At 44.3% G+C, this 72,089-nt stretch overlaps 1 protein-coding gene across 6 annotated transcripts; it reads right to left on the reverse strand.

Moving 5' to 3' along the window:
- Positions 1-613: 613 nt before the first annotated feature.
- Positions 614-50,566, reverse strand: TANK (TRAF family member associated NFKB activator). Of its 6 annotated transcripts, none has more exons than XM_077319920.1 (11): positions 50,372-50,562; positions 48,186-48,301; positions 44,717-44,827; positions 34,059-34,179; positions 29,555-29,663; positions 24,623-24,753; positions 15,493-15,672; positions 14,400-14,473; positions 13,569-13,687; positions 9,491-10,023; positions 614-2,923 (listed from the first exon to the last, which is right to left on the reverse strand). In XM_077319920.1, exons 4-11 carry the CDS (start codon positions 34,155-34,157, stop codon positions 2,747-2,749), a joined length of 1,422 nt encoding a protein of 473 aa, XP_077176035.1. In that variant the 5' UTR covers positions 34,158-34,179; positions 44,717-44,827; positions 48,186-48,301; positions 50,372-50,562; the 3' UTR covers positions 614-2,746. The 6 variants fall into 6 exon arrangements, with proteins under 6 accessions (XP_077176035.1, XP_077176034.1, XP_077176036.1 ...); XM_077319919.1 differs by lacking the exon at positions 48,186-48,301 and adding an exon at positions 49,680-49,882; XM_077319921.1 differs by lacking the exon at positions 48,186-48,301 and having other exon boundaries at positions 9,509-10,023; positions 50,372-50,566.
- Positions 50,567-72,089: the final 21,523 nt, after the last annotated feature.

Raw genomic sequence — 72,089 nt, forward strand, 5'->3', positions numbered from 1 at the left:
TCACCGAAGGGAAATAAAAGAACTTCTGCTTGGCAAAATTAAGATCAATTTTCAATCGCTTTTACGGTATTTCTCTCCCCCCCACAACTCCCCCCCCACCTCTACTGGATGGTCATTCAAAGGAGCTGGGATTGCCTGTGAAAATAAGCAAAACATGCCTTTGCCTAGAAAAAAAAACAGTACAAAATTCACAGGGAAAAGCACATTCCTTTTCTTCTGAAGGCAGTCTGGACTTACTACCGCACTACTTACAACATCAAAAAAAAAAAAGGTTATGTCCAAGCGCCACTATGCATCGCCACCAAAAAGGAAACTGCATCTAAGTAAGCCTTTAGAGGTTGACGTTTCAGCCTCTGTTATATCACATATGCATTTCTAAATGGTAGATTTGTTATAGTAGAACCAAAACATACATTCTAGGTCACACCAGAGACAAACCCCCTCACACTACAGTTTATTATAGTGCAAAGGCAGTTAACAACTTGTCAGAATCAGATGATAAGTTGAAATCAGAGTTGTAAAAAAATGCTTGGTGCTGCCAAATGAGTTACAATTATTCAAGATCTGCATCCTGGTCCCTTGAGTTTTAAGATAAAGCCAGTCAAAACAGCAATAGCAGATACAGATAATTTATTAAACCTTACTATACAATTAATACTCCTGGACTGAAAATAGCACAGTCCAAGTTGATCAGTCTACAAATATTATTGGGTCCTGGAAAATATTAGTTTTTAAAAGTTTTAAAGCTGTCTCAGCCAAATGCTCCTGGTTACAAATGCTCAGTATTTACATTGTTTACCTAGGTAGGAAACGGCTGTTAAAAAACCACATACAAACCCCAACAAATGTGTGTAATCCATTTTTGTAAACTTCATGTTTATATATTTTTAAATATCCCCCCCCCCAAATCCAGACATTGAGCTAGCGTTCTGATTTTAAAACATAATGGTAGGATAAGAATAATTGTATCTACCTATTAGCTTCTCTTTCCTTAAACACACACAGCAGTTTTTACTGGGTGATATTGGGTCCTTGAGGGAAAAAGGGGGGTCAGGAAAGGGATTCAAGAGCCTTTTCGTTGTAGGGTCCAGTCATATTAACATATATAAACAGAAATTCTCTCCCCAACTGAGAATAAGATTTACATACCCATACTTCTTACACCCATGGGGATACATCTTTCTTTCATATCACCAAATTCCCTGAATTGGCTAAAGGTCTCTCTTGATGCACATAAGGATTTGCATTCACTGCTACCTGTTGTCATGCAGGATTAACTGCCTGCATTTAGGGGTGGGATTGGGGCCTAGAATTTATTCACAATCTCCTTTCTCCTCTTACTGAGAAATTCAGTTTTTGCCCACATGAACAGGAACTGCGGAGCTGGAACTTGGTGGGCATGAGACAGTTTACAGCTTCGTTTGCCTGGGCCAAAGGCAGAAGGAGGGTGGGGGTACAGGCTGGGAACCAGCAAAGAACTACGTACTAGTGGGAGGAAGAGCAACAGGGCAGAGGGGACCTCCCACAAAAAGTCTGCAGGGATGACACCTTACGGCATATTTATATTAGTGGTGCTACTGTTCTTAACAGTTCTACCCTTTTTAAAAAATAGCATCCAACTACAGGAAAACAGGTACTCTAAGGACCTTTACATAGAAAGTGGAATCCCCATAAAGAAAAGGGTATGAATCCCATTACACTTGCTAAATCCACATGTACATTTTGCTGCACCTTCACATAACAAAAGTTAGTATGTCTTGTAATGCAGTGAAAAGGCACTTTTGTGAAGTAAGCTGCTCGAAAGTTATCTTATCACTAGGAAAAAAAATTCTGTAGTACACTGCTCAGCAGTAAAATTATTTCAAACCATTAAAAATCCTTTTAATGATGCAAGGATTAGGTTTTCTTTTGAATGGAAAGAGTTCGGTCATTATAGAAGAGATGCCATACCTTAATTCAACTTGAACATTTCACACCTATTTCAAACAATATCATCCAAGTATCATCCCCACCCCTATACACAAGATCAGTTTTTACTACAATGGTGAGATCACTTGCACAAAATAATGAATGATACTCAGTAATCTCAAGACAAAAACAAAAATCTAGTTCTGCCCTAGATAAATTGTTACATTCCTAAAGACTGAAAAAATATGTGCGTTGCTGGCTAGCATTCCAAAGGTATCCCATTATTTAAAATTATCTCATGTAAGGGCCAATGTGTATATTATATGAGCCAGAAATTGATAGTCACAATAGCTACTGGCCCATGGACACAACTAACAGAGCCAGAGCATTGAACAGCGTTGGGTATGAGTGAAATAATTCACTTTACTTGCAGCTCACGTCAAATCTTTCTTGGGCTCTGGTACTTAGCATTAATTGCTGAAATAGATAGGACTTGCTTCCAAATTAATATACAATGAGGGTTCAAAATGCATCGCGGTACAATTGACATTACACATTAAAAAAAAGATGTTTCCAATGCAAATAACAGTTCTTAAGAAATACAGTATGAGGTCATGTTATCCTCCTTGTTGTCACACACTGGTTGGCCCGTGTCCTTAGTCCTCTCTTCCCCTCCCCTTTTTGAGGTTAACAGGGGTATATTTATACATGCTTCTCCTATACACCACTAACAATGGCTTTAATAGCATTTAATGGTCCGTACAACTCAGGCTGAATTCATTTATAAAGAAACTGCAGCACTTGGGTTTAAACAAAATGTCTCTGCTTTCCAGTTACCCTAAACCTTCTTGTCGAAGTGTGAATTCAGATGTCTTAGAAAGTCCTCGTTCGATGTAAGAGATGGTGGGAAAACTTTCTGGCAGAATTCACATATCCCAGGCTGATCAAGCTCCGAGTTTGCTGAAGGAACCGCCAATAAGTCATTGTCCTGAGTCTGATACGGCTCCCAGAGAGGCTGCAAAGAAGTGTATGTTGGGGGGAGAGTTAGTATTCTGTATAAAAGAACTGCTTCCCTGTCTACTAGCTAGGGTTTTGCTTGTGTGTATATATCAAAGTATACAATGTCAGATCCAAACTGCTTTTCTGTGAGTGAAAAAGGAAATTTGTGTGTGTGTGTGTGTGTGTGTGGGGGGGGGGGTTCCCATCTGACCACCCCAAAAAGGCCACACTAGGAATCAGTCAGACCTGTGTGCCCAAAAGCCATGTGGGATGAACTGGGGGCAAGAGAATTGGGCAAGACCGAGGGGAAATCTGCTTGGATCTAATCCATAAAATATTTCACTTGATTAAACAAATGTACTTTGTTTTCCAATGAAGTCATTCTTGGTTTTGAGTCTAGAAGCGTTTGCTACGAATGACAGCATCCCTACTCAGACACCCTCCCGATTTTTCAAGAATTTTCAAGAATTTCACGGAAAAAATGCTTTTAACTACAGCATACAGAATAGCTTTTTTGATTTTATTATGAAATGACTGCAGGAGGAAAGAATTTGAAACCACAAAGGTTAATTTGGGAGTTAATTTTTTTTTGCTGTAATACTTCTTGTAACCATCTGATTCCTACATAAGTCATGAGTGATCATTTTACACTTTGTCTGTGTAAGAATGACGGTAGGCAAGTAGAGAGCCAAACCTGGTGCCTTGCTGTTTAAAAAAGATACACGCTTTGAATGGCGTCAGAACTGCAGCAAATGTTTTTGGAGAGGAGGGAAAAGGCACAAAGCTATTGTCGCATTACTAAATGCTTTTATTTTATCCCATATTTGCACTAGGAGGACAAGGACAATGCATGTTCGGAGCAACGTGGATTTGAAAGCTCTCTGGGCCATATATGGTTTATTCTAAGCTTGTCCTCCTTTTGTACAAGAATTCAGTGCCATCTCCTTCTCACCCCCCACCCTCCATCTGTGAGCGCACGCCCCACAACTTTTTCTAACTCAAAGGAAGAACAGGCAGGAAAAAGGACAAAGACAGTATCCTTAATACACTTCTGATCTGTATTAATCTCTCCCCTATTTATTTTTAAAAAACAACCTAGCTACTTATGCCCACCGGCCCAAAAGTACAAATATTCCCACTGCAGGTTTTCCACTGTTCCCGTAACAAAACATTAAAATTAACTCTGGACCCACATTTTGAAGTTCTAGAACCTTAAGAATTCTGAAGCACACCGGCTTATTCAAAACAAACAAACAAAACCCAGCCATTATTTCTTTTAGGAGTCAGTTCTTTAGCTAAATAATATTTAATGCTGTCACAAGGTCTTGGCAGATTTCTATCGTGGCTCTTTTACCATGGTCATCAATCCTTGCAGAACAGAAGCTAATTAGGTGTAATTACAGCAAGTTCTCCTTACAAACAGTCTACTTTTTGTTGGTGTAAATTGCTTCAGAAAGCTGTCTAGGCACTGATGCGTGTTTTAAATATCACCACGGAAGTGTGCTTTTAATTACTTATTTGCAACTCCACCTTGATTTAATCTGGCAGTTTAATAACTGTAATGGGAAGCATGATTACATGGCCCAAATATACCTGCTAGCCTTGTAATATTTGATCAATCACAGACACCGGTAAAAGGACCATACCTTAAGGTCGTTTGTTCACTGGGGTTAGAGTTTCTGCATAACACTTTGACTTACAAACTGTTCCTGTCTATCATAGCATTTCAGCGGGAGGAATTTTTTCACTGGACAGGTCATTAAGCTGCTTGACCGTTGTATTTTGGATTCCCTCTAATTATTGTATTTTGACTTAGGTGTGCGCATGTGCCGTGGAGAATTTCAAGCATATTATTAGAAATCTCAGTTAATCATCTGTCTTTTGTCTAATTTTTAAAAAATTCAACTACTACCCAAACCTAAAGTTAGGTGACCTTGAATTATTCAAGGGTCAAAGAAATTATCTTTATTAAACTGGAGCCTGTTACTTGGTATTTCAAGGAAAGGTCTTCTTACCATTTTCTTGTTTCCTATTTTAGAGGCATATCAGAATCAAAAGAGCCCCCCAATAAAAAGACATGTATCCTAAACTCATGGCCTCAATGATTACAATCATCCCCTCCTTGCACACAAATATCAGCTGATAATTCTACTGATTCTTGCTTGCAGCCCTAACTAATTTAATGACTTACCAAAAAAGAGAGGAAAAAGAAAAAGCAGCCTATTTTAGTCGTGAGATATCAAACAATGAGCCAAAATGGAGGATGTGAATCTAAAAATCAATCTATGCAGATATTTTTCCAAACAGATATTGTGTAAAAGATTTTAGATGTATGTCCCACACTTCAGTTCACCAGGCCCTACGCAGTTTAGCTCACGGTAAAAATAATCTGCAGTGTTTTAAGGCAGTATAAATAACGTTACAAGTATTCATTCCACACTCTTTATAATCCACCTGAGGGAGCAGGTAATATAATAAAAAAAAATGCGATTTAAAAATCCTCCATAAAATAACCCAGTACACTAAACAAACTTAAAAAGCAGGTATAAAACAAATCATTGGTATTTCAAAACAGCAACAAAGTAATCCAGTTGTATAAAAATCAGCATTACAGCAGACGTGAAAAGCAAACAGCATAAAAATAAGGGGAGAACTGAACAAAGAGATTAAATTTAGTTTAAAACCCTGTATAAGGAAACAATATTTTCATCCACTGCCTAAAACGATATTGCCATGTAGGTACCAGTTGAATTTCAATTCTACAGGTAGCTTCATGTATATATTAACACATTTTCTTTAACTGCTACCACAAACACATATTTAAAGTGATTTACAGAGTCTCTTGGCTGTTCTCTTCATGTGTACTTTGTTCTTTCCCCCCAAAACAAAATAAAGCCACAAAGAGCTCCACTTGATGGACCAGATCTTTAGGTGAGCCATAATGCAAGAGTGCATCAGAATTCCAGTCCATGACACTTTCCTGTTTAGTCCACACTCCGGCTTTCAGCATTACAGTTTTCAATCCAGGTGTTTAAGAAACTGCAATATACTACGGAAGCGGGATTGAAAGTGTCTTTTTTATATTTAGTGTCTGCAAGGAAGAGCTAAATTTATTACACCAACTGAGAGCCACAGCTCTAACGACTCACGGCTGCCAATTACACTGCATTTAAGTTTCCCCCTCCTCATCTTTATCTGTTAACACATGTACTAAATACATGACAGAGAGTCCTTATTGGGGGTGGGGGGTGGTTGGGCGAATAAAGTCGAGAAATACAAGATCAGGCATATAAGTCAGCTTTATTAGGGTGCCGGCAATGGCGAATCCTTTCTGCAAGGATCCGTGCATTTTCAACTACGTGCCTTCAAAACAGTCACTTTTAACAACTAGGCCACATGGAGAACAGCCCAAGATTTCTTAAAATGATGTTATGTATTGCATGTAACAGGAATTAAGCTTTGAGTTCCATCTGGAGAAGATCCTGGCTTGCTTCAGGCCTGTCAACCAACCATGCCCTTATCTGTGGTGCCAAACTGTGGCTCTCCAGATGTCAGTGGACTACAGTTACCATGAGCCTCTGCCACCATGGCCAATTGGCAAGAGTTTATAGTAATGTAGTCCACGGACATCTGGAGAGCCACAGTTTGGCCACCGCTAGATGAACAAACCGGGGAGATCTGTGTGTGGCCAGCCCTTTCTCCCTGCATTTCTATTTAGCCTGAAAATTAAAATACTTCCAAGGCCAACTACGGTTGGTCATCTGGTAGAAGCGTCAGTATGGTTTCCAAACCAGGATTTAATTCTGGCCTGGAAGAAAAACAACAAATCACAGCTTACAGCTTGGAAACATCTGGATATAGTGTGCAATGGATTTGGAGGGGTTTCATTGACCTTGTGGGAGAAATTGAGGAGGAAGATCCCACAAGGTTGTTTGTGGAAACTCAAACCATGGTATATACCACTGCTGAAACAGCCACGTCTCAAACCAGCCAAGGACCCAGTCCGTCTTTACGGTGTGCAAAAGGCATGGCCATCAGTCATGGATTCCATCTACACAGACCTTTCATTTCTCCCAGTAATGGGGCCCACTGCCTTTCCAATATGCCCCTAGAACAGGGAACATTATTTTTAGCAAATGGAATTTTCACACTTTCCTAATTGCTGTTTTGTTTCTGTTCACTGGTTCCCTGGATTCAAATTACTGATTTTTTTTTATTATTGACCAAAGATTACCTTCAACCCTCCTAAATGTATGCAAACACTTACAGGTAATAAGACGAATACCAAAATATTTAAAATAATACATGCAGCTGTATGTTTAGTAGATTCTTAAGTAACGTTGGCTTCTTTTGCAGAAGCTTCTGGATAAGATGCACAATTTTAATCAGAGGCCTTATGTTCTACATTTTGACATGGATGCAACTCACAAATATTGAAACCATTTTTTTTTATTGCCAGTTGTCTTTCCAAATGTAAACACTTAAATATTAAGACTTCCTGGCTACAACTGAGTTGCAGAACTGGCCATTCACATTCAAAATTGATACACTAGACAAGTCCTCTCCGTCAAAAATGCAAGTTTTCTAGCCTGACACCCCATTATCTTGTGGCCATTTGAACACCAATTCTCCCTCATTTTTAACATTACATCTCTGCTTCTGTCTGCCACCACATTACCAGCTGTTCCACATGTTTTAATATACCATACTGGGTGCCATCTATTGAAAAATAAATACAGACAGTCACTAAAAGGACAAGCAGGAGATATAATGAAGACAAAAAAGAGAAAGCAACAAGAAACAGAATGGATGATTTGCAACCCAACACTAATCTTATCTTATTGGTAATAAAATATGTGTATTTTGTTTCATTTATTCATTTAATTTATATACTACCCCTCACTGTGACATCTCTGAAAGTGTTATGAAGTGTTTTATGTATACCTCTCTTGTATTATTTCAGAATCAAAGGAAATGGAGAAGAAATCCCAAGGGTTTGTGGATACTGGCATAAAACATTTAACTTAGGAAGAAAATCAAAACCATTAAATGTGTAAAGAGAGGTAGGCCACAAGGGGTGATGAGTAACAACATACATTAAGAGCATAAACATACTGCCACGTTTAATGTGCCTGTTTTCGACAGGATTATTCAAGTGAAGGTGATGCCAGTGTTAATGTATCCTGGAGATCACAGCAAAGATACGTTTACAAAACAAGGTGAATGCTCAATCATATCTCTGGTCTACCAACAGACTTAAGCACAACAAACCAGAGACTGTCAGGAGCCGAAATAGAAGTCTGGCCTAACACAAGGGAGAAGGAAAAGCCAGCACACCTTTCCTGTTACAGGTAAGCACATTGGTGCCTGTTTAGATGGTGCCCCAGCACCAGAAGGCGGCAGAGAGAGGAGCAGCATGGGTAGAAAGACAAATGGAAAATGGCTGGCTGCCATTACAATGTTATTTGTAATGCCTGAGCAAACCACTGAAAACCACCATTCCTCATGTACTATTAAACCGGATCGGTCAGATGCAAGCTAAAACCCCTGTGGTTGAAAGCTGCAATCATCAAGCACTAGTTTTGGAGGGATGCAGCACAGGCTTAAATAATTCCTGTAACAGAGAGGAACAGACACTCGTCCTCATGGAGAAGGAGCTGTGATGTGTATTCTGGACATCGGAAGGGGGGAGCATGCTTTAGAAAACAGATGCCAGCATGAACCAAAGGTCCCTTCCTGGGCAGGGGCTTTGACTGACATGCAGATGCTCACCAAGCTTAAAAGAGGCTTCACCACTGAGTGTAATTTCAATGACAGTTCTACAGATGCAGAGTTGACCAAACACTGCAAAGAAGCAGGCAGCTGGCTAGAGGCAACATGGGTCATTGTGGTCACTTTGGTGTTATTCCTTGTTAATCTTCCACATGCAGCCCGCTGGCCCAGTCACAGTTCTCTTAAAGCAGTTCTATCAGAGTTTTCTCCGTCCCCGCTACCTCACAGGGTCTGTCTTCTGGGGAGAGGAAGGGGAAGATGTCTTTATGCTGCTTTGGGAAGTCAAAAGCAGGCGTAGAAAAAACCCAGCTCTTCTTCTCTGCATTATTTTTATGTAGCCTTATCTGCATTTTCAACTTTGCGCAAGCTACCTGGCACTTTCACTCCCCTCCCCTTTGAAGAGTGAGCTTGCCACAAAAGTATTCCTAAATCTGACTGTATGTTGAAATTTGGACCAGAGTCTCTAGGGAAGAGGAAGCATGCGCAAACTGCTTATCAAGGAAAACAGCATTCTTCTTCAAATGGGAAAAAAACAACAACCCACAAACTTGCAACCTGATTTAAGAAAATAACTGAAGCAGCGAATAAGGGCTTCAAATGGGGACCCAGCTAGCAGCTATGTCCAAACAAAACAGCAAACCACCGTGTTATGGTGGCGATAACTTGGCTAACGCTTTGAATCAGTATCCTTGACAAGGCTGCAAAGAGAGGATGGGGTAAGTTAAACGCACTTGCTAGCAATCCAGTTTGCAGTTTACAGAATTTATCACGGGTAAATGGAGAATGAATTGAAAAACCCCAAACTAGATACCTGCTGAGATGCACTGACGCTCCTCTCGTTCGCTTCAAGAGAGGGGAAGGCTACGAAACTGTTTGCGAACGGTGCTTTAAAGCCGGGCGCTTTGTCCAAAGGGCTCTGCAAGGGCACGTTGGCGTGGGCCGAGGGCTTGGCCTTGCTCACAACCAACACGTTATGCGCAGCTGGAGGAAAGGGGTCAGCACTGCACTCTTCGAACAAGTGGCACGTCGCTTCGTTGAAGTTCACAGCTGGATCGCCAAGCTCCCTGCCAAACTGCGGATCCGGGAGCAAGACCCCAGGGCCCGCCGCACGGGGAATGGGCAGAGTATCTGCCGCGCTCTGCAAAAAAGTAGAGTCTGTAGGTGGGAACTTGACACTCAGTTTAGAGAGGGACTCTACCAAGTTCTCTTCCTCCTCTGGGCCCATGCCTCGTGGGGTGATGGACGGGAAGGGTGGAGCGAGGTCTCTGTCCATTTTAACCCACGGGTTGCAAAGATCATCTGCGTGTTCGTCGGTACACTGAATAGGCTTGGAGAACGGAATTTCTGTAAAGGAAGATGCAAACGTAAATGCTTATATAGTATCTAAGAGCCTTGTTTCAAGTGCATTGCCTCCTAAGTCAGGGGTAGCCAAACTGTGGCTATTCAGATGTCCCTGGACTACAGTTACCCTGCCACGCTGGCAGTGGCTCATGGTAATTGCAGTCTACGGACATCTGGGGAGACACAGCTTGGCCATCACTGTTCTAAGCTAAACTGCTTATTAACCTAATATCAGCAGGATTAGGATGCCATCTTCCATGTGAGAGTTGGGGTTCCCTTGGAATCACAGCTCATTTCCAGGCTACAAAGATTCTTTGAAGGGCGGACTCTATGGCATTGTACTCTATTGGGGTCTCTATCCTCCCGGGGATTTTCTTTACCCTCCTCCCCAAATCACTCACCAGTGGTCAGAGGGGATCAAGCAACCCTAGCAGGGACAACCTGTCAGGATGTCTAGACATATATGCAGAAAGGGTCTGCAAGTTTGCTAGAATCATAGCACATTCTTTTCCTCTTGGCAAATTTTGATAATAGTTGCCCTGGGCAGGGTCCCTGGAAAAGGAGAGGGGACATGATAGCCCTCTTTAAGTATTTGAAAGGTTGTCATTTGGAGGAGGGCAGGATGCTGTTCCCGTTGGCTGCAGAGGAGAGGACACGCAGTAATGGGTTTAAACTACAAGTACAACGATAGAGGCTAGATATCAGGAAAAAATGTTTTCACAGTCAGAGTAGCTCAGCAGTGGAATAGGCTGCCTAAGGAGGTGGTGAGCTCCCCCTCACTGGCAGTCTTCAAGCAAAGGTTGGATACACACTTTTCTTGGATGCTTTAGGATGCTTTGGGCTGATCCTGCGTAGAGCAGGGGGTTGGACTAGATGGCCTGTATGGCCCCTTCCAACTCTATGATTCTATGAAAAGTGACAGCAATTTTCCAAACGAACAAATCCAGGTTGATACTGGAACTACTCCTTACCTATTTTGATCCCAGTAGAGACAGAGGCCTCTGAACATTCGGAGGTAACCGCACATTAGTCTGGCTTCCTTGGCCTCTTCCCACCCTCCCCTCTGGCACCTCATCTACAACATTAGCACAGGCTATTTGGGGTCAGCTGTACGGCTCATTCCCAATTCTTGAAGATAACTTACATGTTACAAAGAACCATGTAACCACACCAATTAGTTTCATTTTAGCTAGGTTTGGTTTGAGTCACAGGCCGTTGTGCCTCAGTTTCTGTGACAATCGAGTGATGCTCACTTCTGAGAGAAAAGCCCACACTAGTGGCTGAGGAATGACCAACATAAGCCCTGATTCGCACCATCATTATTTCAGTGCATGGGCTATCGGGAAAGTCTATGTTTAGGGAATACCCTTCTCCCTTCAGCTGGGCGCATACACCAGTCTCTTAGGCACCAGGCCAGAATAAAAGAAAAGAACCGTAGAATCATAGAGTTGGAAAGGACCTCCAGGGCCATCTAGTCCAACTGCCTGCAGAATGCAGGAAATTCATAAGTAGATGACCCCACCCCCCAAAAAAAAAACAAGAAAGAAAAAGAAAAGGCAATCCAGAATCCCTGGTCAGTATGGCCTGGAAGGAATTTGCATCCCAATCCCAAATTGGCATTTCCCTGGGCATGCAAGAAAGGGCCACAAGAGCCAAGCACTGACGCAATCCCTCCTGCCTACCTGCTGCGTAAGTTCAAACATTTCTATTCACCTAGGCTTTTATTTATGTATATATATGGTGCTTTCAAATCAAATGCAAATATTATCATGCTCCAAACAGTACGATGATTTTGATTCTACACAGAACTGAGTAACTTGGATTCCTGATTCTTTCCCCACTGTGGACTATGGTGCCAAGGAGCAGAGGGACCTTGATCTGACTCAGTACAGGAAGCTCTGACATTCTTGCGATTGAACACAATTACCGCATCGACACTGGCATGACTTTAATTCTGCATGAAAGTGCCAATCCTGGATCCCTGGTTGTGAGAAAAGAGCTCTTCAGTGGGGACAGCTGATCACTGTGCCAGACTGTGGAGAAGGGGTAGGCAAACCGCAGCTCTCCAGATGTCCGTGGACCTCAATTCCTGAGTTGGCAGGGGCTCATGGGAATCGTAGTCCACGGTCATCAGGAGAGCTGCCGTTTGGCCACCCCCTGCTCTAGAGGGACCTTGGTGTGACTCCATATAGTGAAATCTGAATGAAATCCTTGCCACGGAAATAAAGGCTCCGAAGCTTTTGTAAGATGATATCCAGAGTTTGAGCTTTTAGCAAACGGCATTTGCCAGCTGCCTGAAGCATTGGATTGCACAATAACGGTCTATGTAGAACGCGGTGACTGCACAAACCCCACAGAATGCAAGGGCATTTAACTGAGCTACGCCTTTGCAAGTTTCCAGCATTTCCATAGAAACAGGCGATCTGAGGTTATGTACTGTGTCTCAAGATGCACCCAGAGAAGGATGCACATGCAACAAAGATGTGCAAACACACCTTTGGTCCAACAAGGGTGGATACCTGTAATAGTTCCTCTTCTGGGGCAAAGAACAGCAGAGGAGCTGATTTAGATTGATTTAAATTTTAAGGGAACCGGGGAAGGATTCAGTTCCCCTTCCCAATCTGATTCCACGCCAGTTGCATTCACACATCGTACCCCACAAGAGACCTCCATACCAAGAATGCAAATTGTCAACCTAACGCCATCGTCTTCCGCTAAACAGATTCAACAGAATCTGACTTGTCCTGCCAATTTTTAAAATTGGTTTGTTTCTAGCTAATGAATTAATGCCCTGACCTAGATGTCCCAGGCTAACCGGATATCATCAAATCTCACAAGCTGAGCAGGGTGGGTCCTGGTTGGTCCTTGGATGGGAGGTCGCCAAGAAGCCCAGGTTTGCTACGTAGGGGCGGGCAATGGCATTCTACCTCTGTTTGACTCTTGCTCTGAAAACCCTAGAGCAGGGGTAGTCAAACTGCGGCCCTCCAGATGTCCATGGACTACAATTCCCAGGAGCCCCCTGCCAGCGAACGCTGGCAGGGGGCTCCTGGGAATTGTAGTCCATGGACATCTGGAGGGCCGCAGTTTGACTACCCCTGCCCTAGAGGGTCAACTAGAACCTGGCTGTGACTTGACAGCACTTCCTGACAATTAAGCAGCAGGGGAGTCATTTATTACATTTTTTGCCTTCTATAATCATTGCACTGGGGAAGGGGGGGAGGGATTGGAGCACCCTTCAGTTCTGAAGCTATCTGTCCCTGTTCAATTCAATGCAAAACCAAGTAGCAGCTTCCCAAACCAAGCCACAAAGTGAAAGCATTTCACGAGTGGCAACGCACGCATTTCCCCCTCTCCTTCCACACACCCAGGAGTTGAGATGGCCACATTTGCAGAGCCCTACCCCCAAAGAGCCCCATGGAACGAAACACAAGACTAGGCTGGGAATGCCTTAACGAGTTTCGAAAGGGCACACAGGCATCCTCCAAAATGAAGCACAACTTTTAGCCGAAAAGAGACGTATCACAATAAGAGCTGCCGTAAAGCGATACCAGTCACAGGTTCTCTCCGTAGCTTAAATTTACTCAGCTGGTCCGTCTGTGTCCTCGCCAGCATGCATATGCGATGAAATTCTTCCTTCAGTCCCCTGTAAATGGTCTCAAGTTCATCCCTGAAAAGACAGAGGTCAATTGGCCAGTGTCCATTCAGTAGTCAACTCAGCAGCCAACCAAAAAGTAGGCTGCCAGAACAATCGGAAACGGCTTAGACTGCAGAACCTGAGACATAATTAAAACACAGCGAGCTTCTGGGACCGGACTCCTCGTCCTGTACCTTTAACTGCAACACAGGTTAGAAAACTCCGCAGGTGCAGGTTCTCTGGTTGCATCATCTGCTTGATTGGTACCAACAATGGCCACAACTTAGGTGTCCTTCTCAGGGGCGGGAGCCCTGATGTCAGCCAGGCTTATGTTCCATAAGAGGGCAACGAGAACTGCATTTTGTTTTGTTTTCTGCAGGAGGAGACCTACTCATTTAGGTCTTGAAAACATGCTGGGGCAGAAGGGGGAGGCGTAAATTACAAGCCAGCATCAATACTGCCTAGGTTGGGGCCAGTGGAAATTTCTGCTGGCAGAAGGAAGGAGGGTGATTTGTGCCAAGTGCTCCCTTCTGTCACAGGCCCCTGATTTCCCCTTCTTGCCCTGGCATGGGAGCCCCACCAGAACAGCATTTCTGGGTATTTTCTGGAGAGGGGGATAGCGAGGGAGGTAGGCTCCATGGATGGCAAACCCCTTCCCATCAGCTGAGATTTTCCGCAAGATCTGACTTGTACCATTGACAAAAGCATCCCCACAAATAAGCCCAGAGACAACTTTACAAAGTACCTTTCAAAGGCAGCTGTGGCACAGGGCCCCGGAGAGAATTCCTGCCTAGATGAGGCCTGTTTGTCACTTTTTACCTATGGAGGAATGGGGGGGGGGGGAAATGTGCATTTTAACAAACCTGTTCTCAACCCAAACAATTAATGAAGCCAGCAAAGTACATATTTCTGCTTTGTATTCAAATAAAAAACCGAACAATCCCAAAATGTCGTTGGAAAAATGGGTGTCTTAGAAATCTAACACAGCACGTCCTCATTTACTTTAAGCTGCAAGACTGGGCAGAAGGCATAGCTTTACTGCAGGGTTATTTAGATATTTTGGAATGGGTATACATATTGGCACAGGGCTTACACGAAAGGTACAGTGTCTTTGGACGCATCAAGGGATTCTAATGCCTTACTTTCTTCTGCATGTCATTCATTTTAATAAGGAAATGCACCGCTCAAAGGAATTCGGTGTAAAATCTGTCCTTTTCATTCAGAACTTTAGCCGTACATTTCAAAACCCTGCTCCAATACACAAAACAATGTTCAGATGCAGAACTAATACTGCTTGCCATCTATGTTATGTATCTGATGATCAGTGTCAGATGAGTTTCTATCCAGGAGGCCTTGTAACATTATTCTAGCACACGTGAAAAAGAAAGTTATTATATTCGACTGCCACCTTGTGGATTAGCCCTGGATTACATGGGCGTTTATCCAAAGCTCTTTTAATTGAGAAACAAAGTTGTTACAATAACCCTTTTGTGGGGTTTTTTTGGGGGGTTGTCATACATATATATATATATTTCACAGAGCTTGAAAGCTTTTCTGACAGCTGAAGTCACCACAGTCAGAAGACACGCACGGACACCAAGGCAAGGCAGATTGTGCATTTGCTTTAAAGAATATTTCAATCCAAAAGGACATCCAAGATAAGTGGAGAATTATTGTTCACAAATCATCATTCGAAATACAGAATGGCGGAGGCATTGCATATGCAATTAATAGCTTAGCTACACTTAAATGTCGTTTATTGGTCGATAAATTAATAGTTTACTATCTACGATTAACAACTGATCACAGCTTGCGAGTATTTCTATAAATCATCTTACCTCTTTTTCAAATCTTAGTGCCTGTGCACAGTTTTGTGCGCTGCTTATTTCTTTGAGCTGTTGCTTGAGAAGCCGTATTTCGTCTTCTTTGAGGGCAAGAACAGATTCAAATTCCTTTTCTTTAAAATTGTTGTCCTCCTCTGTTTGCTTTAATTTGATGCTCCCCATCTCCAATTGTTCCTGGAAACAAAAGACACGCACAGCACGATTGGCTAATATTCAGGCTCTGAGCAAACACCATTATGAAACCGACTGCCAAATTAACAATGAGAAACCGAAATGAAAACGAGCCGTGTGCGTACCACCATCACTTTAGGCTGGAGTAATTAAAAACCATTTACTGCCACATATAGTTGCGTCTCCTCTCGGACAATTATTCAAAACAATTCTATGTTATTTTAAGTATATAAAATGGTCATGCAGCTGATAGCGCATATTAATGCTTATAAAACGTGGGAGATGTTGTCTTACTCCATTTATGTTCTCTGTTCACTAATATTTAATTAGTTTCAGCATGTGCTAGAATCAAGATAAAGTACGTTTAAAGAAGGTGACAATAGTTTTCAAGGGCTGTAATTTCTGGAACAGCCAGAACGTAGCTATTTAGCACTTAATGACTTAGGGTTTTGCAAGACTCAAGCTATAAAGCTTCAAAGACAAGAAATTAAGGAATTATAAAAGTTGTCTCCTCTCCAGCATTGTTAAGCTATTAATTTCTTGTACATGGTGACAGCCTGTATAGAAGGGAGGTAAAATCTCAGTAATATAAAGAATGAGAAAAGAAATGTGAGGTAAGTTTAGCAGCAAGAAGCAGGTTTCTTGAAAACCAAATCTTCCCCATCTTGATGGAAGTATGCCTTTCACAAACAAGCTACAACTGTGTATTGTAATTTTAAAAACTACTTTATGTAGAACTTTTTAAAGAAAGATCATCTTACATACGCAGCTTGTCTTCTGGTTGAAGAGTAATGTGTTAAGCACTAATAAATACATTAGCTTGTTCAGATGCCATGGACAGGCAGTGGAACAGGCTTCCTCGGAAGGTGGTGGGTTCTCCTTTGGAGGTTTTTAAGCAGAGGCTAGAGAGCCATCTGACGGAGAGGCTGATTCTGTGAACTTAGGCAGATTGTAAATGGGTGGGCAGAAGGGATTGTGTTGGTGCTTGGCTCTTGTGGCCCTTTCTTGCATGCCCAGAGAAATGCTGATAGCCACTTCAGGCTCGGGAGGCAAATTTCCTCCATGCCAGACTGGGCAGGGATTCGTTTTTTGGGGAAGGTGGGGGTGGGGCATGGAATTTGGTTCACTGTGGGTGGGCAGGTAGTTGTGAATTTCCTGCATTCTGAAGGGGGTTGGACTAGATGACCCTGGAGGTACATCAAAACTCTATGATTCTAAGGACATGTGGAAAGCACAGACAAGAAGGATATGAAAATGGGGGTGCCAGAGCCCTTTTCCAAGAGGTTACCTTACCAAACCAAAGAAACACACGTCCCTATTTACAATATTTTGTTGCACCCAGTAAGCCACCCAAATGAACATTTGGACTCCTTTTAAAAAGGAGTCCAAAACAATGTCATGGTAGGTAAAAGTGTCTTTTATACACAACCCAAAATGCCCCTTCTCTCTGATGACAAGTAGTAGATCCCAAAAGTCTATATGGCTATTTGGTATCATTGACTTCAGTGCATTTCCACCAAGAGGGATGCACGCAAGGCCCTGAAATCTCGCCGGCTACTGGAGATCTGGTTCTATTCCGGTTTTCTGTGGGTCTCTCACCATGTTATCAATGCAGCAGGAAAACAGCTGCTGTCCTGCACTGGCTCATGTTGGAGAAGCCCAGGTAGCTGCTGCTTCCCCATGGCAGCATTCCTTCTCCCAGAAATTAGGGGAACCCTAGTGCAGGAAGATGCTGCACTACAGTAGCTCCCTAGCAGAGATAAAAGAACGAAGCTTTCTTCAAATATTATTAGTGTTTCTAACACAGGATACAAATTTGTTTTAAAACACACAGGCTGCTCTGATTAGCAAAGTTTCCTCCTATGGGCCTTCTTCTGGGGGAAGCAGATTTTCCATGGGAGCATGGCTTCTTAGACTGGAGGAGGAAGAAGAAGAGTTGGTTCTTATATGCCGCTTTTCCCTACCCGAAGGAGTCTCAAAGTGGCTTACAGTCGCCTTCCCTTTCCTCTCCCCACAACAAACACCCTGTGAAGTAGGTGAGGCTGAGAGAGTCCAGATATCACTGCTCGGTCAGAACAGTTTTATCAGTGCTGTGGCGAGCCCAAGGTCACCCAGCTGGCTGCATGTGGGGGAGTGCAGAATCGAACCCAGCTTGCCAGATTAGAAGTCCGCACTCCTAACCACTACATCTAACTGGCTTCAAATTCTGCTGAACAAAGTGTTGAGATGAACAGCAAGGCCTCCTGAGACACCAAGTTTCTGACCCTATTTAATGCCATCCCATCTGCCTTTCTTGAAGGATGATATTCCTTCCATAGGTATTCCATAGGTACGTCTCCGTCCATGTCAAGCTGGAATTGTACAAACAATCCAACATGTGCTCTTATACTGCCAATTTTACCATAACATTTGGAATACGTACATTATCCCAATTCGGTCCAAGTATCCAGGTAGATCAAATGATTTTTATACTTCTCTTCTTGCCAACTGTGTCAATGAAACTGAGACATCAAGCTGCATATAAAATACCAGAGTCTGCAGATACACTGAACAGATCATGCTGCAGCTTGTTCAAAGGGAAGGTGGCACAGACCACACATGAGAACAGCTTTTTTTTTTAAAAAAAATATGCGTTTGGTATAAAGACTTTAGGTAATCTTCCCCATTTCTGAAAAACAGAAAAGGGAACTGATAGTATCACACTGTAGTATGATTGTGTTTGCCTGGGGGGCAAGAAAGTTAACAATACATCACCTAGAAGGGGCTGTGGAAGAGCCTCTGCTTGGCCCACAGAAGTCCTGGGTTCAATCCCTGACATGTCCCGTTCAAAGGACCAGGCGGGAGACCTCAGCCTGAGACCCTGGAGAGCCCCTGCCATTTTGCATAGACAGTGCTGACCTTGATGGACCAAGAGTCTAATTCAGTATAAGGAGACTTCATGTGTGACTGTGTGTGAGGAAACAGAAGGATGGAACGCCAAGCAAATTCAGTTCAAAATCTGAACGATGCTGAGTTTCAACATGAACAATAACAAGAGAGAGAGAGCGGCTTCCTCGGTTAAGGCCACACAATGATTTTAGTTTAAAGAAAAGGGGAAAGATGGAAGATTCATTTAAAGAAGCTAAAAGTGGAACTGGAAGATGGCAATACTAAAGGGAAGTCAGGAAAGGAGTGGACAAAAGGTATTTTGAAAAGCATAAAGCAGAGATTTGAACCTGTTTCATACAGCTCCATTTGTGAATTTGGTGGGGAACCTGAAGTTCCACCAGCTCTACCACCCTCAGTCACCTGAAGATGTCTTACAGTACAATCCTAAACAGTGTTAACCTTCTACATCCACTGAAGTCAAAGGGCTTAGAAAGGTGTGTCACAAGCCCTGGCTGTTAATTGCCTAGGTTAGCGATCCCCAACCTGTGGGCCGCGGACCACATGTGGTCCTTCGACTAATGGGAGGTGGGCCCCGAAGGACGCCTTCTCTCCCCCCCCGGCCCTTTACTTCATCCCCCCTGGCCCTTTACAACACACTTCGGGTGTCATTGTCTCCCATCACTCCCAGATGGGACTATCTCGTTGCAGAGAAACAAGCTCAGGGTTCCCATTGATTTGTCATTGTCATGAGTTAAAATTTCCATGAAAATAAAATGTTCCTTATGTTCATTGTTGTGGTGTGTCTGTATCTTATTTTGAAGGGATGTTTCAACATTACCATAGCGATCAGAGAGCGTTAGGGCAGTGGTTGAGAGTAGAGGAGTAAACTACCCCCCCCACCGGGCCTCAGTAAAAGGCGTTGAGTGGTCCCCGGCGTTGAGTGGTCCCCGGTGATAAAAAGGCTGGGGACCACTGGCCTAGGTGACTGAAGAAAGCAGGCCTGAGCATGTGCTTTTACCATTTTAACAAATGTATTATGTCACATCCTTGGAAAGGTAATTTTGAATAGCTGGATGTATGCCCAGAACCAAATCTTATGCAGTAAAGAATGAATAGATCACTCATTCACAACATTTCTATGGGAAAGTCCATGCTAAGCTCACACACGCTTACATCATAAGGAGTGAGAATCATAGGATTAGGCCTCTATGCCACACCAAAACACCTCTCAATCTCTCTGATGTGAGTTGCACGAGACCATCGAACCTTTCTGAAAGTGCTTCGGTGAGAATCTCAGAAACAACATCTAGACTTTTAAATTTCAGATAGGAAAGAGATGGTTATGAATGTCTTTCCGTTTTGGATTTCATGAATGTAATCAAATATTTTTGTATCATTGGGATTCTTTCATGTTTAACCATTTCAAGAATGGCTGGAGTTCAGGATGTTCACCTGACACATGGTATCAATCAACTTCTGATTTCTCTTTAGTCAGAGGGCTGATAACCTGTAGAGATAATTATAGGAGAGGGTATTCTTCTCTATACAGCCCTATGACTTAGTGGTTAAGGCAGGCTTTCCAAACCAGGGTTTCCTGAAACCCTGGGGTTTCTTGACAGCCCTGGAAGGATTTCCCAAATGGGTGAGTGTTAATGAATTTTAAACATTTAAAAAATTTTTTGATACATTTATTGGGTGATATGACCATATATGGTCAGGTCATCCTGCCCCTCCCCCGATGGCCAATGATGGGCCTGAAAATGGTGGGAAGGGGAAGGGACCCGGGTGAACATGTACACAGCTATGCTTCTCAACCGTATTCTGCATGATCATGCTACTTCTGAGGTTTTTCAAAACTTGAAGAATGTATCAGGGGTTTCTCAACAGGAGGAAAAGTGAGAAAGGCTGGGTTAAGGTAATGCTTTGAAACAGAGAGGCTCTTTGTTTCCACGTGCCTGTGTTAAAGAGAATGCTTCCCCCCATGGGATGACAATTCATTTATAGGTGTAACTCTACTTATGAAGGAAAAGAGTTGGTTCTTATATGCTGCTTTTCTCTACCCAAAGGCGTTCTTCCAAAGGAGAACCCACCACCTTCCTGTTCCAGGAAGCCTGTTCCACTGCCTGTCCATAGCATCTGGACAGAGGAGTCTTACAGTCACCTTCCCTTTCCTCTCCCCACAACAGACACCCTGTGAGGTGGGTGAGGCTGAGAGAGCCCTGATATCACTGCTCGGTCAGAACAGTTTTATCAGTGCTGTGGCCAGCCAAAGGCCACCCAGCTTAGACCACTATGCCAAACTGGCTCTGATGTGGTACAAGATTATTTTGCCACCACTTCTGCCCCCCCACCCCACCCCAATGACTGGAAGCCCTTTCCCAAAAACCTACACTGCCTTTGATATCTGCCTTCAAATCCATTATCAAAATCCACAATCTCTACCAGGTCTCAAACATTCTGAAGTGAAATCTACTTCTGAGAAACTTTCTCTACAAACACCACCTGAAATAAAACACAAATATCTGACATCAAGTAATACTGAATAAGTTTATGCTTTATTTTTCATTTTTAGTATGAATAAGTATATAGCAGTACTGGGGAAAGATGCTCTATTTCATGACTGTGTTGCAGATCAATATGTATCTATGTATGTATGTATGTATGTATGTATGTATGTATGTATGTATGTATGTATGTGTCTGTCTGTCTGTCTGTCTGTCTGTCTGTCTGTCTGTCTATCTATCTATCTATCTATCTATCTATCTCACCCTTCTCCAAAAATTGGTCCCAGGGTGGTATACAACAATAAAGAATACAATGTGCAAATACAAGAAGAAAAAAAATACTGAAATCCAATTAAAACCAATTTTTTAAATCCAATTAACTTGCTTCGTTCTAGACAAAACAATCCAATGAGCTGGGTCAACAAACTGGGATATATTTTACCACAGCCTGGCTTGAAGAAGGGGTTCTCATCCAACAGTAACCCCAAAAATAGGGGCAGGCAGCGGGCCCAGATGGATAGTTGAGGTGCAACCTGGACCTCAATGAAATGCCAGGTGGAAAAGAATCATTTTACAGGCCCTTCAGAGCTTTGAGTGCTCCGTAAGAGCCTGCGTTTCTGCTGGCAGCTCATTCCACCAGGCTGGAGCCAGGATTGAAAAGGCAGAAGAATACCCAAATTTGCCATCAACCCTTCTGTATCCATGCAGGCCTACCCCCCCTCCTCCCTCAAGATCCCTGAAAAAGACTGAAGACCCACTTTGGATTCTTCTGACCCATAGATGGGATCATGTGGATATAACAGGAAGCCTCAGCTAATTTCTTTCACAGTCTATTTTAATAAACACATTCCTAAAAATGTAATACGTGAAGAGCTCCTAAGACAGTTCTGTCCTGGTCCTAGTTCAACACCACTGGATGTTTCCCCATGGTTATATGCCTGTGGGATTTTGAATTACCCTGTAATATGGTCTCAGTCATTCACTGCACTCCTAAATATCATTTGGAAATAAGTAGGAAGGGAGATTTGGCATTCTGTGGTACAACACCAGGTCACCGGAGGATGGTTTAAGCTAGACATGCAAGAAAAACTTTCACTAGCAGCGTTCTGCCGTCACCATTTGATTCCAGCCAGAGCGATCATTCATTCATTCATTCATTCATTCATTCATTCATTCATTCATTCATTCATTCATTCATTCATTCATTCATTCATTCATTCATTCATTCATTCATTCATTCATTCATTCATTCATTCATTCATTCATTATGTGATTTATTACCCGCCACTCTTGGCATGCCAGCTCATGGCAGGTTACATACAATAAAATCCCATTTAAAACCCACATCCTTAAAAAGACTCAAGAATGCAATACAGATGGCAGTAAAATAACTAAGCCTTCCCTATCACAGGGAGGCTGTCAGCTGGGGTGGCGAGTGAGTATGACAACTGGTCATGCTGACAACAGAGCCAGCGTAGCATCCTATCTTCCTTGGGGGGGGCCCTACAGATATTCCTCTGGCACTGGCCTCAACCATAAACCTAGCAGAAGAGCTCTGTTTTGCTGGCCCTGCAGAAAGCTGTAAGGCATGCAAAACATCTAAAGACCTTTTGCCCACAATAATGATGGTGCCATATTTAAGGCTGCATTTTCAGCAGCCAAAGTCCTGGCTGAATTATGAAGCCACTGGCATTAGGTGTGTGTAAAATGCCATACAGGAAAACCTCTCGCTCATGTTAGCTACAAGTCATACAATACAATCCTAAACCAAGTGCCCCCATTTGTTGAAGTGTGCATGCACATGAAAGCTCATACCTTGAATAAAACATTTTGTTGATCTTAAAGGTGCCGCTGGACTCAAACTTTGTTCTGCTGCTACAAACCAACACCGCCACACACCTAACTCAATCTTAAACCAAGTCAGTGGACTCGGAACAGTGTAAATTTGTGGGGGACTGCACACACACACGCGCACAGAAACCAATCTGAAAGTAAGAGCTTCTGGAATTAACAAGATTTATTGAGAAATTAAGTATTGTAGCTGTAAAGGTAAAGGTATCCCCTGTGCAAGCACCAAGTCATGTCTGACCCTTGGGGTGACGCCCTCTAGCATTTTCTTGGCAGACTCAATACAGGGTAGTTTGCCATTTACTTCCCCAGTCATTACCATTTTACCCCCCAGCAAGCTGGGTACTCATTTTACCGACCTCGGAAGGATGGAAGGCTGAGTCAACCTCAAGCTGGATGCAGGGATCGAACTCCCAGCCTCATGGGCAGAGCTTCAAACAGCATGTCAGCTGCCTTATTACCCTGCGCCACAAGAGGCTGTATAACATGTAAAACTTATACATTATCTTGCCTTAAACCATAGCACAACCCTGTAAGACTGCTCAGTATTGTCTTTCCACTGCAGTGGCAGATGGGGGCACGGGAAAGAGTGTTATCTGCTGAACCCCAGGCAAATTGCCTTCAGATGTCGGGAACAGACTGGAGTCGGAAAATGGCACAGGCCGCATTTACTGTTAAGTTTGTGTACTTCTTCCCTGTTTCCCTTGCACAGCATGCCAAGATTAGGGATAAAATCCAGTTTGTCAAGAGGGCTGTGTGTAGGAGCCTTAAAATTTATCTTGAAGTAGAAACAAATATGATAACACCGGTAAAAAACAACCACCATGCACTAAGATTGGTTTCTATTCCGGGGGTCAAGGGTCTTAATAAGGATTAACCTCCATCATTCTTGTTATGCGGAGAACTTCAGGGAAGAGGAAGGGAGCATGCAAGACAGAGGAGAAACCAGATAGATCCACAGTCATTGAGAGTATTCATTGTACACTTATTCATCATCATAAGTGAATCTGTATTTGCAAATTTTTTTGTAAAGAGACTGCCAGAGACGTTTTTACAGTGCAATAACTCTTGGGTATTGTTCTAACCTCCATTTCTACAAAAGAAACTCCTGTGCTTTTACCATTGGAGGAAGACAACAGTTTGCATCCTGTTTCAAGGCAGTCACTGCAAAAGCTTCTTAAAAAAAAGATTTGCTCTCAAATTACATTCCTACAAGATAATTATAAACTGTCACTGAATACTTTTTAAAAACAAATTTAACACATGTGATTAAAATTTGCTTAGTTGACGGAAACTGTTCCTACCTCGTTTCCTACAAACGAATCCTAAAATAAACTTCCAAAAATTATTCTGATAAAGTTTAGTATATATTAAACTCCATGAACATATTGGACCCCACTAGATCAGGCTTTTTCAACCAGGGGTTCATGAAATCCAGGTGTTTCTTGATTGCTCTGGGTTTCCCAAATGGGTGGTAGTTAATAATTTGCTTATATATAAATTAAATCTGGAATAATAGAATTTAGAATCATAGAGTTGGAAGGGACCTCCAGGGTCATCTAGTCCAACCCCCTTCACAATGCAGGATACTCACAACCCTATCGCTCATCCACTGTAATCTGCCACCCCCTTGAGCCTTCACAGAATCAGCCTCTCCATCAAATAGCTATCCAGCCTCTGTTTTAAAATTTCCAAAGATGGAAAACCTTTACACTGAGTCAAAACCAACATACCTTTAAACGCTCCTCTCGCTGTGTTGATAGTTTCAACTTCTCATGAAGCTGATCACAATTCAAGTTTAACAAGGTACCGTTCCTTTTCACTTCGCTGTCATCAGGGCCTGGAACTGAATCACGTGGATTCACTGCAAAAATAAAGAGAGAGTTCTCTTTTGGCCATTTTAGAATCTGAAACAACCACGTACACAAAAATCCAGTACTGATATTCGTTGCCCAGCCCCTATATAATCTGTAGTTTACCAATTTGAAAACTGTTAGCAAATCCCCAAAAAGAAACAACCCATACAGTATTTTTTACAGAAGACAAACCATAGAAGAAAGTGTGTGTGATATTTTGACACAAATTATTAGAAAAGATTTGGGGAACTACCCTATTTAGCTTAAAAGAAGACCAGAGTCCCCCCACCCCCACATATGCAATCAAGAGAAAGAGGGATAGGTCTAAGTCACATGAAATTTTCTGTTCTATACAATAACAAAACAACTTTTTGTGTGTTCAAAGTGGGCTGGTGTAAGGATGTGAGTCTTGGACTAGGATCTGGGAGACCCAGGTTCGAATCCTCACTTTGCCTTGGAAGCCTGCTGGGGGACTTTGAACCAGTCTCAGCCTAACTTACCTCACAAGATTGTTGGGCCAAGAGAATGATGTAAGCTGATTTTGGTCCCCATTGGGGAGAAAGCACAGTATAAATGAATCAAATGAATACATTGTAAGGATATTATTTCACATTACATTTTTTAGTTTTTAGATTTGTTTCCCGCTGCTATTGAGGAACCATCTCGCAGCGGGTTAGAATAAAACCCACAATCATATAAACATAAGCCCCCCAAATTAAAAACCCACAATTACCAAGAACCAGACGGCAGCATAAAAACTCCCCCTTCTCCCACCACCAACCCTCCCACAAGGGGTATCTCGGGTGCCTGTCCCAGATGAACTAACATATAAAAATATGATCTGTCAACCCTACATTATCAGGTAACTGTATATGGTATATAGTAGCTAAATGTATCTGGAACTTTTGCATATATCAAAGTGTGCTGTTAACTGCTCTTTCAGTAGGGCTGCCAGCTCTGGGTTGGGAAATACCTAGAGATTTTGGGGGTGGAGCCTGGGGAGAGCATGATTTGGGGAGGGGACAAACCGCAGCAGGGTATAATGCCATAGTCCACCTGCCAAAGCAGTCCTTTTCGCTGGGGGACGGGCTTGTGGATGTCTGGAGAGCAAACGTAATAACAAGTGATCTCCAGGTACCACCTGGAGGTTGGCAACACTACCTTTCAGCCAAATCTTTGCTGTTTCATCATCTATTTCAGTGGTCCCCAACCCCCGGTCCAGGGACTGTAACCGGTCCGTGGATCAGTCGGTACTGGTCCGCAGCTCCTCCTCATCCTCCTCCCCAGCTGCTGCCTCGGGGGCTGCCCTGCCACTCTGCCGCCGGCTCACCTTTGGTGCTCTCCAGCGGCTGCCATGACTGGGGCTCCCCCTCAGTGTGGCACTGCACAGCTGCTGCTGGCAGCACCCCCCAGCAGGCAGTGGGATGTCAGGGGCTCTGGCAGGAAAGCAAGTAGAGCAGGGGCTCAGGCAGTGGCGACGTCCCTCGGCAAAACACTACCCCCCCCCGGGCCTCAGTAAAATTGTCAAGCATTGACTGGTCCCCGGTGATAAAAAGGTTGGGGACCACTGATCTATTTGATGCAAGCTTCTGTCCCACTCTCTAGATTTAAATCTCTCAGGATAGCTGCAGAAGTACGGGATTACTGCTGGTCATGAAGTCTCCCCTAAACTCAAAATGTTACTAAGTCAGGGTTAAGTCATCCTGCATATTAGTCTGTCTTTGACGGGACACCCAATGATCTAAAAAAGATGGACCACCATGGGTGGCCGTGGGAAGGAATAAGGCGCTTCTGTGGCCAGTGGCTCACATATGCTCCTTTTAAAAAGTAACACATGTGGGACTTTGTCCCATGGATTGATTCAGTAGAACTTGTTGCTGCACAATATGTTTAAGATCACCCTGCACCACCTCAGATAAGAGAAAAATCTGTTGTTTGCTCCTTGGTAAACAGATCGTGCACAAATTTCACTCAGCCGGTGCCACTGACCGAACTAAGATCACCGTAATCAATGCACAACTTAGCACAGCCTTTCAATTTTGTTACCCAGTAAGGGAACAAAGTCACATGACTCAAGTGGTCTTTCCTCAAATATCCTTCTTCAGCCCACACTCTTTGTTCCCCTCTTCCTCTTTTTTTCCATTTCTATGTAATTGCTTCCACATTTCTTTCTCTCTTATTTTTAGCCTTTTCCACTTCCCATTTCTTGCTCTCCCACCCAAGTTTCTCTTTTAATACACCCCTTCTTTTTTTAAGAAGGGTTCCCAAATCGGAGTCAAAGAAAAAAAATGGAAGGAAAAGACCACTCCATCAAGTTAATTCATCCTTTCCAAGCTGCTACCTCTACAGTTAATCATCCCAGTTAACAAAGTAGACACAAAGTATCTTGGAGACCTAAGATGCAGATTCTAAATTATTCATACATTTCCCAAATGGTATTTAAGAATGACCATTGGTTACTCACCAAGAAGTGTCTTTCTCCTCTGAGGCCAGGATGACATCTTGGTGGGTGTTTCCCATTTCTCACCAACCAAGATGTCCTCCTGACTCAGAGGGAGAACGATCATTGGTTACTCACCAAGAAGGGTATTTCTCTTCTGAGGCCAGGAGAACATTTTGGCTGGTGATAGGTGGGAAACTCCCACCAAGATGTCCTCCTGACTCAGAGGGAGAACTATTCTATCTGTCATTCAAAGCTAGGATTTATATTTGATTAAAACATTTTTTTCATCATTTTGCAAAAAAAAAAACCACAAACAAGTCAGTCTCAAGTGTTCTTCACGGTGTGGCTATACAACAGTGATCTCCAGTGTTGTGCCACTGGATGTCTGCTGCTATATTTTCTGGTACCTGCATCTTTCTTCCCCAAAGCAAAGAGCCAATCCTGGCTTACCACCGTCTGACTTGAACAGCAGATGCTTCAGAAGAGCCCACAAGAGGAGCACCCATTTGGAAATCCCAGGAAGACATCTGACTTGCAACCTCATAGTTATCCATGTCTGACCCTGTCATGGGCATTTTTCGAGTTGGCTGTACCTTCCTGGCAGCCATTTTGTGTTCTCTGAATTCTCAAAGCCTTCACAGGCTCCACAAGGTTGGGCACTGTGCTACACATAGTGCAGCTTCCCACTGCAAGGCCCTAGCTAGCAGGCAGTTTTAGAATGGAATTCCTTATAAGACACGAAAGAAGATGACAGGCAAGTCTCTGCCTCCCTGAGTGATCCGAAAGCAAGCACCTCTGCAACAGACCCCACTCACTTTGCTCAGCCCTCTAGACACGACAACCGGTATTTGGGCCGCCTTATTTGGCACTGGGGCCTCTAATTATTATTGATCTCTATTGTAACATCAGCAAGAAGTTATTTCTCATTTATTTTTTGTTTATAACTGTGAGAAGTCACTAGAGACCATACAGAGACACAGAAGTCACTAGAGACCACACAGTGGGGAACAATTCCCTGAACTAGAAATGCACAGACAAAACAGATTCTTTATTCTCCCGTTTGTGTGATTAGGAGTGTGCATTTGGTGAATTCAAGCTGTAAAAATATGAGTATTCATTCCAGCCAGATCCCCCAACCCCATTTTTTAGTTATCCAAAATGGCCGAAACCAAAAAAATCCCAAAAATATTTGGGATTTTTCAGGACCATTGAAAAGGTGATGTTGGAAGTACATTTAAAGGGCTCTTGGTCATTACTTCGGCCATATGATGCGATTGGTCAGTGGAAAAGGGAAACCAACCAAAAAGGGGCATAGTGGTTGGATGAGATTGGGATGGACAATGACCAGAACACTGCATGGCAGAGGGAGACGGTGCAGGGTTGGGAATTGTGGCGACAGCTGTGCCATGGGATTGCCAAGAGTTGGGCACGACTGAATGGCTAACAACAACAGTCCTGTTAAGTGACTTTGGAGTGAACTCTCTCCCTGGAGCAGGCATTTAAAAGGACTGATCTTTTTAAATGCCTTCAGAGTTCAGTTGTGCTGCCACAGCTTGCAAAAGGCGTTTAAATATTAAAGAGACTGCAATCTCTTTAAAGTTTAAATTTCTTTCCCCCCCCCCCCCATTTCATTGTAAGCAGTGAAGGATGGGGGCATCTCCTTTTAGGGCTCACAGAACTGGACTCTCATTGACTATAATGGTCCCCATAGGCTATAATGAAGCTGAAATAATTCAGCATTCCCAAATGTTTAGAAAATCCAAATACTATACCAGTATTAGGATTCAAGAATTTTGGGGAAATATTACTATTTGGGGGATTCAATATATCCAAACAACACCGGGTTATTTGCACAGTCCTAGTGGTGACCCCGGATGCATTTGGAGGTCTCTCATCCAAATATTAACTAAGGCTGACCCTGTTGAGCTCCTGAGTTTACACAATCAGGCTATTGTGGGCCATCCAGGTCAGGACAGAAAAGTACTAGTGGAAAGTTATTTGTACAATATGTTCTGGAGCGTATTAGGTGTCTGCAATCCTCGAGTCACCGTACAGAAAAATTAGCATTTCCTTCCATCTTAATTTTCTGCTTAGGAACTCATAGTATTGGAACATCAAACCTGCTTCATAATTTGAGCAAGATAGTGGAGGAACATCCAAAAGCCATGTGCCCTCTAAAAGGCTATTATTGTTCGGGGATTAGAGGTCACTGAGCCAGCTTTTATGGGGAAGCTCAAGTAGCTAGATGCAAGTTTGCAAGAACAAAAAAGAGCAGATTCTAGTTGAGGAGGAGATCTGTTGGGGGAAAAAAGTCATGACCGCCTCTGAATCAAGGCCATTTACAGACAGTGAGGAAGGATACATACCTCTGTTTGCATTCAAAGGAGCCAACTGTGATCTGAGTTTTGAAACCGCCCTTGTCAGAGATTCTATTTGTTCCTGTTGTTCACGTATTTGTTTTTCATAGCAGTCCGTCTACAAATACAATTTAAATTAGCAGAAGGCATGCTGTGTGCGACAGGCAGATATAGAAACTGCTGAAATCTCAGAGTTAGCACCTAGGTTTGCTGCATAAATATTTAAACAGCATCACCCACCTCAACATTCAAGCTTCTTTTCCTAGTGGGACAGTCATTTCCAATCTATTTATCTCCCCCACCCATTATTTACTACATTTTTCTCCCATCTGTTCTCTACAACACTGGTCCCCAACCTTTTGAAGATTGAGGACTGCCTCCGGGGGTGAGGAAGAGCCGGCAGCCAGAGCTGCCGCGCATGCGCGTTTTCACCACCAGGGGCACTAACGCACATGCATGGCAGCTCCGTGCATGCGTGTTTGTGTCCGCCAGCATGCCGGCAGCCACGCCTGCCTCTTCCCCCCCAGCAACAAGAAGCTAGCTGGGCCACGAGTGAAGCGACTGCTTCTCTTGCGGCCTGGTGAGCTTCTCACCGTGGGGAGGGGTGAGAGGCAGGTGTGGCCACTGGCGGCCCGCTACCAAGGCCTTTCTGGCCCGGTAGCGGGCCGCAGACCGGGGGTTGACGACCCCCGCTCTACAAAACTCAAAATGGTGTACATCAGGGGTAGTCAACCTGTGGTCCTCCAGATGTCTATGGACTACAATTCCCATGAACCCCTGCCAGTGTTTGCTGGCAGGGGCTCATGGAAACTGTAGTCCATGGACATCTGGAGGACCACAGGTTGACTACCCCTGGTGTACATGGTTCTCACCCCACTCCACCCCACGAGCCCTACATTAACCATGCAATCTTATATAGAGTTATTCTAGTTTAAACTGATTTATTTCAATGGGGTTAGTCTGCACAGGATTGCACTGTAAAAGTATGCATGCATGCATTTGATTTCTATGCTGCCCCTCCCCACAAGCAGGCTTGGGGCAGCTCACAATACCTAAAACTCTATTTAAAATTAATGAAAATTACATTACTGTTGTTTTCCTGTTGTCTCATTCAAGCTAATGGCATGGAGCCTGCCTGGAATTTCCACGGACAGAAGAAGGGGACAATATTTGCCAATTTCCCCCTCCTGTAATGGCAATTTTCTGATGGCTCCCCCAGCTATTATTGGGCATTCCCCCATTTCCAGGAGCAGTGCCTCAGAGGACATTTCATTTCATTGTTTGTTTGTTTTAATTTGTAGACTGCCACTCCTGGGCCTGCAACCTTACAGTGGCTAACAACAATAAAACATACAATAAAGGCCATACAAAAAACATATCACATAACCCTCCAGACCCTTATTCTCCCCGCTCCCAGGGAGGGGCAAGATCTTCTGTGAGCCGGGCCTAAACCAAAAGCCTAGCAGAAGAGCTCCGTCTTACAGGCCCTGCGGAACTAAGTCAGCTCCAACATGGCCCTTATCTCTTCCAGGAGCTGATTCCACCATGTTAGTGATTAATGTATATTTTGGTTTATAGGCTGCTCCTCTCCTCACAGTCTCAGGGTGACTTACACAGTGAATTAAAATCAATTCAATAATTAAGGTTTTAAAATACATTAAAACTATTTATATTTTTATATTCTGAGTTGCAATAGGACAGGGAAATTCATGCCCTGTAGACACCAATCCCTTCTGCCTGCAGACATTTCAGGTGGGTCACAAGCAAGCCAAAAACTTGGCCAAAGTTACCCAGTAAGTGACTTGGCTGAGCCTAGGTCTTCAAAGCCAGCACTGTTTTATACCATACTAGCTTCAAAGCCCTTTCCTAAGAACGGGCCTTGAAAGGGTCTCCTCCCCTGGCCCCCGGCCAGGCAGCTTAAGGTGACTTTGGGCCACAGCTCGCAGCTGGATAAAGTGGGGCAGGCCCGAGACAGAGCTCCTAAGCAGGCAGTCAGCAGGTTGGGAGGCCCTTGTTAGCAGGCCCGGCCTAGCAGGCTAGGAGGCCCTTGTTAGCAGGCCCTCCACCACGACCCTTTGCCAAGGGGCCTCTTCCCTTATCTGCTGCTGGCTGCAGGCACTGAGGCCCGTTTGAGAGCAAAAAGGCTAGAGTCCAGGGACGGAGGGTGGGAGCTCGCTGCACCCTGATTGGCCCTATTCCATCTCGGACACCCCAGACCATTCCACCCCAGGGCCAGTTTCACAAATATTAATAGGAACCATGGATAAGGATTAACTCTGTTTTGCAAAGTAACCAATGGAACAGGGCCAGTTGTGCCTTTAACAAAAAAGTATCACATTACAGCCCGGTAAAAGCTCCTGATGAGGCGGGTAATAGCAACGCCATGAGTTCTCCAGTCATCCCATTCTTTGGAGTCCTCAAAATAACAGCTTCCAGCAAGAGAAGGAAAAGAAAATTGGACGGGGAAGGGGGGAATGCTCATGCACGTTGGAAACAATTAACAAACCGCCGCAAAAGAAAAGTGCGAGGCGGACCCGCTACGAAGCTAGGAGGTCAGAGAGACACACATTGCAGCAGCCAGGAAGACCCCAGGAAGCAGAGAGAAAAAAACCCACCAAGACCCAAATTGAAAATGTACAACAGCAATGTCTTGTCAACACTTCTGTACAGAGCACAGGCATGACAGCTAAAACAGACAGAAGAGAAGATGCTTTTGACAGCCAGCGTGCACGAGCGATTCTTTGCGAGTCAGATGGCAGCAACAAGTTACTGACTAAAAGATACGCTTGACAACGAACCACCCATTTGTATCAGGCACCATCTGGCCAAGACAACTCTGGCTTCTGTGTATCTGACACAGCTCCGCTCTTAGGAGGTTGGCAAAACAAGTGGCCAGCCAGCAACTTAAGAAGTTCTTTGCTGGCCATTACAGAAGTAGAGAACCCCAGTCTATGGGGGGGGGGATCCCCCATTTGAAAGTCACTTGTGAGGGTCATTTTGAGCTCATGGTTTCCACATGCTGTTGTTCTTTAGGAAACTTTTGCACTGGCTTTGCGTGCTGGGTGTTGTACGATCAAGCAAGCTTTTTAAAGTCGTTTTAAAATTTTTAATCAGAGGCTGGATAGCCATCTGATGGAGAGGCTGTGAAGGTTCAAGGGAGTGGCAGGTTAGCATGGATGAGCGATAGGGTTGTGAGTGTCCTGCATAGTGCAGGGGTTGGACTAGATGACCCATGAGGTCCCTTCCAACTCTATGATTCTATGAGATGTGCAAATAAGCCACATCCCTGGCTTCCTGTGTTGAAGCATAATAATCTCTAGATAATCAAGCACCGAAGTTCTGCTATTACTATAATAATTTGGCTCCTTTCGCCAACATGTTACAGTAGTTAGAGCAGCCTTTTTCAACCTTTTGACTGTGAAGGTACACCTGACCTATTTTTCAGGCTTCAAGGCACCACAGGAGTGATGTCATCTGGCCAGGCCCCCTGCCACGCCCGAGGTGGAAATAAAAATTAAAAACAAAATTTTAAAAATGCAAATAAAAATATGCAAATAAACATAAAATCCAGCCCCTCCTCACCTCACCACACTTTGCCTGCAGAGCCCTATAAGCAAATTAAAAAATAAATAAATAAAAATAAATAAATAAATAAAAATATGCCCCCCCCCAATTCCCATCAGAAGACCTACTGGGTCAACTTACTCCAGCCACAGGGGGAATAAGCAGCACTGCTGTGGTGGTGGCTGCTAGCTGCATGCAGCTGCCATTTTAGGACCCCCCCCAAGCCACGGTATTTCTGAGGGCTCTTGAGGTACACTGCTGTACCCCAGTACACTGGTTTGGAAACCCTGAGTTAGAATGACATGCTAGAGTGCTAAGGTCAAGTTCCAAGCCCACCCTGCTTTCAAACTTGCTGGGTGACTATGGAACCCCCATTCTCCTGCAACCTTACAGGATGCAATAGAGAAGAGGAAGACATGTACCCTGAGAAAGGTTAGTATTGAAAAGTACTAAGTAGACCAGTCCTGGTTATCTATGTGCAGCCAACAACTTTTATGTAGGTTAGTAACTTTGATAAACAATTACAATGAGAAGGCTGCTTTAAAATCGTTCCCCTTGGCTTCCCAATTATAATATTACTGCCTTTCCACAAACTTTCCACAAAGCAGGAGCTCACCCAAGTTTGCCCATCCACTGTGAAAGGCAAAAAAAGCACAATGTATTAAGGAGTTAATGAAACGAACTGGAAACAAATCTGCCAGTGGGCATATCAATATACACCCGACCCAGCCTTCGAAAGGGCCACTGAACCCAACACCCCATCGGATGCACAAATTCGAACATCAGAGCTCTCTCAACAGCTGGCAGCGTGCTTTCTTCACATGTGCATAACTGGAACCTGTCACGGCCTCCCATCCCATGCGTCAGGAGTGGCCTGGCCTGTGTGAGCATGCAAAAGGCAAGCCCACAATGACAACGGCCCAGAATCAGAGAGGAAAGAGACACGTACCTTTTGTTTGAGCTCTTTCACGGCAGAATCTCTGTCCATGCACGCCTGGCGAAAGGCTTCATATGCCTTATTAAGCTGTTCTGCAATGTTTCTATCCATACTTCCCAGGAGTATCTCATCACTGTAAGAAAGAAAGAGATCTGACTCAAACCTGGAGAAAAAAAGCACTGGAAAGCAGTGATGGTTGTCCGCCTAGATTTGCAGACAACGGCGTAAGCCCTGCGGTGGCTCCGTCACACTCTACAAGCAACGTAAGTACTACACAAAGTACTCCACAAGCACTACACAAAGTAGAAGCCGGCTCCTGCTTAGCACAGGGCGGTTGAGTTGGCTTGAGAGGCAGGATGCACCAGAATCACATCAGAACCATGTCAGAAGCCCAGCCTGGATAACCCTGGCAAGCCAAATTCCATCAGATCTCAGAAGCTAAGCAGGGTTGGCCAAGGCTAGCACTCAGAAGGACAACCTCCAAGGAATACTAGGATCGTGACGCAGGGACAGGCAATGGCAAACCACCTCTGAACGTCTCCTGCCTGTGTGACGGACAATCTCAGGCTATGTTACACACATTCCATATGATAAATAAGAGTGTAGGAAGCTGTCTGGTCTCCCCTATCCTAAGGCTGACTTGAAGCTAGGGATGTAGTCTGATATCACAGTGAGGCAATTTCCTTAGGGATTCCATGCTCAGCTTCATGGTGTGCAGAAGAAGAAGAAGAGTTGGTTCTTATATGCTGCTTTTCTCTAACTGAAGGAGTTTCAAAGTGGCTTACAGTCACCTTCCCTTACCTCTCCACACAACAGACACCCTGTGGGGTGGGTGAGGCTGAGGGAGCCCTGATATCACTACTCGGTCAAAACAGCTTTATCAGCTCCCTGGCAAGCCCAAGGTCACCCAGCTGGCTGCATGTGGGGGAGCGCAGAATTGAACCTGGCATGCCAGATTAGAAGTCCACACTCCTAACCACTACACCAAACTGGCAAAGAAGATGAGCATTGCAGAACTTAAAGGAGTATTTTAAACACTCAAAGGTCCGGCACACCTGATTCCACAGATGGCCAGGTTCTTATCGTAAGCTAATCAGTGTGCTGTAAGAGCAGCCCCTTTCCCCTCTTGGTTCCCACCAACTGATATAGCACATCTGAACACGGAGGCCCCATTTAGATTTTGTGGCTAATGGCTGCTGAGAGATCATAGAATCCTAGTGTTGGATGGGATCTTCAGGGCCATCTAATCCAACCCCCTTCAGAATGCAGGAAATTCACAACTACCTGCCTCTCAGGAGACAGTATGATAAACGACACAAAGCAGGAGTCTGGTGGGAAAAGCCTCAAGATCAGAAGGCACCCTTTTATTTATAGCTCCACATAAGAAAGTTCGAACAAAGAAAAACGTGCAAGCCCTTGTGTTCTAACGTGATTGGAATTTCTAGCTGCCGTGCCATATATGGCGAATCTAAGAAAACTGTGAGGTGATTGGAAGAAGTTTGGTGCAAAGGTGTGGTTTAGGGAGGGCTGGGGGCAGAGGTAGCTTATGGGGGTGTGGTTTGCCAACACCTACGTAGCGTGGTTTGCCAACACTTACGTAACCAGATCTCTACACCTGCCCACCCACAGTCACCATGTCCAGATGATGTCCCTCCCAAACCAGAAGCCCTGACCAGTCCTGGCCTGGATGAAATTTGCTTCCCAGTCCCATAGTGGTGATTGACATTTCCCTGGTATGCACAAAATTACCACAAGAGCCAAGCACTGATACAATCCCTCCTGCCCACTCAATCATAATCTGCCTAAATTCATAGAATCAGCATTTCTGTCAGATGGTTATCTAGCCCCTACTTAAAAACGTCCAAAGAAAGAAAACCCACCACCTCCCAAGGAAGCCGGTATCATCAATACATGTTTCTAATTCCCTTTAAAAAATATCTAAGCTAATAAGCATTGTGTGATTGTCAATCCATTTCCCCTTTCAGTAAAAAGAAGTCTGCCTGGTATTCAGTCTTACAGTATTATTAACAGCCAGTATTTAGCCACAGAGTATTATTAAAAGCCCGTCAGAGCCGGGTTTAACAACCACGATACTGCGATACCAATATGGTACTATGAAGGCCCCTCAATGATACCACAGCATGAAGGTTTTCAAAATGGTTGCTGGGGAGAGCCCTCCCACTTTGTACCTGCTGTCCCTGGCTCCAAGCAACGAGGAGAGAAAAAGGTTTTTTGAATTAAAAAAAATATTCTACCCTTATTTGCCCTCTCCCAAAGTTGCCAATGATGGGTCTGGAGGGGGTGGGGAGGGGACAGGCTCTGGCCATTTAAACCTTTGCTGGCAGATTCTCCTCTCACTTTAAGGGTCGTGGTGGCGGCAGGGAAGCGTGGCCACCTGATATCACTTCTTGGAACCCCAAAGCCTGAAAAATATTTCAGAGGTACCTCAATGGTCAGAAGGCCAAAAAAGGCTGGGTTAGAGTGTTGGACTATGATCTGGGAGACTCTGGATCTCCTGTGAGGATTGCCCCATAGATACCACAAAGACTTGTGATTTGTAGAAATCAGAGTTCTTAAATGGGAAATATCGAGGCAACAGGTCTTAAATACCTTTTGGGTGGTCTACACCCACTCCCCCCCCCCCACAAGGTAACACTTTGCCTGGGATGGCAGGTGGTTGGCATGGCAACGGTGGGTGGGTTGGTCACCCTCAGTAGGAAGTAGTCCAGGTGCTGGGCTAGCAGACAGGGGAGGGGAAATGAGTTACAAAATGTGATTAGGAGGATGTGGGGGACGTGCAGAAGACTAGAGAATGTGTGTGGGGTGGGGTGTGAGAGGTGGGGTGTGGGGTGGGGTGTGAGAATGTGGGGTGTGAGAGGTAAGGCTTAATGGCTGCCTGCTTGCAAAACCAAACCAAAACAGAAATATGACATATGGCAAATACCACAGTGTTTGGACCTCTTGGGCCGGTCATGCACTCTCAACCTAACCCCATCTCACATGGTTGTTGAGAGGATATAATGGGTGGAGAAGAGAACAATGTAAACAACTTTAGGACCCCACGGGAGAAAAAGGTGTGGCGGAAATTAAGTATATAAACAAAGGAAAGGAAAAGTTAAAAAACGTTATAGTCCTTGGCACTCCTCACATAGATGTTTTAACTTTAAAATGGCCCTGAATTATGGTGGAATCCAGAGATATTTCTCCACTGAAGTTGATGTGTATTGGCCAATTAAAATTACAACATCTGCAGGACTGATTTGAACAGGAACACTGTACGTAATAACAAGGGCTAAGACATTGAAATTCTACGCAGAGTGACTCTAGTCTAAACATATCCGTCTGAAACGACTGATGGGCAAACTGAAGCAAGCCTGCACAAGACTATTGCTAACCTGGAAGAGTTTCAGTTAATTAGCATCTGCTTTTTTAATCGCACAATAATCCATTACTTAATGCACACTTGTCCACTGAAGTCAATGGCACTGAACTAGCTCTGCGGAGAACTGCAATGTAAAAATTAAAAAGTGCGTATGATAGAAACCTCACTCCCCTTGTCTAATTTTGAAGGAAGCACAAACAATTCACAGTTGAACAAAGGGAAACTATTTCTCATGGTTGGAAAGAAAGGCAACTTGGATGCTCCTGTTTTAGAATTTCCTCCTACAGCGACACCCCAAAATTGTCTCCAAAAATCAAAGCGAGCCCTTCTCTCTCAGACTAAAATTAATATTGGTGAATGAATCAACTGGATGGAACTCTAGTTGACTAGTCCACTAGAACAAAAAATCAAGGGAAGTGGACAGCCCAAATTGCAACCTAAGTACAAAACAAATACATTATTAGCAGGTTCAAAAGCATACTATAACTGGCTGATAATTTAGCAACCATAATTACTGTACTCAAGAATATTCCTTCAATTCCTGAATAACTTTGAACAATTCTCTCCGTCCATGGCATGATGGTAGCTGCAAAAAAAAAAAAAAAAAAAAAAAAAAAACCACCCCAAAACCAATTATCTTTCCTCAGATCTAATACCAAACAAACAAGAACAGCTTCCAGAACATAATTAATTAAACGTGACAAATTTCTAATTTAAACAGAGTCAACTTTGGCACTAGCAGTCTTTTGCTTTTCTATTTATCATCAAGGGAAACCATTACAGGGAGCATTTACCAATTTCTACAAGCGAACGAAGCTCAGACTCCTTAGAGGGACAGACATCAATGTTAGCAGAGCTGGTGCGATTTACGAAGCTCGCTAGGATTAGAAATCTATCCTGCCTGTAGAGACTGAAAGTACACATGTTTTCTTGGAATTTCATGTTTCCATTATCTTGTTTAAAAGCACAGACAAATTAAAAATATCATTTCATATGAAATGAACAGAGCCATCACAGGTTTATAAAACAGTCGCTTCCAGGCAACCAGGCAGAAAACTTTACCCCCCCCTCCAAAGTATCCCCCCTTTCTTTTAGACCACAATGCCATATGAGCACATGGGCAAACAGATACTAAAATGTGGGGCTATAATTCTTGTAGATTTCTCTGAAAAGTTGGACATATTAAAGCATGACAATTTTGTCTCATTCTAATTATTTGTATACTTACACATTTCACATACACAAAAAAAAAGGTTCCCAAGGGTTTGGGAGAGACAGAAGGCAACTAGCTAGGGAACCGTGTTTCTCTAAATGGCTTCTGGGAAAATAAGACACAGAAGAAGAGAATAACTGTTTTTTTGTACCACTTTGTTTTACTACCCAAAGGAGTCTCAAAGCAGCTTACAATCAACTTCCCTTCCTCTCCCCACAACAGTCACCCTGTGGAGAAGGTAGGGCCGAGAGAGCTCTGAAAGAGGTGCGACTGGCCCAAGGACACCCAGCTGTCTGCATGTAGAGGAGGCGTGAGGAATTGAATCTGGCTCTCCAGATTAGAGGCCACTGCTGTTAACCACGGCACTAAGCTGCTAGGTCAGTTGGCTTATTTCCCCCAGAAGAAGCACGTACCACAGAAATAAAATGGAGTACTTCTCTAAACCCCAAGAACTCAAACCCAAAGGAATCTCCTCAACTGTGAAGGTCACTGGCCAGGAAAAAGAGGATTTCGATCTGAGGCACAGGTGGCCTATCATTATTACGAATTTTGTTGTACCCTACCCTTCTTCTGAAAAGTATAGGACACAGTAATATACTAGTTGTTGACCCTTTCACCAGTACTGTGAGGTAGGCTGAGGAACAAAGACATCTCACAAGCAATCTGGTAAGATTCTTGCAGGCCACAATACAGGCCACCATAAGGCACTGATTGCACTATATTAGGTACAGCACATGAATCGACTCAAATTAGCCACTCCCCATTTTGCCTCAGAACTGAGCAGGATATCTTTTCTACTCTGGATACTTTAAGCAAAAATTAACTGTGGTAATGCTCACAGTTTTCATACTCTGAGTAAATTGGTCTGATAATGTTTTAGGGAGGTGTTTACGATCTTTGTTCAAGTATTATTTTATGCAAAATCTATTCTTCAAATAACTCAGGGCCCAACGAGGGCCCAGTAAAAGCCTCAAAAGGGTAGCCCACACAGGATCAAAGGGTTCCGAATGAGGATGCTTATTTGTACAAGTGAGAACTGAGAGAACTGACTCATTTCCCCAGCTGACCTTCATCCCCAAGCTAATGTCACTTTCACTCCTGCCCTCCCCACCATATTCCTTACAGCTTCGCTTTGCCTGTTTCCTTTTTCCCTCCCTCTTACTTGTCTTAGTCCCTTTCCTGCTTCCTTGGCCTCTCTCTAGCCCCACTTTCCCTCTTCAGTTCTACTTTTCTTCCTTTTTTCTCACCAACCCTAATTTTCATTCTTGTCTTTTCTGTTTGCCTGACAACTCCCCCCCCCCCCTTCCGCAACTGACCTTCAGTGCCCATGTAAACCTGAAGAATCTATTCTGGATTACCAGAGATGCCTAGGCAGTCCAAAACGGCTGCAGAGCTCTTGTGTGGAAATTCCATGGGATCTTGGCATTTTAAATGTTTTATTTCCCCCCCCCCCACCTTCATCTTTATTATTTTATCATTTTAAATTATCTATACATGGCTTCACTGCGTGGATTTTTTGATCTGCACTCTAGATATATTGATATGAAAACCGGTAAATTTATTTCCACGAGAAGTTTAAAAGCAAAAGTGTAGGGGAGAAAAATAGACTGAAATTTAGCTACAGAAGTAAAAATCGCCAAAGATCCTGATCCAAGGCCTGAAAAATCTGGTTACAAACAACCCGGCATGTCAGATGTGATGGACTGCTAAAATTTCCTGTATGTAAAACGGGAATAAGAAAACTTGTGCATTATGAGGAAAACAAGTCAATTCTGTAAGGAATGCTGCAAATGCCTAGGCAGAGGATAAAAACAGATGTTCTGACACCACCACTAAATACCCAGTAGTGAGGACGGTAGACAGGCAGCAGCTAAGGTTCTGACATGAAAACATGAAACGTGCAATTTAAAAACTTAATTTAAGAAGAAAGAGGGAGCATAGGATACGCTTATCCCTCGGGTCTCTATTCATTGTTTCTCACGGAAAGAATGCACCGTCAAAAACACTCATACTCCAAGGAAGCATGTGACATTTTGCTGCCTGAGGCAGAAAATCAAAATGACACTTTCATAGTGGGAGGGGGGGAAAACAACATAAATTAGACAACTGAAAATTTGCTGCCCTTTAATGGCACCCTCAAAATCTGCCAGAAGCACAAAATTCTCTCACATTGCCTCACCTCAGAGCGAGCCTTACCCATTCTAAGCATTCCCCAGATCCGCTGCTGGCATTCAATTCCCCCTCCTTTAACACGAATGAAGCAATTTCCCAAATGCTTTCGCTGAGAACAAGGATAGGGGGAAACACCTCCAATCCACAGACGTATGGGCCTCACATGAGAATGTGGTTTTGAAGGCAACTGATAAGATCTCAAACCCAAGATAGGATACAGTCAGCGTCTCTGCTCACTCTAATCCAATTCCGGTCCTTATTACTTACTCTCCTCATCCTAAATGGGGCCATGATCCCCAGGGAGGCCTTTTGGTATGGGAACTGGACTTCCTCACTAGGAGGACGATCTAAAAATCTAACTAAACTAAACTTTTTCAGCTTGGCTGGACTCACAATCCCTCGTTCAGGATTATTTTCACACTGCACACTCATCACGAAAATTCACCAAAAATGTTTGTGTGAGATAAATGGAATCTGCCAAGGGAGTTTTCCTGAGCAGGACCTATGAAGGGCAGGAACACTGCCATGCTGAAATGAGAAATTCCTACTGGATTTTTCTAATTATTACTTCCAAATATGCACTTTTGCTTCTTTTTCAAAAGAGTCCTTTAGGACAAAATTAAGAGGGTGCAGAGGAGAGTGACAAGGATGATCCTGGGCCTGAGGACCAAGCCCCTTGAGGAGAGGCTGAGGGATATGGGATCCTGCCTTCGGTTCCCTTAATTCTGGTCCCTTCAATTTAAAAGGGTGTAACTCTGTTGAAAGTAGCCTCTTGTGGCGCAGAGTGTTAAGGCAGCAGACATGCAGTCTGAAAGCTCTGTCCATGAGGCTGGGAGTTCGATCCCAGCAGCCGGCTCAAGGTTGACTCAGCCTTCCATCCTTCCGAGGTCGGTAAAATGAGTACCCAGCTGCTTGCTGGGCGGTAAACAGTAATGACTGGGGAAGGCACTGGCAAACCACCCCGTATTGAGTCTGCCATGAAAACGCTAGAGGACGTCACCCCAAGAGTCAGACACGACCCGGTGCTTGCACAGGGGATACCTTTACCTTTACAACTGCTCCCCAGATGTACTTAATATTTTGAATGCACAAGGAATCCTAAACAAGCTCATCAAACTTTAAAGCAAGTTCCTCAAATATGCCCCTGGAAATATTTGGCATCACCCCAAGGGTCAGACATGACCTGGTGCTTGCACAGGGGATACCTTTACCTTTACCTTTAACCCTGTTGAGCATTGGATTGCCCATCAGCCAACCTGTTCTGATTTCATATGCAGTGCTTGTTGCCTTGCTCATAATGCTTCTATAGACCTTATCACCCCCCATAAGTTCACAAATGTTGATTAATGGCTAAGGAAAATAACTGAATGAAAGGTGGAATGCCCCAGACAAGCCAGTTTGGTGTAGTGGTTCGGAGTGCGGACTTCTAATCTGGCATGCCAGGTTCAATTCTGCACTCCCCCACATGCAGCCAGCTGGGTGACCTTGGGCTCACCACAGCCCTGATAAAACTGTTCTGACCGGGCAGTGATATCAGCGCTCTCTCAGCATCACCCACCCCACAGGGTGTCTGTTGTGGGGAGAGGAAAGGGAAGGCAACTGTAAGACTCCTTCGGGTAGAGAAAAGCGGCATATAAGAACCAAATCTTCTTCTTCTTCAATTTCGACAAGTTTTAAAGCATAGTTTTAAACCAGAATACTTCTGCAACTAGCTTGGATATTGCCTACACACTGTTTAGAAAACTGATGCAAGTTCTTTCATGCGACATAAAAATTACGTGTAAAATTAGATGCAGAGACAACCGGCGCATTTCTGCATCTCTGTTCCCAGTGACATGAGAGAAACGAATTGCACAACTATGAGCAAGTGGTCTGAACAGTAATGCAATAGTTATATTTTTAGCACAGTGATTACTGGAACTCATGTTGTGGTTCAGTTTGATACATTCCTGAGACTGGATACACAGTTCTTGTGATACAATGAAATACATGTGAAAGATCAGTCGAATAAGCTTGCTTTTAAAATGAGTTCTGTATTGATACGCAGGCTCTTTGTAACGCTCCTCTCAATAAGGGTTTGCCTCTGACTTCCCTTCCTCTAAAAATAAATAGGATTTCAGGGATTCACCTTCTCAGGCAATACGGTTGCAGTGTCAGGGGAAACCTGACCTGCTGGATTTCAGCCTGCTTCAGAGTTTGAAAAAGAGACAGAAAAATGGTCATGCTAAGTATCTGGCTACTTTAGCTGTGCTCGACCATTCTGAAATAAGTTTTTGCTTCTGCCTAAACCTGATATTATCTGATGAATGGTAATGACTGGGGAAGGCACTGGCAAACCACCCCGTATTGAGTCTGCCATGAACACGCTGGAGGGCGTCACCCCAAGGGTCAGACATGACTCGGTCCTTGCACAGGGGATACCTTTACCTTTTAAAACCTGGTATTAATTTACAAAAAAGGAGAGCTGAAAGGACTTGGTGGAGGAACAGTCACATTCCCTCCCCATATTATTTCTTCTTTTCCTCCCCTGGTAGTTCCCACAACATCTCCCCTTTCCTTGGTGTAGCAGTTAAGAAGTGGTTCACATGCAGCCAGCTAGGTGACCTTCGGCTACTCACAGTTCTCTCAGAGCTCTCTCAGCTCCACCAACCCCATAGGGTCTGTTGTGGGTAGAGGAAGGGAAGGCAACTGTAAGTCACTTTGAGACTTCTCTGAGTAATAAAAGGTGAGGTACACCGCCCAGCTCTTCTTTCTCCTCCTTGCTTACTTCTCTTCCTTTCCCTCCACTCACATTAATTTATTCACCTCCCCAATCTTCAGCTTTTCCTCCTTTCTTCTCCCTGGCTGCCCTTGCAACTTCTCCACTCCCTTGTTTTTGGCACAGAGAGGAAAATCACCCTTCTAGCGGTTTTTGGTCCACAGTGTGGACTTTTTGACTTGAACTCTGAGGGAAGGTTCAACGTTACATAAAGCTTCTAACCAAAACACACACAAAAACATCAGGTGCTACAGGAAGCACAAAGAGATAAGCCTTGATGCCTTGGGCTTGCAAATTAAGAGCCAGTTTGGTGTAGTGGTTAGGAGTACGGACTTCTAATCTGGCGAGCCGGGTTCGATTCTGCGCTCCCCCACATGCATCCAGCTGGGTGACCTTGGGCTCGCCACGGCACTGATAAAATTGTTCTGACCGAGCAGTGATATCAGGGCTCTCTCAACCTCACCCACCCCACAGCGTGTCTGTTGTGGGGAGAGGAATGTGAAGGCGACTGTAAGCCGCTTTGAGCCTCCTTCGGGTAGGGAAAAGCGGCATATAAGAACCAACTCTTCTTCTTCTTCTTCTAATCTAATTTAATTCTAAACCTAAAAACAAATGGCCAGAAGTCACAGAAGAACATCGCTCAAGTCTTCCAGACTGGGAAAGAGAAAGTGAAGTTATTGCAGTTCCATTAAGCTGAAAGTGTGGGAGAGGGGAGAAAAAAGGTCTGCGAATACAAAAGGGGTAGGGGAAGAATCGCCCGTATGTTATAGCCATCACCCATATGAGCATGCTAATTATCCTGTATTCAGCACATCCCAGGGCTTTTTTAAAGGACTGCATTATAACAGGTGTATCCTTTGCTTTTATGCGTCTATTTTTTTCTCCTTCATGCACTTCGTATTTGTGAACATTTGTTGCCTTTTTGTATGTGATATTTATGATAACAGCACATTTTAATCCTTTTTATTTTATGGCACTCTTTTAATTATGCAGTTTACTGCTCCTAGTACCAGGGAGTGATTGCTAAACACGTTCCCTTTTCCTTGTCAGCAAGTGTAGCTCTGCCTCCACAGGGACCCCCCCCTGTGTCTTGGGAGAAACAAGTGCTAAATGTGGAACATAAATATGCTTCTGTACCAACTCACCTTTTGTCGATCTCATCTGTGTACTGGTACAGATCCAATCAAGAGTGACTCGCTACATTTCTTCTCTTCATACATTTTTCAGTTTCCACATCACCACAACCGATAGTGAATCTGATAACGATAATCAAGAATTTGTAATTTGATAGAACTTTCCCGCCCACTTTATGATACCAGAGATCTGGTCCCTAACTATTAAGACAGGTTCAGGGGTTGAATCCTGATGATGATGATGATGATGATGATTTTCTTAATTGGTAACATACAGTTTGAAACTTTAAAACAATCAGCCTAAACAGTCAACCCCTCTAAAATACCCAGAGGAATCCTCTAGAAGGAAACCTATCTTCTGATTTCTCTTTCTCCTAGCTGTTCGATGGATGTTATTGTGGGCTTCAGCCATAAGCCCAGTGGAACAGCTTGGTTTTATACCATGCTTTTCACTACCCAAAGAAGTCTCAAAGTGGCTTACAATCACCTTCCCTTCCTCTCCCAACAACGGAAACCCTGTGAGGTAGGTGAGGCTGAGAGAGCTCTGTGAGAAAAGCTCTAACAGGACTAGACCAAGGTCACCCAGCTGGCTGCATGAGGAGTGGGGAATCAAACCCTGATCTCCAGATTAGAAGATGCCACTCTTAACCAGCACCCCGATGTGGAGTGTGCCCTTGCGGTGACTAGAAACGGATCCTTAAAAAATATCTCAACATAGTGGTCAGTAATCAAGACTTTTGCTTGTCCCTTTCCTGAACAGACCCATCCGCCTCAGGTAGACATGGGCTTCTGTCCTGTTTTCCTCAAAATATAACATCAAGATAGGGTTTGCCTGGGTATGTTTCCAGGTGGTGCAGGCAGTCTTGTTCCAGGACTCTACGCCTCCTGAGGCCATGTGGGCCCAATTCACACGACAGCCATTGTGCTCATGAGGACAGGGCTGCCGCCTTTCACCCTTGCCTGTTTTTCTGATCCAAAATGTCCCTAGGGACCTGCCATATGCCCCACTGGGGACATTATGTATGCTGATGAAACACCCACAAATTTCACAAATAGGGCCCTTAGCTCTTCCAGAGGTACTTTATCTGACTCGCAGTGGTGAACCTGATGAACAGATCCAAACCCAAAAGCAAGATTTCACAAAAGAGGAGGAAAACAAAACTGCTTCTGTCTAAATGAAATAATTAACTTAGCCTTTCTCAATTTTTTTACCATTGAGAAACCCCTGAAATAGTCTTCAGGCTTCGAGATATCTCAGAAGAGGCCTGATCGTCCAGAACGTGGTTGGGATGTATAGCTGTGGACACGCCCACCTGGGGCCCCTCCCTTTTCTATTCACTCCAGGCCCATCATTGGCTGTTTGGGGGGTGGGTGGCATTTACATGACCATATATGATCCGATCACCTGATAAATTTCTAACCAATTGTTAAAAAATATAAAAATTTAATCAAATCCCACCCATTTGAGAAAGCCTTCCAGAGCCATCAAGAAACCCCTGAGAATTAACTGCTTAAATATGACCTGTTGCCTTTTCCTTGAAACATCTTCCCTTTGCATCCTACAGCCCCGATATCTACAATATAACTTAAACAAAGCTGCAGGGGTAACCTTCAGCAGTTCCGAAGGGCTTGCAAGGGCTGTTCCGCCAGGCCTAGGACTAAGGCCAGGAACATGGAAGATTGCTAGCCTCCCTGCAAAAGAATCCCCCACTTAGAAGAAATACTGATCTGCTGCCACAGCCTAACCATCTTCAATGACACTTTAAGAATAATTTATATTTATATATGTTTTGTTGTTTTTAGTTGCGAAATCGTGTCCGACCCATCGAAACCCCATGGACAATGATCCCCCAGGCCTTCCTGTCCTCTACCATTCCCCGGAGTCCATTTAAGTTTGCACCTACTGCTTCAGTGACTCCATCCAGCCACCTCATTCTCTGTCGCCCCCTTCTTCTTTTGCCCTCAATCGTTCCCAGCATGCGCATATATATATACACACACATGCACACGCACACGACCAAAGATTTATGTATGCATTATATGTATTGTGTGCTGGGTTTGATTCCCCACTCCTCCACATGAAGCCAGCTGGGTGACCTTGGGCTTGTCACAGTCCTAATAGTTCTGTTCTCACCAAGCAGTCCTGTCAGAGCTCTCTCAGCCTCGCTTGCCTCACAGGATGTCTGTTGTGGGGAGAGGAAACAGAAGTCAATTGTAAGCCACTTTGAGACTCTTGATAGAAAAATCAGCATATAGGAACCAACTCTTCTTTTCATATTTTCTTCCTACCTCATTCAGCAACCTAAAAGCGGCTTTTGTAGTCACCCAGGGCCATCAAGAAACCCCAAAGTTTCACAAAACCCTGGTTGAAAAAAAAATAAAATGAAAGCTAGTAACTCAGGGAAGAGCTTCCCCCTCCTCCCTGGCTTAGAATAGATGGGCATTGTAGGTATTCAGAGGACCTCTGAATCATGAGGGAATGCCAGAGACAAGATCTGCCCTTTAACCTCAGAGTAGCAGAAGTATCCTTAGTGAGCATACATTTTAGGTGGATGCTAAATCTGTGTAGTCTCAGCGTCTTCCTTTTTTATTAGCAAGTATGTCTACAAAGCTCGTAGGCTATATGTAAAACACAAAATGTAAAACAAATGCACAATATGTAAAATATACGTAAAATAATGTAAATAAAATAGAACCAAGGTACACCTCTCCTGCTAAACAATTTATAATTGACAAAATCACCACCAAAATAAGGCACTCAAATTAATTTTTTTTTAAATTACAAAACAATTAAATCAGAAGGAAAAACCAGACTATTCTCCTCCCTTTTAAACACAGGAAACATCTATCCGTTTCATATTGCCTAACTTATACGTAGCATGCTGTACCTTTTTTCTTTAAAAAAAAATTGTCAACATTGTAGAAAAATCTCAGTTCCAAGGAATGACTGAGATGTAACTAATATTCAACTAAACATTGCTCACTTCAGTTGTCTACTATTCTTAGAAAGTGATTGTCCTTGCATTCAGAAAGGCCAACAGGAACACAGGTTGAAAGGGAAAGGCCCATTCATACTTGTGGCACAGGAATGAGGCAACCCCTCCAAAGGGCTATTGCTCTTCTTCAGCCTCCACCTGGAGAAATTCTAACCTGTTCTTAGAACATTAAGGCTCAGCTAATCCTATTCATCCATACTTACCTAGAAACAAGTCCTGTTCATTTCAATGGGACTTGTTCCCCAAAAAGTGTACCCCAAACTGCAGCACTTATGGATGAACTTGTCAAGGATATATACCACAATTTACAGCCCTGGTTAGTACTAACTTAGGTCTTCTCCTGTACTGCATTCATATTCCACAAACAGAGACATTTACAAGCAGTGATTCTCAAGACTTTTAGAGACAGTATTCTACCTTTGTGGAACCCACCCTGTAGGTTATTATAACCATTGATCCATGAGTGAAACTGCCTTATACTGAACCTTGGTATATGACGGTCAGTATTGTCTGACTTGATGGGCAGTAGATCTCCAGGGATTCAGATGGAGGTCTTTCATGTCAAGTTACTATCCCTGAAGATAGTTTCAGCCATGATGGTCTGCAACAGAACACCCAGATTTTAGTCCAGTAGCACCCTGAGAGGCGAACAAGATTTTCAGAGTACAAACTTTCAAAATCAAAGGAGCTTTGACCTCAAAAATCTTGTTGGGTCTCCAAGGTGCTGCTGGACTCATATCTAGCAATTCTCCCTCATCCTTTCAAATAGAGATTCTGGATTCTGAACCTGGGGCCTTCTCTGGCCCTCCTAGATGCTCTACCACTGAGTTAAAGCCCCTATTTTCTTGTCCTAGAGGGCTTCCGTGTGTCCCTCTAAATAACTGGGGGCATTTCCGCACATCAGTTAAAAAGCATTATGTCAGCTGAATGGCAAAGTGCTATTTTTTGTGCTTTCAAGCCCCTCTTCACCTTTTCTGCTGTCTTGCCTTTGTCTGCGCCTTTTCGCAGCTCTCACCCTGTACAACTGCTGCTGGAAACGGCGGAAGAGAGCAACGTGCCTTATATGTATCGCACTTCCACCTGTCAATCAATGCAGGCAACCAATTCCTTTTCTCCATATTTTAAAGTTCCCACAATGCCCGCTAATTTTTTTTAATGCATATTTCTCCACTGCATAGAATCATAGATGCATAGTGCTTTCGAATGCCACCCATTATGGGCTCACAAGTCCTTTGAGACATTTAAAAGCTGGTTCCTGATTTTTTTTGGGGGGGGGCCTTTCGAGAGGTGTGCTTTGTGTTACAACTTAAAAAAAACTTTTTTCTTTCTGGTATTGCCTGCATGCTTGTCCACCTAACGGAGCAACATTTCTAACGGAGGGCAGCGTCTCACTATCCTTAGTCCGAGCCATCCAGCCTGCGTTGTAAGGCCACGTGCCGATCACACCTTCTCTGGCTACCTTGCAACCCAGGCATCTGCTCCAAACAGAGGACAGGCACATCACGGGGGAAGGTACCTACAAAGCAAGCGACTTCAGACCATTCAAGCAAAGCAAAGCACCCGTCTGAAGCAAAAGCAGCCTCCCTTGAGGTGCTCCATCCAATCAGACCTGGGGCGGGGGAGTCATCTGATTGGACCTATAGCTGTTGTGTCCATTCATCCCATCGTCACCCAAGACTTTAGCTGTGGCTGTTAGGGCTGCCACCTTCGGGTTGTGAAATACCTGGAGACTTTGGGGGTGGAGCCAGGAGGGGGCGGGAAGGGCCACCAGTGGAATCTAAAGTTAGGTCCACCCTCCCAGGCAGCCATTTTCCCCGGGGGAACTGATCTCCTTAGTCTGGAGGAGAGCTATCATTCCAGGGGATCCCACCCCCTCCCGCCCCTCCCTGGAGACTGGCATCCCTAGCGGCCGCCCCTTGACACCGCCTGGCCGGGAAGGGGAAATCCGACTGTCCCGATCCGAACATCCCCTAACTCACCCGACCGAGTTTGCAAACAGCCCCAGACCGCTTCCTCGGCTTCCAGCTCTGCAGTGAGGCTTTCTGAACAGGGACGCACCTCAATGCCCCCGGTGCCTCCTTCGCTTCCTTCCCCGTTAGAGCAAAGGCCGGGCAAAGCGGCCGTCAAAACCCCGATCCCTTCCACGGCACTTCCGCGTTTCTAAGGAACTGCATGCGTGACACTGAGCGAGCGAGCGAGCGAGAGAGAGAGAGACTTGCTCTTCAAGTTTCTCCTTCTGGGCTTCTTCTTTCCCAGACGGATCGCCTAAAGATGCTAGTTAAGTTTTGAGCAAAGCCTTGAAGGGAGGCGGGGAGACCGCTAGTTCGCCCGTGCGCAATTCCTGGAAAGGAAATCTCGGGGTATCCAACGAGACCCCCTCCCTTTTTTTGGGGGGGAGGGGGCAAATACACTCATGATCGGTGCTCTTGGCAAGACTGCTCCGCTTTCCCGGCGCAACGTCGGGAGAGGAGCAGCGGCGAGAGTTTGTAGGGGGGGGAAAGAAAACGAAAGCGGGCAGGGGAAGCGCGGCTCGAGAAGGGGCGCCCCGTCTGGAGCCGAGGGCCACGGAGCGCCGAAGAGCTGGGCCGGCCTGAGCGCAGCCTTCGCGGACAACAAGCGGGGCAGAGGCGGCAGGCCGGCCGGGAAAGGGCAGGCAGCAAGCAGGACTCACGTCGTCGCCCGCGATCTCTTCGGAGGCACCGCGCAAGAGCCCAAGCGCTGCCCCGACGCCCGACCCAGGAACCAGAATGCACTTCCTGCTGCCGAGTGCTTCCAGCCATGTGACGGGCCGGGTAAAAGTGTTCACGGGGCCTCTGGACTCGGCTCTCCCAAATGGGGTCGCCGGGACCCGAAACGGAGTCGCACCGCTTCGGGACGACGGCCTCCGGTGGAGCGCCGGATAGGAGGGCGCTGCGGGAGACCAGGCGCTGATCGGCCCGGCGATGCGCTGCTAAACCCGTGGGCATTTTGGCACAACCGGTCACACTGCTAACGTTTCCGGGGTCAAAGCTTTGGTCGTGCCTTCAGCTTGGGTTGGGGATGCTTTGAAATTATAATAATAATCGTAATACATTTTTTGGCTTGGGATGCTAGTAGTCTGCAGGGCAGAATTTGCCTCGAGTCCGTGGCACCGGTTAAGTTTTATTCCGGGCAAAAAGTTTTTGGGTGTACGCACACTTCTTCAGATACACTGAAACACAAGTCATTTGGTGTCCCAAATGAGTGGAAGTTAATTAATTTTTTATAGCATTTCAAAATAGTTGAACATTTGTTGGGTGATATGATCACATATGGTCATTTTGACCTACCCCGTCCCTCCCAAAATGACCAATGATGGGCCTGGAGGGAGTGGGAAGGGGAGGGGCCCCGGGTGGGCGGGTACACAGCTCTGCTTCCAACCATATTATGCAAGATTGCACCACTTCTGGGCTTTCTCAGAGCTTGAGGAATGTTTCAGGGGTTTCTCTGCAGTAAAAAAGTGGAGAAAAGCTGGCTTATACCCTGGATATATTGATCTTTCAGGGGCTACTGGCGCGGAATCTAGCTCTTCTACTACCAACATAGCTACCTTCGAGGGTACCTTCTGGGGGAGTTTTTATCGTGAGACAATAGATCACCCCCCCTTAAATCAACAAGCTTTTTGGTTCTTGAGATGTCACAGAACGGTCCTTGATGCTGTAGCCCAGATGTCCACATCCGAGTCCAGCACTAATCCCGGTACCACATTTTTCTCACTGGTAATGGCTTGTCTGCAATGCTGTTATATTGAAAAGTCAGAGACTACAAGATATACCGCCATCAAGTTTCATTCCTGTATTTATATGACTAATGTAAATATTATCAAAACCATTCATGGGTACCCAGGTGTGTTTCCTGATGCCCACTTACTTCTTCCAGAAATACCTTATCTCCTAAGCAAGCAGCCCACTCGGTTCTGAAGCTCAATGGAACAGCAAACACCTCAGAAGACCTTTGGGTCTGCATGTAGCAATTAGCTGTCATAAACTCCTAGTTTCTAACTCGTGCTTTTCACCCCCTTCATTGATTCGTGCTCCCGGATCTCCTGCTACGTTGTGGCACCTTTCTGGGCCCGATCAAGATTGTCCTCCTATCACTTACTTGCATTTCAAAGCCTCATCCTGTGTTCACTTCCTTATCTCTTCTCACGAGGTTCTCCTCACTGGGAGATCAGTCTAAATACCAGCTGGCCAGATGGGTTGTTTTGGCACCTTGTAGATCAGAGGAAACTGTACCACTCTTTCTGTGTGAATCAGTGTTCCCGCCAAATGCTGCCCTTATGCCCCTAGATAAAGTCTATATGCTTTGCAGACCCCCTCTTCAGCGTCTCTGTCAAGATTCCTGTCTAAGAGCTTATGCAATGTGCTGATCTTCGTCCTGATTTTCCAAATAAAAACTTTTACTTAAAGCGTCATCCTGAAGCCCGAGAGGGATGTCTGTTGTGCAAATCTGCTGGGTCTCAACCGCTTGGTTCCTGATATTATCTGCCTCCATCATAGAGGGCGCTTGACTTAGGAGCTAAGAAAATGTTGTAACTGTTCCCCTGTAAAAGTCATTTTGTGACTGACCCAAGTAAAGATGCCAGGTCCATCCTGGTAACTTACAGGAATAGCAGGGAGTCCCATCCAACTCCAACAATGTATTTATGTCACTGCCCACATAAGCTCAAAGTGATGCTACCCCTTCCAGGACACCAAGGCAATGCTCTGGTATTTGGGGCAAAAACTCTATGGTAAAGTTTGGCTTCTACCATACAGTTTTTTTCCTAAATACCAGAGCAGCATCCCACAACTTCCCAGACATGGTAGTGCCACTTCTGGGTCATGTGGGCAGTTATGTAGCATGTTGCTACACATGGAGGATGTTCTGTCTTTCCAGAACACCCCCCTCCACTAGTCAGCCGACTGGTGGTAGGGAGGTGTGGTCTGGCACTGGGAGACTTCCACATCCACCAGAGGGTATGGAGCCCTACACGCCTGTCATTTTGTGGTGTTGCCCAGGGTTAACAACCTCCAGGTCTTCAGGCTGCAGTGATCAGTTCTGGGGGAAATGGTAGCTTTAGAGCAGTGGTTCTCAACCTGGGGATTGGGACCCCTTTCACAGGGGTCGCGGCAGGGTGAGCAGCTTGGCCAGGGGGGGGCACTGCTACTGTGGCCGCTCCTCCTGCAGGCATCAACGCTCAGCCGCCAGCCCCTCCAGCAGCACCTCCAGTGCAGTGCAGCTTCCCACCAGGCACAGCTCAGCGGGACAAGAGGCAGAACTGAACTGAGAAACCCTGAAGAAAAAAAAAACAATTTATATACAATTTATATACAATGGATCTTTGCGCCATTAGTCAGTTTCGGTTTAATTTCAGTGAAAGAACACTTGCATCATTTTATGGTTGGGGGGTCACTACAACACGAGGAACCATATTAAAGGATCGCGGCATTAGGAAGGATGAGAACCACTGCTTTAGAGGGTGGACTCCGTGGCACTCTACCTTAAACTAACTTCTATGCGACACATGAGAATACACTCAGTCTAAGAGAGGGCTTCAATAAGGTGGCTGAAGAATAAATATTCTAAGTGGGAGGCGCCAAGAGATATATTTGGATGCATTTTATTAGTGTGGGAGCCTCTTCATTCATATTGCTTACCACCTTTCAGTCCCCATTATTACATTAAGGTAAAGGTATCCCCTGTGCAAGCACTGAGTCATGTGTGACCCTTGGGGTGACGCCCTCTAGCGTTTTCATGGCAGACTCAATACGGGGTGGTTTGCCAGTGCCTTCCCCAGTCATTACTGTTTTACCCCCCAGCAAGCTGGGTACTCATTTTACCGACCTCGGAAGGATGGAAGGCTGAGTCAACCTTGAGGCGGCTGCTGGGATTGAACTCCCAGCCTCATGGGCAGAACTTTCAGACTGCATGTCTGCTGCCTTACCACTCTGCGCCACAAGAGGCTCTATTATTACATTACATGAGTGTATTTAAACATTAGACCACTGAAGAAGACCCCGAGGGGTTGAAATGTGTTTGGTTTTCCAGTTTCTTGTGTTTTATCCACGTGTTAAAATGTTTTGGATTTTTGCAATAGTGCGTGCCATATGTTGACGCTGAAGTTTTATATTGAAATAAATACACGTGTCTTGAAATAAATATTTGCATTTTAATATTTAATATATATTCTGCTGCTGCTCAACCTTTCAGGTTCCTAACTATACCTTGCTGACATCTTTCCCCTCCCGGGGCTCCGTCCCCAATTTTCCAGGATTTCTCAACCCACTTGCCTACCCCACCTACTGTCCTTTCTCAAAAGTTTCCACATTCTCAGGAGCCCTATTGTAAGAATGAACTGCCTGTTAGCTTACTCAATCTATTGTACTTGTGATTCAGATTCCATTACAAGGTAAGTGGCTACTGAGTAATCCAGAGACGTAATCTAATTTAATTTAGTCAGCTATGCTGTGCAGAACCCCAATACAGTTCCATCTCTGAGTCAGTTTGAGGCTAGTGGGCTGCTCCACTGTGGTTTCTTCTCTTGCCGCTCCAGTCACATCTGAACTTGGAAAATCATGTGGCACATACTGGAAACACAAGTTGATTATGATGTGGAAAATGACCGCGTTTCTCAACCTCTCTCTCACAACCTTGGATAAGATTAAGCAAATCCCAAACAGCTCCATTTCTCTTTAACAAGCGAGTCGAGTGGGGCTGATATGTCCGCTACGGCCATTCAACAAGTACTATGATTTGGCCACAATTACCCAAACTCTGATCACACCCAGATTAGATTACTGCTTTATGGAGCTGCCTTTAAAAACTATCCAGAAACTTCCGCTGCTCCAAAATAGCCTGGCTACTTATTGTCTGAGCTAGATTATAATATCTGTTTGCGGAAAGATCTTGACCAGCTGCCCATCTTGTTTCTGAACACAGTTCAAATTACTAGTTTGGGGCTGGGATATTATAAAGGACCCACCTCCTGTACTATCCAGCCACTAATTAATAACCTCTTCCTTAGCTCTGCTCTTCATTCCCATTTGCAGAGGTTGCTAGCAGAGATTAAATATGTAAAGGAGGTGTTAAGCACTGTCTGCTTAAAAATAAATTAGTTTTCCTAAGAAGAGAAACAACTATGCAATGAAGAGAGGAGCATACTCTGGTTTATCTTCAGATCGCATACATCTTTTACCTTGCTAAGAAGAGAGGAGAGAGATAGTTACAACAATTGTTCTTCTGGAGGCAATCAGGGAGGGAGTGTACTCACAGGAAGTCTCCAATTAAGCCAATCAGGATGAAGGAGAAGATTATTTGAAAAATATCAGGAAGTTGCTGATCTAAATATTCTAATTACACATCCCCATACACAACTACAACCCTCTGGCCTCTCCCTGCAAAGCCTGGAGGAAAGTCTGAATACAGCTCGGAGTTCCTTGCAGGAAGGATGGGATATAAAAGGGCTTGCAAGACAGAGCTGTTCTATGGTTGAGGCCTAAACCAACATCTGAACTGTACAGGTCTCTCTGTCAAAACCCTATGTCATCGAGATACATATGACCCTCCCAGCCAATAGAAGAATTGGGTAATTGGTTCTTCAAATGTGTTTTTAATAATTTTAATAAGTATTTATTAATTGTTTAAATTTTATCTGCATGATTTATTTTTGTATGTATTTTATCTTGATGTAATCTGCTCTGAGTCCACAGAGATATGGCAGACAACAAATGTTAATAATTAAACAAATAACTCAATGGTCACCCCAGATGTCTCTATCATTTCTCAGCTCCCTTGGTGTGGTAACAACATTTTTGTGGCACTTATGAATATTCAGAGTGACTCACAGAAATTGCCTCCATGCTTTCAGCAACAAGCCTATAAAACAGACCAATATTGTCTCCGTATCTTGTCAATGTGTGTGTGTGTGATTATGTATGAGGTCCAAGGCTACACAGAGTCTCTTGGGTGAGGTAACACTCTCCCCAATTCCCGCCCACTCCATGCTCCCCTGCCCCCCAAAAATCTCCATGTATTTCCCACCCCAAGGCTGAGAACCCGAATACTGTGGGTTTTCTGCCTCATTCCCCACCTGCATGAAACATAGCTGTGTACATGTTCACCCAGGGCCCCTCCCCTTCCCACCCCTTCCAGGTCATAATTGGCCATTGGGGTGATATCACCATGACCATCACCCAATAAATATTTTAACAAATGTAAAGAATATATAGAAAATTAATTAACTCCTACCAATTCAGGAAACTCTTCTAGGGCTGTTAAGAAACCTCAGGGTTTCATAAAATGCTGGTTGAGAAAACCTGCCCTATATCCTGATTTAACTGACTCAGTCATAAACAATTCCTGTCATGAAAGCAGAGAACCGTCTGCTTCTGGAGGTATTCTACACGGAGCCAAATTAAACAGTTTAAAGAACAACCAGTTTAGACCGCTTTATTACATTACAGTTGTTCTGCATTGAATATAGTCTGTTGAAAAACTACGTTGCAATGCTCTCTGCATGAAGCGATTCATAGCCCTGCCCCCTGTAGTTTTGCTAACTCCACTTTGTTCTCTAATGCAGTCACTAATCCGCATAACTATGGAGCTTCTCTGCATGACTAATAGAGCATCTCAGGCAGGCAGGAGATAAATGAATCGGTGAAAAGTATCTTTCAGAAACAACGCTTAAAAGACGCTTAAAGCACCGAAGAGGCAGTTCACCATGCAGAGCAAAATCAGTTTTGCGGAGTAAATTAACTCTTCTGTGCAGAGATCAGAAAAACAACTATGTATTTAGTGAGTTTTCATCAGCTTATCCATCATGCAGAAGAGGCCCTGGTGGAGGCATTCTTACATGGTTACCTTGCCTAGGAAGGGACGGAGTCTGGATGCCTCCTCCTGCCTCAAACTATCTCCTTTCTCTCCTGCCCAAGTCCTCCTTGGGCGTAGCAGGGAGGCGTGGCTAGGTGACATCACAAAGCTTGAAAAATATTTCAGGGGCTCCTCCATGGCCAAAACATTGAAAAAGGATGCTCTATGGATTTACCCACAGTGCTGAGAATGTATTACAGAAGCAATGTAAGCAGACCTATCAGAAGCAGATTCGATTATATTAAGTGGGGCTTACTCCAAGGAAACACCTCTAAGAACTGCAGCCTACATGTTCTTACAGAATTCTCATTGTATGTCACTGGCACTGTACACTAGGCCAGGAATGTGGGCGAAATATTTTTTTTGCCAGTCTGTGCCTGTCTATTCCTGTCCTCATCAGCATCAGTGATAATGCAACGAAGTGAAAAACAATTAAAATAGGATTAGATAGATGATTACTAATAGGACAAGCCTCTAACTAGCAACATCCATCAAACTATGGGCAATATCAACCAGAGATGTTCCCTGTGAAATCCTGTTGAAAAGTGGAAATATTTCCTGGTGGACTATGTCTGTATTTGTACTGATATTGAGAAGGCCCTCTCCTGGGTTGCCACCCACCTTGGGGTGGGAGCACCCAAAGATATAACAAAGCTGCCATAAAAATCATTATATTAAGAGGATATGTTAACAGAAGGGTGTTCTCTGTTACAGGGGTGGCCAAATTGTGGCTCTTCAGATGTTCATGGTCATACAATTACCACGAGTCCCTGCCAGCATGAAAAACCGCAGTTCCACCACCCCTGCTCTTATATTTCACAGATGATTAGAGTGTCCTGCTTGCAACACCCCAGAAACCAGAATCCCTTTACAAGCGTCACGCCTTCCACATTACACATCATGAACACTGTATTTATTTATTCCTCAATGGCCTGGCCTGTACTTCTGAAAGCCAAGAGGGTAATACTTCTTTTGTTATTGTTAAAGAAACTGGAGGGGAAAAAATGTTTGCCCCATAGTATGAGTTGTTCAAAACCTACCACAGCAGCTGCAGTGTGTGGTAGATTCAGAGCCAGTTTTCTGTAGTTGGTTAGGAGTGCGGACTTCTAATCCGGCATGCTGGGTTCGATTCTGCCCTCCCCCACATGGAGCCAGCTGGGTGACCTCAGGCTCACCTCAGCGCTGTTAAAGCTGTTCTGACTGGGCAGTGATATCAGGGCTCTCTCAGCCTCACCCACCTCACAGGGTGTCTGTTGTGGGGAGAGGAAAGGGAAGGCGAATGTAAGCCGCTATGAGCCTCCTTCAGGTAGAGAAAAGCAGCATATAAAAACCAACTCTTGTTCTTGTTCTTGTTCTTGTTCTTGTTCTTGTTCTTGTTCTTGTTCTTGTTCTTGTTCTTCTTCTTGTTCTTCTTCTTCTTCTTCTTCTTCTTCTTCTTCTTCTTCTTCTTCTTCTTCTTCTTCTTCTTCTTCTTCTTCTTCTTCTTCTTCTTGCCTATGGGCCTGTGCTGGAAATAATGATTCCAGAGGTGGAAGGGCTTCCATCATTTAGCATAACTTTCTTGTTTCCTGCCACGGTGCTGAATGCTCCCCAAAATGGTGCTCCATAGGTACAGGGGACTCCAAGACAACATTTCAGGGAGCATTTTGGCTGGGGAGGGGGAAGGAAGATAAGAAAGCCGTGTTCCATAAAAGGAAATCCTTCTACCAACAAAAATGCTCCACTCGATCCAAGTCACAATGCTTGGCTCTCTCTCTCTCTGTTTCACTTAGAGTATCCTGAACTGAAGATAAATAAGGCTAGCAAATCATATTTACAGAATTTTAATAGGACATCCCCCCAAATTAAAAATTCATATATGCTATTTCTGCTCATTTGGAACTGTTGGGGCATGTAAGAGTGCAATCTAATGATTATGTTAGCAATGGCCAAGTGATACAAATATGCTGGCAAACTGGAATCATTATGTAAAGTGGCTAATGATAATTAGCTGTAAATAGAAGCTCAAAGGCATCACAGAAACTAGGCTAAGTTAGTCTAAGAAGAGAAGAAGGTATTGAACAACTGGAAATTGTTCCAAAAAGAGCAGTATCATCTTAAGACAGAGAATAGATTACCTGTCCCAAGCAGAGTTATACCTATCTAAAGTTGGCTTCAGTGGATTTAAAAGGGTGTAACTGTGGAGCACTGGATTGCCCATCAGCTAACTTGTTCTGGCTTCATATGCAGTGCTTGTTGTCTTCCTAATAATGCTACTTTAGAAGTAAACCCATGAGCTTATTTCCCCCAAAATAAGTTTACGGTTGTAGATTGATGGCTAAGGAAAGTCATTGAATGAAAGGTGGAATGCTCCAGACAAGCCGATCTTTTGTGTTAGAATGCAGAGTAAATGTGTCATGAAACTGAAATGAATATGATAGGATTGATCTTCTAATAATATCATCATACAAACACATAAATGCACACACACATGCACACAGCCCCCATTTGTAGATATCTGAATTTATGGCTCGAAGACACAGGGGCACAGAACAGATTTTCCTGAAAACTTAGAGAACCCCCCGACTTTGCAGAAATATCTGAATTATTTAAAAAAATGGCCAGATTTAAAATCTCTCCCACATGCACAGAAAATGCACTTGCCTTGATTCTATGGAGCTGGCAGTGGTGGTCTCCCAGAGGTATTTGAGGCCCAGCCATGACTGTGGCAGGCTACAAGAGCAGCCATGTTGGTGGAGCAGCTGTCAGACACCACTGCTGGTGCAGCCAGGCCCAGAGGCAGGCAGGGTGGCCTGGAGTCACACTGGGCTCAGCAATAGGGTAAGAAGTAGAATTCCTCCCTCATCATAGCCCCCCTACTTGTATATTTTAATAGGCAAATCAGATCAAATTCAGGATACTTAAATCCGGTGAATGGAAAAGACCAATCTCTCTGCAAATCTAAAAATGGTCATTTTGTAGAAACATCTGAAATCTATAACAATACACTGAGGATTAAAAAAAAAGATAAAAGGAGCATCTGTAGTTTTTTTTTTTTAAAGGAAGCTCTCATTGGTTGTTGATTGGCAACCGCAGCATACTAGGCTTGGTTTCTGTAAGGCAGAGGGAGGGAGCAGGGTCATTTCCTGGGCAGTTTCGGCCTTTGAAGGAGGATTTTTCAGTGCAAGGCCTGGCAACAACCACCAGACTCCTTGAAACTACCCTACTTGCACAACTTACCCAGGCCTGGCTGAATGATGCTATTCAACAGCAGCCACTCCATGAAAGCCAGGGTGGTGCAGCAGTCAGAAGTTCAGAGCAGGCTCTGAGAGACCCGGGGTCAAGTCACCAGTGGAAGTTCACTACATGATCTTGAATTAGTCACATACTTCCATCTTAACCTATCTCACAGGGTTGTTGTGAGGATAAAAAAAAGAGAGAGGAGAATGATGTAAGCTGCTTTGATTACTTCTGCTTTGATTAAGCCTGTATTAATTGTATGCTTTTATATTTTAGACAACCACTGAGGAAAGCCCAATTGAAAACGGTTCAATCTGGAGGCCGTTCTGGTTGTGCTTATATACATATATATATAAAAAAAGAAGAGATAAGAAATGTTTATTTGTGTTCATTGTGAAATTGTTTAAAATAGCCCAGGATAGGTTCTGCTTTCTGTTGCAATAATTTTGAACCGTCCCCTTTTTTTTCGTGGTGTACTTCTGTGGGGAAGCAAGAGGCACAAATTAAATCAATAAATAATGAATTTAGCTGAAGATGGAAGGCAGATGAAAAGGAAGCTGGTGAATGACTGAGAAAGAGGGAATCAGGCAAGGAAAGGAGAGAGGATATGAGGGATACAAGGAAAAAGGAAATAATGGTGGTTGGGGGGGGGTTTACAAGGAAAGGCGAAATAATGGGGGAGAATCCAGGAGAAAGTTACGTGCCTTCCCCACAAGAGTTCCCTACCATGCAAGTGGGTCTGGCCCCACAGCTAGCATCAAACAACTGTGCCATAGATGAAGAGTAAGGGGCAAATAAAACTAGGCTGGCTGTTGGGTGGGAAGAAGAGAAGGAAAAGGGGAGAGGTTATGGGGCTTCCAGAGAAGGGAAAGAGGAAATGGTGAGGAAATAAGATGCCCCCCCCCACCTGCAAGTAAAATAGACCAAATGTAATCTTTTTGATCCGTTGCAAATTATTTCCTGATACCCCTTTTGCTTTGTCTGCATCTCAATAAATTGTATAGGAAATGCTCCTTACAATCAGGAAGCACCTCAAAGAATGTCAAATACTCAGCTTTGTCAGCAGCATGGAACTTAATGCCTGACGCTAGCTGGGAACTTCCACTGAAAAAATCCCCCAGTAAAGGACTTCCTTGTATGCAGCTGCAGACAGCCAATCATCAGGAGGTATGTTTTTTGCAACTCAGAATTCAAAGTGAGAACAAGATGTAAAGCAGTCATAGAAATCATCGCTCCTGCAGATATTCCCATGCAAAGCCACTCACAACTGTTATAGAGACCTAGTGTACGTGAAATGGATAAAAGGTGGAGTGATTTGCAATCAGGTGCTACTAAGAAATTGCTTTCGGTTTGGGAGCAGATTATGTAGCATATTATTTAAATGGCTAGCGGGTTTACCCATGTTCAATTAATCCTTAAATGCAGATTCCCAGATTACATTTCTTTAATGTACGCAGTGCCACGCTTGCATCTGAGAAGATGTGCATTATGTAATGTGGGCCACCCACTCTGCTTTCCTGAGGCACATACCGGAATGCAAAAAGCTGACTGGTGTATTCAGTTTCCACATTCCAAACTGGCTCAGCAAGTACAGAAATGGAAGTGTGGGTATTGTCTCTTTTACTGGCATGAGGTTACATGGGGAACATAATTAATCCGAAAGTGAATACTGTATACATGGAATAAACTGAGGTCTACGTGAAAGAGATCCTGCCTTGGCAATTTCAGGATAATAAATTTATAGTGCTGTTGTTGCTTTGTCACCGCACATGCTCCAGATACTTTCCCATAAGGAAGTGCTTATATCAGATTCAGTTTCACTGCATGTGGACTGATTTTAAACTGAGATGATGAAGGGAAAAGGAAGCAAAACCAGAAGAAAGAGAAGAGTTGGTTTTTATATGCCGCTTTTCTCTACCAGAAGGAGTCTCAAAGCCACTAACACCCGCCTTCCCTTTCCCCTCCCCACAACAGACACCCTCTGAGGGAGGTGAGGCTGAGAGAGCCCTGAGATTACTGAGCGGTCAGAACAGTTCTGTCAGTGCTGTGATGAACCTGGGTCACCTCTGGGTGCACAAGTGGGGAATCAAACCCGTCTTGCCAGATTAGAAGCTGCTGCTCTTAACCAACAACACCAAGCTGGCTCCCAGCCTTTCTCAATCTTTTTTACCACTGAGAAACCCCTGAAATTTTCTTCAGTCTTCAAGAAACCCCAGAAGTGGTGAAATCGTGCAGAATATGGTTGGGAAGCATAGCTGTGTGCAGGTCCACCTGGGGCCCCTCCCCTTCCCACCCTCTCCAGGCCCATCACTGGCCATTATAGGAGGGGGGGGGCAGGTCAACATGACCATTTATGGTAATATCACCCAATAAGTGTTTAACACATTTAAAAAATAGATTAAAAATTAATTCCCACCCATTTGGGAAACCCTTCCAGGGGCGTCAGGAAAGCCTGCCATAACCAAACCAAAATGCCTTAAAATAAATAAATAAATAAAAAATCTAAGAGCAAGTACTTTGGATGTGTTGATACAAAATATAAACAGTGAGAAAAAAAACCTGGTAGGAAACAAATATGCAATAACAATCTAAGCAACATTACCTTTGATGTAATAGCAGAAACAAAACAAAAGTAACACATTTGTTGTTGTTAGGTGCAAAGTTGTGTCTGACCCATCGCGACCCCATGGACAATGATCCTCCAGGCCTTCCTGTCCTCTACCATTCCCCGAAGTCCATTTAAGTTTGCACCGACTGCTTCAGTGACTCCATCCAGCCACCTGATTCTCTGTTGTCCCCTTCTTCTTTTGCCTTCGATCGCTCCCAGCATTAGGCTCTTCTCCAGGGAGTCCTTCCTTCTCATGAGGTAGCCAAAGTATTTGAGTTTCATCTTCAGGATCTGGCCTTGTAAGGAGCAGTCAGGGCTGATCTCCTTTAGGACTGACCGGTTTGTTTGCCTTGCAGTCCAAGGGACTCGCAAGAGTCTTCTCCAGCACCAGAGTTCAAAAGCCTCAATTCTTTGACGCTTGGCCTTCCTTATGGTCCAACTTTCGCAGCCATACATTGCAACTGGGAAGACCATAGCCTTGACTAGATACACTTTCGTTGGCAGAGTGATGTCTCTGCTTTTTAGGATGCTGTCTAGATTTGCCATAGCTTTCCTCCCCAGGAGCAAGTGTCTTTTAATTTCTTTGCTGCAGTCCCCATCTGCAGTGATCTTGGAGCCCAGGAAAATAAAATCTCTCACTACCTCCATTTCTTCCCCATCTATTTGCCAGGAAAGTAACACATAGTAATAATTAATATTCGCACATAAAAAACAAATCTCCCCTAAATTCAGAAATAGGAATCTGGAGATGAGACACTTTTTGACTTCAAAGCCTTCAAAGTGGTGAGCCTCATATATGTAATTTTATAATGTAAAGTAAGAGTCCAGTAGCACCTTTAAGCCCCCTTCAAGGATCGCTGCCTTGTTGTGGCAAGGGGGCTTGCGTAGTTCAGTGAAGCTATGAGCTATGCCGTGCAGGGCCACCCAAGACGGACAGGTCATAGCTGAGAGCTCTGACAAAAGGTGATCCACTGGAGAAGGAAATGGCAAACCACTCCAGTATCTTTGCCATGAAAACTCTATGGACAGTTCCAATAGGCATAACGATATGACGCTGGAAGATGAGCCCCTCAGGTCGGAAGGTGTCCAATATGCTACTGGGGATGAGCAGACGGCTAGTACGAGTAACGCCAGAATGAATGAAGCGGCTGGGCCAAAGCCGAAAGGACGCTCAGTTGTGGAAGTAACTGGTGGCGAAAAGACAGTCCGATGCTGTAAAGATTTTTATTCCATAGGAACCTGGAACGTCAGATCCATGAATCAAGGCAAGCTGGACGTGGTCAAACAAGAAATGACAAGACTGAACATCGACATTTTAGGAATCAGTGAACTAAAATGGACAGGAATGGGTGAATTTAATTCAGATGACCATCAGGTATACTACTGTGGACAAGAATCTCGCAGAAGAAATGGAGTAGCCTTCATAATCAATAAGAGAGCAGGAAACTCAGTCTTGGGATACAATCCCAAAAATGACAGAATGATCTCAGTTCGAATCCAAGGCAAACCATTCAACATCACAGTGATCCAGGTCTATGCCCCAACCACTGCTGCTGAAGAGGATGAAGTTGATCAGTTCTATGAAGCCCTACAACACCTTCTAGAAGCAACGCCAAAAAATGATGTGCTTATCATCATGGGAGATTGGAATGCTAAAGTAGGAAGCCAAAAGATAACCGGGATAACAGGCAAGTTTGGCCTTGGAGTACAAAATGAAGCAGGGCACAGGCTGGTAGAATTTTGTCAAGAGAATACAATGGTCATAGCAAACACTCTTTTCCAACAACCCAAGAGACGACTCTACACATGGACATCACCAGACGGTCAACACAGAAATCAGATTGACTATGTGCTCTGCAGCCAAAGATGGAAAAGTTCTATCCAGTCAATAAAAACAAGACCAGGAGCTGATTGTGGTTCAGATCATGAGCTTCTTGTTGCAAAATTTAGGCTTAAATTGAAGAAAATAGGGAAAAGCACTAGGCCACTCAGGTATGAACTAAATCATATCCCCGACGAATACACAGTAGAGGTGACAAATAGATTTAAGGAATTAGAACTGATAGACAGAGTGCCTGAAGAACTGTGGACGGAGGTTCGCAACATTGTACAAGAGGTAGCAACTAAAACCATCCCAAAGAAAAAGAAATGCAAGAAATCAAAATGGCTGTCTGAGGAAGCTTTACAAATAGCTAAGGAGAGAAGGGAAGTGAAAGGCAAGGGAGAAAGAGAAAGGTACACCCAATTGAATGCAGAATTCCAGAGAAAAGCTAGAAGAGATAAGAATGCCTTCTTAAATGAACAGTGCAAACAAATAGAAGAAAACAATAGAATGGGGAGGACCAGAGATCTTTTCAAGAAAATTGGAGATATGAAGAGAACGTTTCATGCAAAGTTGGGTATGATAAGGGACCAAAATGGTAGGGACCTCACAGAAGCAGAAGAGATTAAACAAAGGTGGCAAAATTATACAGAACAACTATACAAGAGCGAGCTTAACATCACTGATGAACACAGTGGGGTAGTTACTGACCTGGAGCCAGACATCCTGGAATGTGAAGTCAAGTGGGCCTTAGGAAGTCTGAGCAACAATAAAGCTAGTGGTGGTGACAGCATTCCAGTTGAACTATTCAAAATCTTAAAGGACGATGCAGTAAAAGTGCTACACTCAATATGCCAGCAAATTTGGAAAACACAACAATGGCCACAGGATTGGAAAAGGTCAGTTTACATTCCAATCCCAAAGAAGGGCAATGCCAAAGAATGTTCAAACTACCGCACCATTGCACTAATTTCTCATGCTAGCAAAGTTATGCTCAAAATCCTACAAGCTAGGCTCCAGCAATATGTGGACCGAGAACTTCCAGAAGTACAGGCAGGATTTCGAAGAGACAGAGGAACTAGAGATCAAATTGCCAACATACGCTGGATCATGGAGAAAGCTAGGGAGTACCAGAAGAACGTCTACTTCTGCTTCATTGACTATGCTAAAGCCTTTGATTGTGTGGAGCACAACAAATTGTGGCAAGTTCTTAAAGAGATGGGAATACCAGAGCATCTTATTTGTCTCTTGAGAAATTTATATGCAGGTCAAGAAGCAACAGTGAGAACTGAACATGGAATCACGGACTGGTTCAAAATTGAGAAAGGAGTTCGGCAAGGCTGTATACTGTCGCCTTGCCTATTTAACTTGTATGCAGAGCACATCATGAGAAATGCGGGATTAGAGGAGTCACAAATTGGGATCAAGATTGCAGGGAGAAATATCAACAACCTCAGATATGCAGATGATACCACTCTAATGGCAGAAAGTGAAGAGGAACTAAAGAGCCTGCTGATGCGGGTGAAGGAGGAGAGTGCAAAGGTTGGCTTGAAACTCAACATCAAGAAAACAAAGATCATGGCATCCGGCCCTCTCAATTCCTGGCATATAGATGGGGAAGAAATGGAGATAGTGACAGATTTTATTTTCCTGGGCTCTAAGATCACTGCAGATGGGGACTGCAGCAAATAAATTAAAAGACGCTTGCTCCTGGGGAGGAAAGCTATGGCAAATCTAGACAGCATCCTAAAAAGCAGAGACATCACCCTGCCAACAAAAGTGCGTTTAGTCAAGGCTATGGTCTTCCCAGTTGCAATGTATGGCTGCGAAAGTTGGACCATAAGGAAGGCCGAGCGTCAAAGAATTGAGGCTTTTGAACTCTGGTGCTGGAGAAGACTCTTGCGAGTCCCTTGGACTGCAAGGCGAACAAACCGGTCAGTCCTAGAGGAGATCAACCCTGACTGCTCTTTAGAAGGCCAGATCCTGAAGATGAAACTCAAATACTTTGGCCACCTCATGAGAAGGAAGGACTCCCTGGAGAAGAGCCTAATGCTGGGAGCGATCGAGGGCAAAAGAAGAAGGGGACGACAGAGAATGAGATGGCTGGATGGAGTCACTGAAGCAGTAGGTGCAAACTTAAATGGACTCCGGGGAATGGTAGAGGACAGGAAGGCCTGGAGGATCATTGTCCATGGGGTCGCGATGGGTCGGACACGACTTCGCACATAACAACAACAACAAGCACCTTTAAGACCAACAAAGATTTATTCAGGGCGTGAGCTTTCGAGTGCAAACAATCTTCCTCAGTCTAAGAACTCCTTACATGACTGTGAGAATATATAGCAAAAATTAATTCTGCTATATTAGTAAACTGTGTCACACATCCAAATACAGCCCATTTGAATGTAATGTAAAGTAAAACCGCTTCCTGTATATTATCTGCATAAAATAGTTGTGAACAATTTACAGATATCATCTAAGCTTAAACCTTCTAACAATCTTGGGGGGAAAGTTACTCATGCTGCAATTGGGGGACATTTCTACCTCAAGCCAAATTCCAGTATATCTTGGGGTCAAAGAAGTCTCCACAATCTCTTTGTGGTAGCAGAAATCATTGTGTTACATAATACTAAAACATCCAGAGCATGACACCTCACTTTGACACGAGGCGGAAGGTTTTGTTTGTGGCGATTCACCCCGTCTTTTGCATACTGAAGTACTCATGCCAGTGTGTTCCTATTTTATTTTTATTTCTTTTAAACAAAAAGAACTGTGCTTTGAATCTAAGAGAGTAGTCAATGAACAAAAACATTCATGAATTTTAAAAGAGCCTTGAGTTTGTGCATTTCCTCCCCTCCCCATCTTCTTCCTGTCCCTCCTTCCTTTAGGAACTGAAATCCTCTCTGCCCATTCATCTTTCACAGAAAACTAATTTGCCTTTATGTCAGAACTATAGGCAATTGTAAGCCGCTTTGAGACTCCTTCGGGTAGTAAAAAGCGGGGCACAAAAAAACCGCCTCCTCCTCCTCCTCTTCTATACAAGTATACATGTAGATGAGTAAACCCTAAATTAAGTGCCAACCATCATGAGATAGAAGGGGAAGAAATGGAGATAGTGACAGATTTTATTTTCCTGGGCTCCAAGATCACTGCAGATGGGGACTGCAGCAAAGAAATTAAAAGACGCTTGCTCATGGGGAGGAAAGCTATGACAGCATCCTAAAAAGCAGAGACATCACCCTGCCAACAAAAGTGTGTTTAGTCAAGGCTATGGTCTTCCCAGTTGCAATGTATGGCTGCGAAAGTTGGACCATAAGGAAGGCCGAGCGTCAAAGAATTGAGGCTTTTGAACTCTGGTGCTGGAGAAGACTCTTGCGAGTCCCTTGGACTGCAAGGCGAACAAACCGGTCAGTCCTAGAGGAGATCAGCCCTGACTGCTCTTTAGAAGGCCAGATCCTGAAGATGAAACTCAAATATTTTGGCCACCTCATGAGAAGGAAGGACTCCCTGGAGAAGAGCCTAATGCTGGGAGCGATCGAGGGCAAAAGAAGAAGGGGACGACAGAGAATGAGGAGGCTGGATGGAGTCACTGAAGCAGTAGGTGCAAACTTAAATGGACTCCAGGGAATGGTAGAGGACAGGAAGGCCTGGAGGATCATTGTCCATGGGGTCGCGATTGGTCGGACACGACTTCGCACATAACAACAACAACAATCATGAGATGATTTAGAATGAGTTGGGTCTCCATTTTGCTTTTATGCAGCCAGCCAGCAACTCAGGGGAAGTTTATTATTAAGGCCTTTGGGAGCCTGATTCAGCTGGGACCATGGGGGCTGGGAGCTCCTTCTGCCGTCCCTTCACATACTGTTGCCTCCAACTGAAACAAACACTGTGGAGAATTACATGCCTGATATTGGAGCTGTATGAGTTGGAGGGGGACGGGGTGGTGGCTGTCAGTAAAAACAACTCTGCGTGTCACCATGTTTTCCCGAACAAGGTAAAAGCTCCATAAGTCTAGGCTTGTAATGGCAACTCTCAGATCTATCTGTTCAGATATATGCTATTTGGATTTATTAGACATTTTGGTGACATTTCAAAGTCAGATTACGCTCCCGATGATCTTCATATTGCTGTACATAGAAGAAGTCCTCCTTGGGAATTGTTTAAACACGAAAAATCTGTTTCTTCAAGATTTTTTGAGGGGTTGCTGCTTTTTCCTGTCGTCTTTGATTGTAACCGGATTGTCAGGCTTGCTGGCAATTGTTTGCGTTGGCAGGCAGCCCAACGTTGTAATTCTTTGAAGGATTTAGGGTCTGCAAAGCAGTAACGTTTGGTTCATTAACAGAGATGGTCGTTTCCACCCTCTCTTTGATGATTCCGTGAGAGAGGCTCATTCTGCTGTGGGCAACCGTGAATCCATTCAAATCACTTTTGCTTTTTTTGTATGTTCATGATCAGCTAGTAAAGAGATATGCTTGGCATTTCAAGTGCAAAGTTTGGACTATGGGTGCATGCAGTACTCGTGGCCATTGGTTTCTTTTTCCAAACTTCTTTCTAGTGCAAATGCCTCACTATGCATCTGATTTGAAGAAGAGTTGTTTTTATACTCACTTTTCACTGCCCAAAAGAGTCTCAAAGCGACTTCCCTTCTTCTCCCCACAACAGACACCTGAGAGAGCTCTGACAGTTCTGAGAGTTCTGTGAGAACAGATCTAACAGGGCTATGACAAGCACAAGGTCACCCCACTGGCTGCATGTGGAGGAGTAGGGAATCAAACCCGGCTCACCAGACTAGAAGCCACTGCTGTTAACTACCACACCAAGCTTTGTCCTGTCCCCCCCATCCCGAGTCTTCAATTTCTTCAGAATATTAATTCAAATCTACATTGTGCTAATTGTATACTGGATCTGAAACTGTTTTCCTTTATTTTCTGTACCATGTGAACATCCATATACAAAAACAGTGCAAGAGCAGCTTTGAGTATATCACAGATGATAATATCTTTCGGGGTTTTTTTTTAGGTTCTGCAAAGGCAAGGCCAAAATAAGCCTACATGGAGCTTAGTGTCGTGGTTGGGAGTGCTGACTTCTAATCTGGTGAGCCGGGTTTGATTCCCTGCTCCTCCACATGCAGCCAGCTGGGTGACCTTGGGCTCGCCACAGCACTGATAAAGCTGTTCTGACGAGCAGTGATATCAGGGCTCTCTCAGCCCCACCCACCTCACAGGGTGTTTGTCTCACAGACCTGTCTCACAGGGTGGCTCAGTGGCACAGTATCATGTAAAACAGCCTTTCTCAACTATTTCCCCATTGAGAAACCCCTGAAACATTATTCAGGCTTTGAAAACCCCCAGAAGTGGCATGATGATGCAGAATATGGTTGGGAAGCAGAGCTGTGAACGCGCCCACCCAGGACCCCTCCCCTTCCCACCTCCTCCAGGCCCATCATTGGCCATTTTGGGAGGGGGTGGGTGGCTTAACATGACCAGATATGGTCATATCACCTGATAAATGTTTAACAAATGAAAAAAATATATTAAAAATTAACTCCCAACCCATTCAGGAAACCCTTCCAGGACTCTCAAGAAACCCCAGGGTTTCACAAGACCCTGGTTGAGAAAACCTGCTGTAGAACAAAGTATGAGTACAATGGCACCTTTGAGATCAACCAAGTTTTATTTAAGCTATATTGTTTTGCCTGTTTGTATCAGAACATGTGTGCATGCAAATGAAAGCTTACATCTTGCATAAAGCTTGGTTGGTTTTAGAGATGTGACTGGACTGGAGCTATGTTGTACTGCTTCAGAGCAACATGACTGAATCTGTCAGTATCATGTAGAAGAAGCTGGCCACACGTGGAGGAGCAGTTAATCAAACCCAGCTCACCAGACTAGAAGTCCGCACTCCTAACCACTACACCCAATTGGCTCTGTCTGCCCCAGCTCTATAGTTCTGTAGTCTGCCCCAGCAAAAAACAAACAAAAACAATTAAAAAACAACCCTACTTGCTATGCAAGTGTGGATTGTGACTCTCCCCCCCATTCCTACACCCCATACCCCTTTGTTAGCAGAACTGTCCTTCTCAATCTCTAATCTCTAATCTAGCTGTAATTGTGAGAAGCACTAGAAGGCATGCATATTTGAGTGTGTGTAGCTTTTCAAATATATTTTGTAAAGAGATACATTTAACAGTATGAACACAGAAGGGACACAGTATGAACACAGAAGGCAGTATCACGGATGAAGTTATTGACGTTATTAAAAGAGGGGCGGGGATCACTATTACATAACCAGATTCCATATTGTTTCCCTAACACAGACTACGTGTTTAAAAATCTACCTTGTGTAGAGCTATGAGGTGGAAAAGGCAGTTATCAAGCAGGCTTTCTAAACACTACAAAACTTTATTAGAACACACCAAGTCTGGAATGTTGCCTAGCAACAAGTCGCTGGCGAAAGCAACAATTGGGACTCATCGGCTCCAAAAAAGCCTTGATCGCAAACCACTGTGGCCCCTAAGAGTAAGATGACCAGATTGTCCCACTTTTGGAGGGACAACTGGAGGTACCTGGCAAATTGTACTTATGTTGCAAGTAATATATATATATATTACAATACTATTTTTGCGTTCTATGAAAAATTTTGTTGCTCCATATAGACCAAATTTTTAATCAAGAACCCCCCCCCCCCGGTCAATAGTGTCCCGCTTTACCAATGTTAAAATCTGGTCACCTTACCTAAGATACATAGCGCACAGGAACTAGATGTTGTGGATTTAATGTTGAAAAAATGCAGAATCACTAAAACAGGTGCACTTACTTCAGGAAATACCTCTCCAGCAACAAACTAATAAATAATAATGGGTAGAAGTCGAGGCCTTGTGACTAAGGTGCCCATAGGTCCCGATTTTGGCAGAACAATCCCGATTTTGAGCAATTTGTCCCGTGTCCCAGAGCCTGTAAAAAAAAGACCTGATTTCTGCGCTGAGGCCACCTTGCTGCCGGCGCAGACTGGCGCGTGCGCACGTGTGGGGAGAGTGGCTGAGGCGGAGGGGAAGGACAGCCACGGGGACAGCTTGCCCCGCCTTGCCTTATCCCGCCTGCTCCAATTTAATGGTGGAACGTGCGGGCGGGGCAAGGCGAGATGTCTCTGTGGTTGTCCTCCTCCGCTCTCCCCGCATGCACATGTACACCAGTCTGCAGCCTCTTTTTAAAGTTTAAAGATTTTTAAGTTTAAAAAGAGGCTGCTGTGCTGCCGGCACAGACTGACGTGTGCGCGGGGAGAGCGGCTGAGGCGGAGGAGAAGAACAGCCACAGAGACAGCTCGCCCCGCCTTGCCTTACCTCGCCCATTCCACCTTTAAAATGGAACGGGCGGGCGGGCGGGCAGGACGGACGGGGCAAAGCTTCCCTGTGGCTGTCCTCCTCCACCTCAGCCGCATTCCCTGCCCGCCCGTACACACGCAGGCACGCGTGCGCACTTCAGTCAGTGCCCGCAGTGATGGCAGGCCACGCGACAGGTGGGCAGGAGGCCAGAGCGAGGCTCCCTGGGTGCACCTTGTCTTTGGCAACTGGCCATAGGAGGCTGTGGGGCCCGCAGCCTGCCTGCCTGCCTGCCTGCCTGCCTGCCTGCCTGCCTTCCTTCCTTCCTTCCTTCCTTCCTTCCTTCCTTCCTTCCTTCCTTCCTTCCTTCCTTCCTTCCTTCCTTCCTTCCAGCACATGCTGCCGCCTGAGGGGCCTTTGTTTTGCTTTACCAGTCTTATAATCTGGTTACCTTACTTATGGCTCTTCCTTCTTGCATCTTCGGAGGTCTCTGTTATATTGGATTTCAATCCATTTAGCATTTGAAGACTTTTTGGTACTGGCTTGTTGAT

This window comes from Paroedura picta, chromosome 2 (assembly GCF_049243985.1).
Source record: "Paroedura picta isolate Pp20150507F chromosome 2, Ppicta_v3.0, whole genome shotgun sequence".
NCBI classification, from domain to species: Eukaryota; Metazoa; Chordata; class Lepidosauria; order Squamata; family Gekkonidae; genus Paroedura; species Paroedura picta.

What these genes read in the sequence shown, in the direction of transcription:
- TANK (XM_077319917.1), bottom strand. Translation starts at nt 34,157, where the DNA reads ATGGATAGAAACATTGCAGAACAGCTTAATAAGGCATATGAAGCCTTT. An exon ending in TCCTTTGAATGCAAACAGAG is followed by an intron (nt 24,754 to 29,554) that starts GTATGTATCCTT and finishes TTATTTTTGCAG; the next exon opens with TGAATCCACGTGATTCAGTT. An exon ending in ACGGAGAGAACCTGTGACTG is followed by an intron (nt 10,024 to 13,568) that starts GTATCGCTTTAC and finishes CTTCCTTTACAG; the next exon opens with AAATTCCGTTCTCCAAGCCT.